Here is a 57,294-nt window from a genome sequence, read left to right on the forward strand (position 1 = left end):
TCGGGACGTGCTTGCGGCGGGCGGCGATAAGGGGATGGTCATTCTTCTCACATCCTCCTCAAAACGTGTGTGCGTTGGACCCAAACGCACCCGCTGGAGTCCTCTGATAACGCCGGGTGTTTGCTCGCGGTCATCAAGGACGAGCGCGATGATGGGGTTTTGTTTCTGAGTTGGGCTGAGCCCCGGGCCTGGCACCCACACCCTGAGGGCTCGCTCTGCCCAAGATGGCGACTCCTGAGGCGCCCAGCTCCACCCCAGCCTCCGAGGGCCCCCCTCACGCCACCACCACAGCTTGGAGCCTTGAGATAACCTTTATGTGATTTGTAATCTGGGCAAGGTTTGTCACCATAAGCAGCCGGGATCCCTAGTGAAATAAGAGCTCTTTGGGGAAAATACATCCCCTCACAGGAGAGAAATCTGCACACAGAATTGTAGAATGGTTTGAGATGGAAGGGAGCTTTAAAGGCCATCTAGTCCCACCCCTCTGCAATGACCAGGGACGTCTTCAACTCAACCAGGTTGCTCCAAGCCCCCTCCAACCGGCCCTTGAACCCCTCCAGGGATGGGGCCGCCACAGCTTCTCTGGGCAACCTGGGCCAGGCTCTCCCCACCCTCACACCAAACAAGTTCTTCCCCACAGCTCAGCTCCATCTCCCCTCTTTCAGTGTCAAACCTTTCCCCCTGGTCCCATGTCTCCCCTCCCTGATCCAGAGTCCCTCCCCATCTCTCCTGGAGCCCCTTGAGGGACTGGAAGGGGCTCAAAGCTCTCCCTGGAGCCTTCTCTTCTCCAGGCTGAACCCCCCAACTCTCTCAGCCCCCCCTCCCAGCAGAGGGGCTCCAGCCCTCCCAGCATCTCCGTGGCCTCCTCTGGCCCCGCTCCAACATCTCCATGTCCTTCTGCTGTTGGTGGCCCCAGAGCTGGAGGCAGCACACGCCAGGAGCGTGTTGTACAGATGAAGAAGCCACATGTGAGCTAGGAGTGTTTATTAGAGCCGTAAAACAATACCGAGGTGAAACAGTCGCTATGGGGACAGGCAGTGGTGAGGAGAGATGGTGCAAAACACCTGGGGAATGGGATTTGTCCATCGTAAGGCCACGCACCCACCAGGAGCTCTGGAATCAGTGAATACATCATTTCTGCAGATCAGCTTCTCAAAGCGCACCCACGGTTACAGACCCATCTTTTTCAGTGTTTTAAACAATCCCCCTTCAACCAGGCATCACGAGACGCGTAACAGCTGCCATGCTAGTGGCTCCCCACCATGGCTATGGCGACCAGTGAGGAACCGCTGGCCCTGGTTTGCAGAAATCAGCGATTTGGGGAGACAAGATGCTTCATGACCCTCTTCTATTCAAAAAGTCATGTCTCTTTGGAGTACTGTGTCCAGTTCTGGGCACCCCAGTTCCAGAAGGACAGGGAACTGCTGGAGAGGGGACAGCAGAGGGCTATAAAGATGATTAAGGGCCTAGAACATCTCTCTGATGAGGAAAGGCTGAGGGACTTGGGTCTGTTCAGTCTGGAGAAGAGAAGGCTGAGGGGGGATCTGATCAACACCTATAAATACTTGAAGGGAGGGTGTCAGGAGGATGGGGCCAGTCTTTTTACAGTGGTGCCCAGGGACAGGACAAGAGGGAACGGGCACAAACTGGAACATAAGGAGATCCACCTAAACATGAGGAGGAACTTCTTCAGTTTGAGGGTGGCAGAGCCCTGGAAGAGTCTGCCCAGGGAGGTAGTGGAGTCTCCTTCTCTGGAGACATTCAAACCCACCTGGACACGTTCTTACGGGACCTGCTTTGGCAGGGGGTTGGACTGGATGATCTCCAGAGGTCCCTTTATCATCTTAGGCAGCCAAAATCAGAAGCCATTTTTGAAAATCACACCTTTGTGACTACCAGGCATTCAGGGGCCTGGTGGTCCCCAGGCTGTACCTGCCCCATCCCATCTCATGGGCACGGCTTTAAGGTCTCACCCTGAAGCTGGTCAGCAGCGGAGCTGTCACCGCTTCTACCCGGAGTTTCCCCTGAGGTCATACCTCTAGTTGGGTTAAATAACTGGTAGAGTGGCCTAAAAAACAGCTAAAGCAGCACTTGTGCTGTAAAACACTAACTGGGGAAGCGTTAGGGTGCCAGCTCCCACCGCCAAGAGCAGGAGGAATCACCTCCCCAGCGACAGCCTGCGTTGGAGCTTTGCCATCACCATGTCAGAGCCGCTACAGACCTGACCGCTCCTCTGCTGCCATTCTCAATGTTCTCAAAGAAAAAACTCTCCGGACACATTCTTTTAAGGCTGACTTCCAGGTTTTGGTATTTGGCTTTCTCAACCTCTCAGCATCTGAATTAAGGGCTAAAATGATGCGATTCTGACTTTTAGCAAGAACAGCCTCTGCTAGAAGTTCAATTTTGCGAGTGAGCGTGTGCAATGGAGATAATTTCCGGCACTAAGAGAGGCATCACGGCAAGCCTTGGCCAGGGAGGGGGGAAACTCAGATTCCAGTCAAGCAGCGTTGCTTGTCAGGAGAGGGAATGGAGATACCTGTTCTCTGGCACGTTTTTTGTGGCCACGAGACACCGACCACCAGAAACGCCCAGGTGAAAGCCAGCTCTGCCCTCCCCAAGAGCAGCAGAGACAGGCGCTGCTGCAGCGACCCGCCGGGCAGCGGGCAGGAAAGGGAAATTAAAGCTGACACACAATTAGAGTAAAGTGAGGCCGCAAGTGCTCCTGAAAGCCCGTGGAAAGCAAATGGAAATCAGGCAGAAGCTATTTCCAGGCAGAATTTGGGGCAGGGAGTGGGGGGGGGAAGGTGACAGAAGCAGAAATAAGCTTTTGCTAGGAACTACATCCAAACCCTCCCAAGAATCCAAATTTAGTGTTTAACACTTGTGCTCAGACGCACGAAGCCGCAGCCTGATTGCAGGAATGAAAGGGGGGAAAAAAAAATAATAGTCAGAAAAGGTTTCTTGCAATTAGCTTCTGATTGCAGGAATGAAAGGGGGGGAAAAAAAAAAAAATAGTCAGAAAAGGTTTCTTGCAATTAGCTTAAACCTAAGGAGCTTTGCCTGATTTCCAGCACGGGGAGCACTCTGGAATCTTAATGGAGTTACAGACAGGCAGAGGGGGCTCAGCACCTTGGGAGAAATCAGCCCCCTTCTCTTTTGTGGATGACGCTGCCTCATCTCGTTAAGGTTGGCACTTGTCTTGCGTGCAGCCGACAGCGGAAACCAGCGGATGTTACACTCCTTCATGGTGATGAGGCAGCGAGAGGGAAAAATAAGTGGAGGAGAGGAGGGAGCAGGGATTCCGGGATCTCAGCCCGTTGGGAGCCGCTGGGTGTATTCCCATCCCTGCTGCGGGGGATGCTCCGCTGGCTGCCTCCTCCAGCGTGGAGAAACCCTGCCAGGGAATAAAGGGAAGGTGAACACAGGGGCACAAACTGCTGCATCACAGAGGTTGACAGAGCAGAAGGTGCAGGGAGGGGATGGAACAGACCAACCGGTCCCACTGCGTTCAGAGGCAAACAAAGCAGCCACGTACGCAGCGAGGCAGGTCCCCCCTTCCCTCCTCTCTATCAGGAGGCAGGAAGAGGTCCCTTTTTATAATCTCAGTGCAGGGGCAGGGTTTCTGGTTGCCACCGAGGCTACTCCTGCCCCATCCAGATCATCTGGCAAAACAAAACCACGTCCAGCCTTCCTCCTGGTCGATCTGTTGACAGAGCCTACAACTTTATTTTTCCCAGTGGTTTTCACCTCAAAGGATCTTCACGTAAAGCAGTGACAGCACCTGCCCCTGACGTGCTGCCTCCTTGCTGGAAGGAACCTTCCGGCTGCAAAGCTCCCCCAGCAGCAGGTCAGCCCAGGACACGAGGAGGAACCCTTTAATTACTGCCAGAGCGGACCGTCAGCCTCTGAGGGACATTTCTCTCATGGCTCCAGCCAGCCCTCTGCTCGCCTCCCCCACCTGCAGCCAGCACAGCCTGTTTATCACATTATGGCCAGCAATTCTGGCTCTAACCAAGGCCCCCGGGACCAGCTCCAGCGCGTTTGCAGCTAATTCTGCACCAAGGGTCACCGCTTCCCACTGAAAAGCCACAGGAAAGTCCATGGATGGGTCACTCGGTAAATGTGAGGGTTAAATGCTCTCCATTCAGTAAATTCCATGAGCGCTCTCATCCAGCCCTTTACGCCGGCACCGCAGAGGGACACTCACCTAGAAGAGTTTCTCGTAGCACTTGTCGCAGTGGACAATGTCCCGGTGGATGAATATTTTATCCAGAAGATCTCCCATCGCTTTGTGGCAAATTCCACACTGCCCAAGGGAAAAGAAGGTGGTTGTTGGACAGTAACCATTGTTGGACTGTAACCATTGTTGGACAGTAACCAAAGCAGCGGGCAGGAGGGGGCCGGGAAAGCAACAGTCCCAGTGTCATTTCATACAGGTGGGAGGGTGCCAAAGCAGTGACCTTTGAGGCCAAACGTTCCTCCAACAGACCGACACCACCCCCGGCTTCCTCCACCCGCACTCTCCATTTCCACAGAGTTGGAAACTTTGCAAAGTTTGAGAGATTCAGCAAGACCTGTGCTGGGCACAAAGGCCACAGAGCAGCCCGTCTACCACAAGGACAGGGACACAAGGACAGTGACACTGCAATTCTCTCAGGTGACAGAAAAGAATTCTCCTTCTTGTTATGTACATTTGAGGAGCTGAAAAACTTTTGGGGATGAAGCCAACACCTGCTGACTGCGTGAGTTTTTGGTGTTGGTCCCAAGGTGGATGCAAGCATTTGGCAGACACTGTGTACATCACTCTGAATGTCTGAGGACAGAATTTGCACCGAGATTCCTCCTCCCACCACTCCATTTCCCAGCAGCACACAGAAGGCAGGCGGCAGTTAAGGATTTTTTTACCCTGAAGCAGTATTCGTGGCAGCAGATGTTAAGATGCTCTATTATGATCTTGGGGCAGTCTCGGATCTCGCGGCTGCAGTAAGTGCAAACAGGTTCGCTGGGCCTGAGAGGGAAGAGGAGAGTGAATTCATCTGTCACACAAGCTGGTTCCAGTCCCAGCGCTGGCTCCGGAGGTCTCTTACCTCACACCAGCACTGCTCTGTACCAGGCACCTGCTTCTACATGGGCTACGAAGGGCTACAAAGATGGTGAGGGGCCTGGAGCATCTCCCTTACGAGGAGAGGCTGAGGGACTTGGGTCTGTTTAGTCTGGAGAAGAGAAGGCTGAGGGGGGATCTGATCAACACCTATAAATACTGAAAGGGTGGGTGTCAGGAGGATGGGGCCAGTCTTTTTTCAGTGGTGCCCAGGGACAGGACAAGAGGGAATGGGCACAAACTTGAATGTAAGAAGTTCCACCTAAACATGAGGAGGAACTTCTTCATTTTGAGAGTGGCAGAGCCCTGGCAGAGGCTGCCCAGGGAGGTGGTGGAGTCTCCTTCTCTGGAGACATTCAAACCCACCTGGACACGTTCCTGTGGGACCTGCTCTGGGTGGACCTGCTCTGGCAGGGGGTTGGACTGGATGATCTCCAGAGGTCCCTTCCAACCCCACAGCATTCTGTGATTCTGCATGTGACTGTGTCTGGTGACAGCACAGAGGGACACGTGTACCCCCAGGGGTGCAGAGACCACAGCAGCGGGGCAGTGCAGACCTTTAAGTGACCGTCACTGTATTTTTCAAAGACCATTTACACTTTGTGCCGTTATTTCACCAAACACACACCAATATTCCAGAAAAGCAAAACCTTAAAAGTCATTTCTGTGTAAGAGTTTGCTGAACCCCCCTGGGGCAACCCCCTGATGCTCTCCTACCTCTGCAGGGGAGCGCTGGACAGGTAGCTGTGGTGGCCGTAGGTCGCTCTCTCCAAATCAGTCAAATCCACAAGGCTGCCACTGGAGACAGAAGGGAAATCTCAGCACTTGGCAGCGTTGCCAATGCCCAGCGGAGCCTGACAGGGCCAAATATGCAGCCTGAGAACTGCAGGGCAGTGGTTTCATCCCGTCACTTATTTTAGAGGCCAACTCGCTTGGAGGGGAAGCTTTCCCCTTCCTGGCTGTGGGACAGAAGTCCTCCTGTCACCACGAGGGGACCAGACGGCCCAGTGGACAGCAGAGAGATCCCTCTGCATCCCCAGAGCAGCACAGGGGTCTAAGCAAAACTCTGTGCCCAGCCCATGCAATAACCCCTCCAGGACTAATTAGCTGAGGCACGATGCCAGGCTGATGCAGCACTAGCTCGGGAGCATGCTCAGTGCGTGCTGCTTCGCACACGTATGTAGACACATGAGCGTGTCTCTGGACACGCCTCATACCTGCCATAGCGTGGGGAGGCCGACACCTCACTGCTGTTCAGGTACTCCTTCACAAAGAGGACCCCTTTTCTGGGAAAGGAGAACAGAGGGAGAAGCATTTGCATTAGCAAAGGCTGGGGCTGGTGCCGGGGGCCACATGTGTGTGCTGGGCCCCGTAACGCGCCCGGGAAAGGGCACGGAGTGAGATGCCGCCGTTGTTCCTGAATAAACACCAAATATCAAGCATTGTTGCTAAATAACACCCCAAATACCCCTCTAATTAACCCACCGAAACAAATCGAGTTAATTAGAAAGAATGGGATGGATAATACAACTCTTTCAGCCAGTTATCCCCTGTTTTGCCAGGATAAGTCTTTTCTCAAATCGTGTCAGGATTAGGCACACAATAAGCATTTAGAGCTGGTGGTTCCGCCCGTCGCCGTTAAAGCCCCGCTGGCACCGCACCACACAGGGCACCGCTTCCTCCCTGGACTATCTCCAGCGTTCTCCTCCATTATAAATCACTACTGGTTTTGCCTCCAGAGCTGACCCTTCTCCCATATTCCTCCCTCTTTAAAATCCTGATTTCCCAGGAAATCTGTCCATCCCTCCGCAGCGCTGTGGCAGAGCGAGGGCAGAGGCTGTGCCACCGGCTCTCCCCGCAGCCATGACATGAACTAATCAGCTCTTTCTCCACGGTGCATTTTCGCTGCTGCCTGTGAGCTAGGATTAATCCTCTCTTCTTACATGAGCAAAATAAGCCGTGTCACAGCTAAGGAAAGAAAATAAGAGCTTTTTTTTTTTTCCTTTTTAACTTAGCATAGACACTGCCCATGTCAGGTGCTCCAGAGGAGAGTCTCCTCCTCAGACAGGCTGCAGCCAGGCCAGGAGGACCCAGATATCACCCACCAAAACCTACACTGAACCTCTCAGCACTCCGAAACCCCTGTCCCTCTAAGTGGTGTGAAACTGCAGCCGTTTTCACCTCGGAGGAGGAGCCTGGGGGAACCACAAACCCCAGAACACGGCCCCGAGTTGGCAGCTGCACCGTGACGGGACGCTATTTTCTGTATGACATGAGATCAGGGCCCTGTGCCAGCCCCACCGACACCCCATGGACTTGCTGTGGGCTCCTCGCTTGCTCATGAGTGATGACAAGGCAAAGAGCCTGCCAAGAGCCCCACACGTGTGATGAGTGTGTACGGTGTGAGGAGCTCCAGCGTGTTAGGGAGGATTTGTGGGTTTGCCAGGCTCAAGAGAAAAGACCCAGCTCATACACTGCGCTGTGTCCTGGGCTCTAAAAAGGGGCTGCTGGAGAAAAGCACCCAGCCCATCTCTCCCTTTTGGGTGCCTCTGGCCACAGTCCCTGTGCTGGTGGCCAGAAGTGGCTGAGAAGTGTCTGGTGGCCCAGAGACCAAGCAGCAAAGCCTGGTTTGTCTCCACCAAACAGGATGGGTGGGTGCAAAACCTGGATTGCAGGGGGAGGACCGGGACCACCCATTGCTCTTTACCCGGCAGCGCTGGCGTCGGGCTGGTAGCCAGAGGTGGCCATCGGGCTGCAGAGCCTCTCGTTTGAACTTGAGAGAAGCCTGGTGAGAGAGAGAGAGAGAAAAGTCTGGGGTCACTGGAAACACGAGCCATGAGCCAAACTGGTGGCCAAGAAAAGACCTACCACTGCTGTTGGGAGGGTGCAATATTAAGGCCCTTAACCTTACAGATTAATCTTTATCACAGGCCAAAAAGGCTCCTTTCTCTTTTTATATCTGACAAGTAACAGCACTACAGTGATTTGGAAAAGTCTCATTTATAGGGCCATGGGAGAAAAGGTCAAATAAGATCTTCAGTTAAGCACAGATGATAAGTGAATCCTGCAGCAATGGAGAGAAACAGCAGAGAGCAGGAGAGGAGGACAGGGGGATGGACTGACCAAGTCCAACATAACTGTCCCCAACTTGACAATTTCAAAAGCTGCAGGAGGGAGAAGGAGGCAAAACTATGGCTATTAAAATGTCCTCAGAACACAGCTCTGGCTCTTCCTTCAGCAGGGAGGCCTGGCAGGGATGAAGCTAATCCTGCCCAGAGCTTGTGCCTCCTGCTCACACCCCCAGCACACTCCCCTTTACAGACCCAGCACTCAGAGCTGTGCTGGTGTCTCCATAGAGTGTCAGAGCACGAGTGGACGGGCTGACACTGCCATGGAGGGCTGCAGAGATCCCAGGGTAATGGTATCCCTGATCCGACACCTCCTACCCCTTCCACCAGCCTTGTTCTGCAACCAGGTCAGTCCCTTAATCATTGACATTCTGGAGACAGCGATCCTTTCTCTTGACATCTCTCTTTGCTTTTAGCTCTTTTTGTCTGCAGCCTCTGCAAAGGCTGATCTCTGGTCAAGGGAGGGTAGCCAGGAACCAGCCCTTTGTTCTCCTGTCACTCTGTTCTGGCACCCACATGGTGAGAAATCCCCAGAGACGGATGTACGACAGGCCCTGTGCTGGGCAGCTTCTGCTAGGAATGGTTTAAAAGTAATTCTGAGATGTATGACATCCTGTGCTGGGGAGTTTCTGCTAGGAATGGTTTAAAAGTAATTCTGTGCCTCCAGATCACACATCCACGCCTTGGAAACCATTTGTCTCTCCCTCAGCTCTTGGCTTTGCTTCCCAGCTTCTCTTCCACCGCAGTTTCGTGGGGGTTTCCCTCAAAACCCTCAGGACTCCCCATTTACCTGGTGCTGCTATAGTTTAAGCTGTCCATGTAGAATGGCACCCTGTGGCTTCTCTGGGAAATGGACATGGTGGGATCTCTGGGAAGGGAGTCGTGGCTACGAAAGGAAGTGATACAATCTCAAGCACTGAACTTGAGCACGTGAGGGATGAGAATCTTGGCTACATGTCTCCCTGCTCAGCATCAGAGTCACCCTCGCACCACAGCCATCCACGCAAACAGCACCTCTCTGCGCAGGGAATTAGTCAGAGGTGGGTGAGGACACCCCAGATACAGAATAAAGGCAGGTGTGGGGTGTTCTGTGGGTTCACCAGGCTGGATTCCCTCTGACTTCTTACCGTCCGGCTGCGGGGCTGAATTCACAGTGTCCCCTGGCACTGGCACTGTCGTATCTGCTGCTCCTGGGGCTGCCTCTCCCCTCATAAACCCTCCCTTCGTAATCCGGGGTAGGTCTGGGGAGGAAGCACAGAGCCCTGGTTACCTTGGACCAGGAGTTTCCACATTGGCTAATTAAGATTTGGTCTCAGCAGCCACTATCGTGACGCGTTCTCCCTTTGCTCTGCCCGTTTCACCTCTGCTGAGGCCAGGGAAGCAGTCTCAAAACCTAATGCTCAAGAGAGAACCCGAAGCATTCCACAAATGGATATATCTTCAATATTTGTTCCTTTCCCAAAGCTCCCCAAAACCACCACTGCACCATCTGTGTGTGTGAGCCGCTGACCAGCCGGCCCATCTGGGCCTCACACCCCCACGTTTTCCCTTTTCCACCACAAAACCCGTTCTGGGGATGGCTTTAACCTGCGGGCAGAGCTCAGGCTCTTTCCAGAGAGAAAATGAGCTTACAGCTCACAGTCCTTCTTTCCTTGCGAGTGCCTCGGGGCACAGATTATGTTTATATTGTATATCAGCACTTTGATCCCGATTAAAGCTTTGGGCAACGGGATAACTTCATGTTAAACAAGGCTGAAAACCACTGCCAATCAGCACGGCATTAAAGAGGGAAGGAGGGACAGGCTGAGCTCGTGGCAAGATGAGAAAACCCCTGCTGCGGGTGAGACGTGTGTCTGGTCTGTGATATAAACCCCGGGGTGGGAGTGAAGTGGGAGTTTCTGGTGCTGCAGAGACACGTCAGCATCGCCCGGCGTCGGGGGGTGACAACAGGCTGGGAAGTACAATAAAGGGCTGTCCCATTTTTCCTGCTCCTGGCCTGAAAATGCCTCCAGAAGCCAACGAGAGCTTCGTGACGCCAACTGTCTGAAAAGTGCTGGAAGAGGTGAAGGCTACGTTCAGATCCCGTGACTGTAGATCTATGTACATACACAGGAGTTGGAAGGGTACAACTTGTCTCTTATGGCCTTGAGGGGCATAAGAAAGGACCAGAAAGGACCAGGCTGGTCCTGAATCGTCATCTCCGCAGTTACAGAGCAGCAGATGTGGGCTCTGCACCTCTGTCTGGTTTCCAGGCACCGTGTAGGTGGTCTGAATACAACCTGCCAAGGACTCCGATCTCCCAAATCCCTTTTCCAGCCTTTCAGGTCCCAAAAATTATCCTGTTCCATGCTTTGTGAGACCTGGCAATGTCACTGCTCCCTCTGGGGACAAAACCCTGTTTTCCCTTCTTGTTCAACCCGGACCAGTGTTTCTACCAAAGGTTTCAGTGCCAGCAGCTCTCCCTGTCTCCGTGTCCCCTCCCCAAAACCTTACCTCCGGGTGCCGAAGGCCTGGCTGTCCACGTAGGAGGGGATCCTGTGGCTGGGCCCCGACAGCCCCAAAGGCTGGCGCTCCGGGTACAGCGGCGTGGGGTGCTGCATCTCATAGGCACCCAGAGCACCCTCTCTTGAGCTGAAGTTCGACCTGGTAGAGAATTAGAGCCAGTTGGACCAAAAAGCCAATGACTGTGTATTCCGTATTCCGAATTTGCCAAGATCACGCCTCTTTCTACTGGCAATGAGGGACACCATGCTCTTAACAGGTTCTTAAGGCCAGGGGGAGTGGCAGAGGTCTGTGCTGCTTCCCCTCACCTCATGCTGCAGGATTCAGCAGTCACCTAAGTTAATTTGAGAACTGAAATGAAACATCATCAACCATTTATGGGTGGAATCCTAAACCTACTATTCCTTTTACCGGTATCGTTTGATTAGAGCACACTGGGCAAATTTACATCATAATTTGATAACTGAAATGAAACATCAACAAGCATTTATGGGTGGAATCCTAAACCTACTGTTCCTTTTACCAGTATCGTTTGGTTAGAGCACACTGGGCAAATTTACATCAGACTGTAGCCCCGTTTGGGTCAAGAAGCAGGAATGGGAAAGGCTGAGGACTGGAGAGCCATCTGTGGGGGATGCAGAGGGCCATCCCACCATACCTGGCTGCCACTGGGTTAGGCTCATTGTGTCTCCAGTCTCCTGGGCTCTCATGGTGACCGTCTGTGGTGGGGCAGGTTTGTCCTTCATAAGCTGGAGTGCTCCTGGTCAGGGAGAAAAAAGCCTGTCAGCAGCTTTAGCACTTGTGCCTAAACCCCTCCACTGCGGTGAATAAACGCACCAATACCATGATTGTCTTGGTTTCTGAATTTCGTAGCCAAGAAATGGACATTGCCCTTTGAACAGGGAGTGGGGAGAACACGAGAGGTGTGAGACAGCAGGAGAAAGTCCCCTGGCTCCATACCTTTCCCAGGACAGGTCACCTTCACGTGCACGTTGGGTGTCTGGAGCAGGGATGCTGCTTTCTCTGGGCAGAGAGCTGGACCTGCCAGGGCAGAAGACCATTACAGTCACAGGCTGTGCCCACAATGACTGTAGGATGGAGTTACAACCCCTGGTGAAACTCCTGCCTCAAGGAAAGTGCAATATCCCTGGGTGGGAATGTGCCAGATAATCCAAAGAGAGGTGGAAAAAAATACTAGATGGAAAATATCAAATCTCTTCAAAAATAACACTGAGAGCAAAGAAAAAGAAAGCTCCTGGTGAGCATCGGTGACCTGTTTACCTCTTTCCAGACTTGACACTGTATCTCTGGTCATTTAGTTATGACCATTTTGAGTTATCCAGTACCTCCACGTTACATTTCAGACTCGGAGCAGGAGCTGCCCTCCCCTGGGGACCATCTCAGGAGCGTATGCACCAGATAAACCCACTGCAGACCCCCCTTGATTTACACCCAGGGAAAAGTTTGTTCATTTTTTCTACTCAGTTTTGTGTGCTTGCACACACCAGCCCCTCTGGGGATACCTGCACCCTGTAGAAGATCCGAAACTGACCGGGATTCCGGCATCAAAATTGCATTTAATTAGACTCCTAAGAAATTAATTCTCAAAGTGCTTTCAGAGATCCTACCCTGAAGCATTAAGGCTGACGGAAGAGGAGGCAGCCCTGACACTTCCCTTGCTGCTGGTTGAGGGCTTCCCCTGGCCAGCACCAGTTCGATCCCTGCAAGTTCACTGTGGGGACGAGCCAGACACCGATTGGTGCAGTCACCCACGAGAGAACAAGATCAATTTGTTTTGCTTCCTTTGGCACAAAGGCAGGCACCTTAAATTCTTCCTTCTGGCGAAACACTCGTGGTCACTGAGCTACAGATTCCCCCTCAGGCTGGGATGTTCTAAGTGCCTGAAGTCGAGGTGTTTGTCCAGGAGCCCAGACTCAAAATGGATTTACTGAAAAGCATCACAGAGAACTCCTGGGTCCTTCAGGAGAGCGATGCTGCAGGAGGACTCCTGACTGCTCCCTTGTCTGAGCCAAAGTCACTGTGCCTGGAAGCACCAGAGACCCTCAGATGAGGACTCTGTGTTTCTGAGGGCTCATCTGAAAGGAATCTGTGGCCTGGGGAGGGATGGAGTGTGCAACGGATGGAGTTTTGTCCATCTTGGCCACTTTGCTGGGGGGTACTGGAGAGAAAGGAGAAGTTTTCTTCTCTCTGTAACTTTTTTCTTCAGCAGTTTGACTTCTACTCGCACCCCTGGGGACTGGGAACAGCTCCTTCTGCCTCCCTGCGTGATGAAGAGCTACAGTTTGGAGTATCTGTGGTACATCCAGGGTAGCTCTGTTCTTCAGAAGAACAGGAGAGTGACACCACTGCTCTCTCCCTGCTGCTCTTCCCGTGCCCTTTCCTGAGCTCCCCCCTCCGTGGTCCTCACCGACCCCATGTTCTGCTGTCCCACCACTCGTGGTGTATCTCCTGAAGAAAGCCCAGAGTGGTGACTCCTAACCCCACACACAGCATCCCCAGTCCCTTCTCCAGAACTACCTGCAGTAAATTCCCTGTTTTTTCAGCAGAAAAAGCAAACCTGTTATTTCTCTTACCTTCCTGAGGTGATATCTTCACTTTGCACAGAGGGCAATATCCCCTTGTCCATGTCCATGCTCCCACTAGAGCTGTCCTTGGAGTGTAGCGTGGACCTGCAGGAGAAGAAGTCTGGTTTACAAGTTGATTTGAAGATGGGTTCCTCACCGAAACACATGAATGAGGAAGCCCAATTTGGCCAAGAGCCTCAACTCTCCAAATTTTGAGGCAAAATACAGACAAAAGCAAAGAAATCAGCCTGCAAATCCATTTGGATTTCCAACCTTCCTTCCGTTTGGACCCTTGGCCCTGCGCTGAAGGCACCAGGACAGCCACCACCAACCCACATCAGTGGGAAAGGAAATGGTCCCATGCTGGGGTGACCAGAGTCCAGCCTGGGACCTGACACTGGGGGACCAGAGTCCAGCCTGGGACCTGACACTGGCTGGGTAAGCTCAGAAATGAGACCCCGTGTTACCACGGGGGTGTTACCCCACCCCAGATTAGGTTGCTATTTGGCATTTGTCTCTAGGTAAGTCTCTGCTTCCAGATTTAAGGTCCAGGCAGCAACTAGGTGGTCCATCTGGACAGGGTTTGATGCCTCCAGCTCATTGGGATGTTTTCTCCCAGGCTTTCATATATAACCATGGTAGAAGGTTCACTCAGTAGAAGCAGCACTAGAATCAGGCACAAAAGGGGAACCTGGGAGAAGATCTTCTTTATGTGGGGGAAGATGCACAAGGAATTAACCCTCATCCAACCAGAAAAGGGGTGTGTGTGTGGGAATTATCCTTGCCTGGTCATGCTGGGTTCACGTTCAGTATATTCCTTTGACCTGGGGGGCTCTGGGTGGACATCGTGGTCTGGGGGTTCTTGTCCCTTCTCAGTATGGTCAGTTGAGTCCAAAAACCTAAAATAAAGATCTGTACTGAAGGCAGTGGACAAAAACCACGCTGGGGTGGGTGGACATCCCTTCCCTAGAGAGCAGCCATCAGGCAGGGAGCAGGAGAGACCGTTTGGGCAGAGCTAAAGGCCTCTCACCCAAGATCTGTCACAGAAGGAAACCTCTAGGCACAGGAGAAAGCTCTTGTGTCAGAACTCCTCGGCCTGACAGATGCTTTTAACACCTCAGGACACGGTCACACGTGATTTTGCAGCATTCATAAATGCTTGGATGGTACTGGCTGAGAGCCCTGGGCAGCAGAAGGCACTGCCTGGCACTGGAGTGCCACAGGAACCACGCGGATGCCAAGGGACTCCTGTCACACCCTGTCACTGCAGAAACTGCCTCTCGGACGTCACACTCACCCCTCTTGGACCAGCTCTGGTTTAGAGTCCTCCAAGGCCCTTGTGCTCTCATGCCCCCTTTCTCCAGGGGTGTTCCCCTCTTGGAAATCTTGGGAAGACCTGGCAAAGGAAGAGAGGGGGGAGGCTCTGGTGGAGGATACTCCAAGAGGAAGCACCGACTTCAGCGCAGCACAAAGCACCGCTCCATTCACTGGGTCAAACTTCACAAAGCACAAAGCACCGCTCCATTCACTGGGTCAAGCAGCAGCATTTTGACTGAAATCAGCTCTTGGGACAGGAGCTGTGAGAAGCAGCCTCTTCCTGTGCCTGCCCATTCAGGTTTCCCTTAAGTCTCAGTATTACTCACACACCCACTAAATTTGCCCTGCTCTTACCTTTTAAAGGAATATTCTGTGTCCTCCAGGCGCACGGGGGCTCTCTCGGGAGGAGGCAAAGGGACATCAGACTGCACATTAGACCTGTCAAGAAAAAGGAAGGAATCTCCAGGTTGGTAGCTGGCCAAAGGCCTCGGGGGGGACTAGTTTGAAAAAACAACACTGCACGTTATATGAGAGCATAAAACAGAAAGCAATTTTCCTCAGAGAACTGATTTTCCTTCAGAAAACCACATTTTCTCTCTCTCTAATCAAGAAGAGCAGAGGCTGGTAGTGGAGGTAATGCAGTTACTTGGCCTCGTGGCTGGGTATGATCCTTTTCTGGCCTGTCACGGGGTCACACACCTGGGACAAAGTACAATGGGAATAACTTTGGGGAAGACGTTCCTACATGACCAGCAGCAGCTCTAGGTCCTGGGAGTTCCACCACCCTACTGGGAGCCTTGTGAACCTCCTCACCTCAGCCAGGAGGTTTGAAGACATCATTTGCTCACCTCAAGCCCTTTGGTTAAACTAATAATGGAGTCAAGTCCCAAAACAATGGGCTGAAGTAAGTGAAAAAAAGCAGCTTCAGGGAGATCAGTGTGTTTGCTGTCAACAGCAGCAACTCCTTCCTGCCTCCGCCTCTGACACTGTCAGGGGAAGAAGCGTGGTTTCCTTCCTCTGACACTGTCAGGGGAAGAAGCGTGGTCTGAAAAGCAGGTGGGATGGAGACACTTTTGAGATCAATGCCAAAGGCAACAATAAAGCTGCCGGATCTGCTCCCAGGTGGCTTCCACAGAAAGAAGTCGATCTGTTAACGGCGAACAGAAAGATGCTGTTCCTGTTCAGCTGCTGGGGTTCTTCTGGCTCCCCTTTGTTACCCAATTTGGATTGTGCTTCCAGCTCTTACTCTGGGGGAGTTACTGCTTCTCCCCCCACCTCTGCCCTCCACTACCAACGCTGCGAGGACCAGCACCAGGCCCTGACCTTGTGGGTTCTGACGTGGCACCATCCAGGAGGGAGGTCTCGTACCGACGGTGCAGCTTGTCCGTAGCATCCGCAGCTCGGTCCCTGCTGCTGGAGCTGGACCTGGTAAGACAGGGAGATCCGTGGGTCACAGAAGGAAGCTTGGCAGGTTGAAAAACAGAGCAAGAAGAAAAAATATCTAATATGAGATTTTCTGTCTCAAACATAACATCTTTTCCTCTTTCCTGCAGCAGACCTGGGGGGCAGAGACATAAATCCAACCAATTCACACCAGTGCAAGGAAGGAAGCTGAAAGATCTCAACCTCTTGAGCTAGTGAACCCCCTTTTGCAAGAACACATTCATTAGGGCAGTCCTGAGTCAGGAAAAGACCCCTCTTGCTCTAAAATCAAGAGGAAAAAGGGAGCTTTACACTGTTAATAGGTTTACACTTACTTTGGTGAGTAAAAACCGTTGTTGGTTTCTGTGCATTCAGGATAACTGGAAAAGGAGAGAACCCAACTTTAGGAAGCATCTTTGGTTTGGTTTGAGTAACATTCTACAATTATTTTCTTCTGCATTTAATAAAAAAGGGAGGAGAAAATCCCTAAAACTTCCCAGAGGTGTTCCTCAGGTTATTTCTACAGGTAAAATGGCAAGAAACTTTGGGGGAACTCAGTGGGTATGAAGTAGAAAAGAGCATTTAGTAACTGTGAACCTCACGGCCACAGGACGGATGCCAATGGCATGGAGTCATCTGGAAATTCAAGCCAGGACTCTTCCAAACAGAGCTGGGACACAGGCACCTCCTGTCAGGCACTCTGCAGGACGTGCAGTTTCCTTCTGGGTTTGGGTTTTGGGTTGGATTTTGTGGGGTTTTTTTAGGGGGTCAGTTGTTACAAAAGTAAGTAGGTAGGTGGAGGCCTAGAGATACATTGAGTGTGAACCTCTCTATACTGTAAAAAAAATAATACAATTACATTCCAGAATTGGGTTTCAGTTGGGAATAAACCTGGAAAATGATCTACAAAAGTGATTTTTTTTCTATCATATAAGCTAAAGAAAAAAAAAACCTGGAATAAAACATCAAACAATTTTATTGGAGAGGGTGGTGCTTTCTTTTTCCCCCTCTTCTTAAATAAAATTTTAGAGAAACGGCCACAGTTCTGCAAAGCACAGATGGAGCTGTGTTTTTCCACCCGGTCGATAAATACATTTCTGACTGACTCTACCTTCCGCTCGCAGACCCCGCGGTCGCTCTGGGGGCCAGGTCCTCCCAGGGGAAGGGCTCAGACCTTTCCTTCAGAGGTTTGTCGCTGGAAAAAGGAAAATGCCAGTGAGATACAACCTGAGAGCACTTATCTCGTGTCACCCCAGAAGAGTCTGCTGACATTCAGTTTGGAGGAGCAGGAAAAAGGGCTAAATCAGTGTCTGGGGACAGGAAGGGCCAACCTTCTCCTAGAATCATAGAATGGTTTGAGTTGGAAGGGACCTTAAACATCACCTTCACTGATGGAGGTGGAGAGTGTGTTATAATTAACTGTGTATGCTACAGAAGCTCCTCTGGTGAATTCAAACCTTCTACAGGTGCTTAAGGACAACAGAACCATGCCTTTAGGTTCCAAATCACTTCCTTTTTTCTTAGGTTTTCCTCCATACAAGAGAGCTTTTTACACCTTCCCGTTGTTCAGCCACCCCTTCTGACTTCCTGCAGGGAGCAGAGGACCAGAGCCAACGGCAGAAGGAGCCACCACCAACTGAGGTTCAACACATCCCATCCAGATGAAAGAAGCTCCCCAGGGAATGGCCGTGAGAGGGCAAGCGGAGTAGGAAAAACAGAAATAAAAATGCATGAAGTAGAGTCTAGGGACTGAGCCAAAGAGGAGAATCCTTGAGGGAGGAGAAGGAAGAGCAGAGAGGAACGACAAGTTGCAGCCAAGCCAGTGGCTGGTGCTCTTGGAGAGCAGCCCAGGACCACGATGGGGGAGGTCCCCATCTGTGTGAGACCCAGAGCAGGTAGATGTTATTTCTGAGCAGTGGGCAGGAGGAGGCCTGATGTTCAGCAGCACAGATCAGCACTTCTCAGCTTCTCACCCGTCCCCGTGCCGGGACACGCTTTCAGAGGAGGATGTCCCGTCAGCGGCCGGTCTGCTCTCCCCATTTCTGCAACAAACCAGCAGGAGGGATTAGGTGGGGGGACGAGGGGGCACAGCACGAGGCACAGGAACCATGTGGCAGGGTGTTTGCTGGACGTGCACTGTGTACGCTGGGGGATTGGTTTGAAATGAAAGTCTGATCAGTTGAGGGGATAGAAAAATCTGCAGTTTTTGGGCTCATATTTTCATCAGAAAGAACTGAGTAACGTTCAAGCAGTGGGAGGCCCACAGCTTCCATCTGGCTCTGCTTCCTCCCAGATCACTAACAGTTTTGCAAAGTGCTGCTTTCTTAGATTCCCTGCGCTATAGCATCTATGGATCCGTGATGGCACCGCGTCCAGGACAACCCTGTCTCTCTGGGAAAAGGCCCTCAGAGGAGCTCCAGGGTGATGCAGACCCAACAGACCTACCTGCTCTCAGCAGAAGAGGGGAATCCCACTGAAGTTTCACTCAAGGATGCGGTTGTTTGGCTTTTACTGCCTGTTTCAGGGCTGCGAGGGAAGGCAAAGGAAAAAAGCTGTGATTCCTGAACAAAACAGCCCTTCCCACAGAGTTTTCCCCCATTGAAGCCCTCCTTTCCATGAATAAATAAAACGGAAAACAAACATCACTGTTTTCAATACAGTCCAGCCCTTCCCGCTGCAGCGGGACAGAGTTTTCCCCCATTGAAGCCTTCCTTTCCGTGAATAAATAAAATGGAAAACAAACATCACTGTTTTCAATACAGTCACTTAGGAAGCTGTCTTATCAGAAGCAATTTTTAAATTAAAAACGTTGATATTGGCATGAATATCTACCTTCTGCCAGCAATACACCAAGAATAAAAATAACACAAGACCAGTAACCAAAAGGCTGTGGAAAATCATTTCAACATCTTTAGAGGGGAGATGGAGCTGAGCTGGGGGGAAGAACTTGTTTGGTGTGAGGGTGGTGAGAGCCTGGCCCAGGGTGCCCAGAGAAGCTGTGGCTGCCCCATCCCTGGAGGGGTTCAAGGGCAGGTTGGAGGGGGCTTGGAGCAACCTGGGCTGGTGGGAGGTGTCCCTGCCCAGGGCAGGGGGTGGCACTGGGGGGGCTTTAAGGTCCCTTCCAACCCAAACCAGTCTGTGATTCTATAATTGGATCCAACAGACAAAGTTGGAAGCAACTGAAAATTATTCCTCTACACTTATTTGGCGAGAAAGAATTCAGCACATCTGGGTTTTTTTCTTTCAGGTTTTGAGCACCTCTATCCAGATGTTGCCAGATCCTTGCAAGAGGTGACATGGATTTCAGACCTTTCCAGACCCACAGAACCTCCTTTTAAAACAGCTGCCTGCATCTAAGAAATGTCTCCTGAGTACAATGCTGAGACATTTGCTTCGTTTCACCTCCCAGAGGGTGTCCACAGAAGTCTCTGACACAGAGAAGTCTCTGACATGGAGAAGTCTCTGACCGAGTACAATGCTGAGACGTTTGCTTCATTTCACCTCCCAGAGAGTGTCCACAGAAGTCTCTGACATGGAGAAGTCTCTGACATGGAGAAGTCTCTGACAGCTCCACGTGGGCTGATAGAGCCACCACAGAAGCCCAAGATGTCCTGGCTGTGCCCTAGCGCTCACCTGGAGGGAGACACTCCTGTCATCTTTGCCTCATCCCAGGAGGACCCAGTAGAGGTTTTTCTTAGCCCATTAGTACTGATAAAAACAAGAAGTAACAAAGAAAGACAGATTTTTAGGTGCTTTCTCCTCTGGGGGGATCCAGGAGGACCCAGCAGAGGTTTTTCTTACCCCATTAGTTCTGATAAAAACAACAAGTAACAAAGAATTAAAGACAGAAGATTTTTAGGTGCTTTCTCCTCTGGGGGGACACATCCAACTTGCTGCCCACAGCTCCTGGCTCTGCTTCCCAGGCAAGGACTCACACTCACACTTGTCCCCATGCACTGGTCACACTGATGTGACTCCTGTCTGCTTTTCTGCTGAAATACTCTGCCTTTTGAAACTATTTTTTTCCTATTTAACACAGCTGGAGCCGTTTCTATCCCCAGTGTCTGAGTTTGCACTAAAAATCACCTTCCCCAAAGGCAGAGATGAAAGCTCAGGCTGTTCCCAGGTCAATTTCAGCCTCTGTGTGTGTGTGTGATGTGTGAGGAGAGGGGGGAAACTGCTGCCCAGCCCTGCCTCAAAACTGGGACCAGTCTCTTTTCTATCCCCAGTGTCTGAGTTTGCACTAAAAATCACCTTCCCCAAAGGCAGAGATGAAAGCTCAGGCTGTTCCCAGGTCAATTTCAGCCTCTGTGTGTGTGTGTGATGTGTGAGGAGAGGGGGGAAACTGCTGCCCAGCCCTGCCTCAAAACTGGGACCAGTCTCTTTTCAATGGTGCCCAGGGACAGGACAAGAGGGAACGGGCACAAAGTGGAACATAAGAAGTTCCACCTAAACATGAGGAGGAACTTCTTCACTTTGAGAGTGGCAGAGCCCTGGAAGAGGCTGCCCAGGGAGGTGGTGGAGTCTCCTTCTCTGGAGACATTCAAACCCACCTGGACACGTTCCTGAGGGACCTGCTCTGGGTGGACCTGCTCTGGCAGGAGGTTGGACTGGGTGGTCTCCAGAGGTCCCTTCCAACCACATATTGTTCTGTGATTCTGTTTGTCGTTGGGAGAGGGGCTGGGCTTTACGCCCTACAGCTCACGTGAAGGGTGGCCTGTTGTTTAATACCCCCTCTCACCCTGTTGTTTAATATCCCCTGTCACCCTGTTGTTTAACACCCCCTGTCACCCTCCAGGGCTGTCAGTTGGGTACACGATGACCCAAAGTGCGCCCCAAAATCAGAGACACTCAACACCACCCTTGGAGGAGGTAAGTACCTGTTGTCACCTGGTGGAATCCTGCACGAACCAGACACAGTGGGACTCCTCCTCTGCTGTCCTTCCTCTTCTTCTATCTCAATTCTTTCAGAAGGCAAAAAGAGAGACAGATATCACTGTTTCCCACTCCCCACTGCGAGCTAATTCAGGCCATTTATTCTTGTTTTCCCTCAGGCCATGTTTCCCCTCCGTTTCCCCCAGAGGCAGATTTTTCCTGCTCCTCCCGCTCCCCGTGGATCTCCACCGGCTGCAGGATCTGAGATCTTCAGCCCAGATCAGAGGGGTTTTGCTGTCACAGTCACTTTACAAACTGCATCAGCTGAAAGCTTCAATGCTGGAGAGAGCATTTCCAGGCACGGCTTCCCCGTCACACTGGCTGCTTTAGAAGGTAAATGCCTGAAGAGTATGTTTCAGGTTCCCCATAACCCAAAGCATCATCAATATTCCGGGTGGTTACAACCCTGTGGACTCTCAAAAGCCAGCGGGGTTCAACCCAGAGCATCCCTTTAATAGAAATGTCCCTCCTTGGCTTCAAACCACCTGGGGATCTCCTGTCCCACCATCTAAGCACAGCCCTGGCAGTAACACAGACGCACAGCCCCGGCGGGGCTTCCAGAGGGCCAGTGACCTACCTCTTGGCGAACAAGGGTGGAAATTCTTGTGTTGGGCTGCTGCAAATGAAGCATAAAGGCAACAGTGAGAAGGCTGGAGGTCACGTCACACCATTGGGGCAGAGCTGGCAGTGACCGGGGGGGTTAAACCCGTGCAAATTACAGAGCAGAGGAAATAGAAATAGGAAGAGCAGCGAGTTATAACACAGAGAGTAAAAAAGCTTCCCCAAAGGGCCTTCTTCCCTTTATACCTTCCTGATGGTTTGTCTTCCTGCAGACAAACCCACCTCCCTCCAAACCCCAGGACACTCAGGGCACCAGAGGAACCAGCAGCCACTAAAACCACCCTGAATGTCCCTACAAATCCTGTCCCAGCATCTCCCCCATTCCGGGCACCGCCGAGTGCTGCCGGCGCCTCCCTCCCTGCTCCCTCCCACACAGGCAACCTCCCGGTGCCTCATTGTGTCACCCAGAGTTATGTCAAGAGGAAAAGGATTCCCAGTGAAAGCCAGCTGCAGAAAAAGTCACCATCGTGGCTCCTGGGAGATCAGAGACCTTGGAAATCTGCTCTTATTTCCCCTCCCAGGACAGAGATGGACAACAGAGCCTTGGACACCAGTAGCTCCCACACATCCTTCCCGTTCCAGTTACACATCCATATGTTACTGTGCGGTCCTTTTTCCCCACAGAACTAATTTGAAGCCACAATTAAGATCAGGATCTTGTAAATCTGGGTATTGTTCAAACACACTGTAAATCTCAGCCAGAAAAAGCTGATCCATATTGGATGCAGTTCATATTTGTTCTGATTTTTCCCACTGGAGAGAGCAGTATTAAAAACTGAGTCTGAAAATTGAAGTCTCGATTGCAGGCCCCAGGGAATTAGGGATTATCATGGTTTTTCACTTCCTCAAATTCCCTCCCACTGCATAGGGAAGATTTCCCAGCACTCCTGGAGGATTTTTTCCCCAATTCTGCAGAAACCTGCAGATATCCTTGGCACTTCTCGAGAGATGGCAGCTAAGTCTTCTCCGCTCACTGGAAAGGTAACCCACCACCTCCAGAGCACCTTGGGTCAGGCCACCATCCCCGTGAGACCACCTTCAGCAGGCCCTTCCCCATCTCCTGCCCCACACTTGGGCACTGAGACTCACCCGTTGCTCTTCTTGGCCGCTGAGAGGACGTAGGCACGTTCTCTGCTGGCAGTGCGTCTCAGGACACTGTTGGCTGCCTCTGTCCTGGAAGGGAGGAAGAGAGGGGGTCACATTTTGCTCGTGCCTTGAGAAGGCAAGAGGTGACCAACCCATGGAGGCTTGTGCTAACCCTGACAGAGCTCCTGTGCTCTGGGGAGCAGAAATCCAGCCAGAGCTACGAGGAGTAACATCCTCTTTCCCTTTAGCATCATTCATGCTGGGCCACAGTGCTTTCACGTGGATGATAAGCATCAGGCAACACAGAAAATCCTTCCTCTTCCAGGTGGGCAGAGGGAGTTTCCCTTTTCCAGACCCGGACTATTGCAATATTGAGTACCACGAGAGCAAGAAATGGGACACATCCTACAGGGACTGCATGGGTCTACCTGGACATCAGTACCCCCAGAGGTGGATGAGTGCAGGTCTCTGAAAGGACTGTGATTGGTTCATCCCCAGTGGGCAAACTACCAAGTTTTCATTTGTGAAAGTCTTATATCTGAGGAAAAGCATCTTCAGAAACTCAACTGAAAGCAAGCAGGCCGCTGGCTGCAGCAGAGGCAGATCTACCACATTCTGCTCCTGGTAGGAGAACGAGAGACCCCCCTGGATCTGGACTTTGGTGCGAGTCCCCAGGTGGCCCAGACCCAAAGAGACACACGTGGGCTGTGGGAGGTGGCTCCTCCCTCTGCTGCCGGGCCATTTGTACCTCTCTATCCTTTCACAGAGACACTACGCGGCTGATGGATTCCACAGCCCCTTTCCAGCTGCCAAATTAATTGGAGGATGCTGTCAGGTTGAATCATGTCAGGCTTTTAATTATATTTTGTTGGGAGCGCAGTCGCCTGTGGGTAGAGATGGGCTCTGGGTAGAAATATCTGCTTATTATGACTTTATTGCAGTCAGCCCTAATGGCTCGGCTGTAATCATCATCGAACTGACCCTCCCAGTAACGAGCAGTTAATCGGGGGTCAGTCCACTTGTCACCACCCCTGCAAGGACACGGTGGGTACCTGGAGGACATACCTCTTTTTATGTTCATCTGGAGTAAAAGGCACCTCCTCCTCGTCCAAGTCCACTGATTTCTGCTTGACGTTATAAGGAGCTCTGAAATCAAAAGGGAAAAGGAGAGCCAGGGTGAGGGAACGGCCTCTGCAGACAAAACCCAAGGCAAATCCAAGGGCAGGGGGTGTGGAAATGGGTCCAAACCCTTGGACTGTGGGAGACACTTGTATTTTTCATGCCCGTTGGGGTACACATGTCCCCACAGGATTTTCTTTTCTCAGTGCAGGGCTTCAGCCTAGAGGCTGGTTCATGATAAATGCTCGGCTGCATTTCAGATGAAAGCCACACTCTGTGACACGAAAGGCCATGGGGAATGGCAGCAGCGCCGTTCTGCCCCAAGGGTCCTCCTTTCTCCTGGTTTCAGAAAGGCCAGTGATGCTGCAAGCCAAGTCCCCAGGCTGCATCCTCCAGTTTCTGCCTTAATTACTGACAAGTGATAAAATTCACTCTGTACAAAGGCTGTCACCAGTTCAAGGGACAACTCATGGCCCACACAGGCACTGGGAACTGGTTTGGGTTTCCAGTGGAAGTTCTGTGGTGCCCAGATGATGAAGCCAGGCCTGGCCAGCCACCCGTGTTGGCTCGGTGGCTTCATCACCTGGCCAGTCACCCTCGGTGGCTTCATCACCATGACTCAAGGTGCCACCAAGCCCATGCCTGGGCAGAAAGTGCAGCTCCCCTTGGCACACTCACAGTTTCTTGTAGTCCTCGGTGGTCATCCTGTAGCCAGAGGAAGAACGGGACTGGCCGTGTCCCTTGGTGGCAGGGCTGTGGGTGGCACAAATCACATCCGTCAACACAACCCTCCTGGGCTCTCACCCTTCCCCGGGTGATGGGGGAAGACAGAGTGATCCCAAATTTCCACTTTCTGAATTCAGGGAATGCTCTTTTATCAAAGGGCAGCATTTGGTGCCTCTTCACAGCCCTGGACTAGGATTTGAGGTCCACTGTGCTTGCCCAGAGCTCTGCCAGTGTGAGCTGTCAGAGCAGGTATCAGCACACCCCTCTGTGGGACAGTACGGCTCCCTCCCGGGGCCAGGCAGGGAGAAGGAAGTTGTCAGAGCGGGTATCGGACACCCCTCTGTGGGACAGTACGGCTCCCTCCCGGGGCCAGGCAGGGAGAAGGAAGAAGACACTGTGTGGTATCATCCTTCTCCCCACATGAATCAAAACAGGGGGAAAAATGGGATTTCAGAAGGTTTGAATCAAGGTGCAGTGAAGCACCTGCTTGGATCAGAGCCGTGCTTAGATCTTACTAGAATTAAATGTAAATGCCTCTCGCAAGACAGGTTCCAAAAGAGCCCAGCAAACCCCGCACTAAAAACATCAGAATGAAGTGTTACAGCTTTGGGATTTGTGCCCCCCCCCCCCTCAAAACTATTTGCCAAATTAAACCCAAATCCCAAATTTCCCAGCCAACTGCCCTCCCGTGCTCTGGTGAGGAAAATGCAGAGTGTGAGGCCTTGTCTTGCCCCGTGTCTGCCGAGCGGAGCCCTCACACAAACAGCCACTTCTCCCAGCATTTGGGAGGGATTTAGCAGAGCTCGGTGGAAGCCCACAAGCACTGGCCAAAGTAAAAGCAAAACTAGAAATATAGACAATATTTAAAAGCTCATTTTCATGAAGAAGAGGAAGCCACACACCTACCTTTTTTGTGCTTCTTTAGAAGAGGAAGAGTCTGGCGTGGAAGGGGTCTTATCGATGGTTTTTGTGAACACCCCTCTGGGGAAAAAAGAGACATGGTAAGGTTTTTGCAGGACAGATTTTGGAACTGGAATGATGAGACCTGCAGCCCCTCTTTGGCCACACGGTGTCTGTGTGTCCTGGCAGGAGGAGGCTGCTGGCTCAGGACACAGAGAATTAGAAGATGCTTCCTCGGGGGAGTCATCCTGAGAAAAGTCTCAACTTCCTCCTCCCTGGTCTTGGACACCCCAGTAAAACCCAGGGGCGTGGGTAGGGAATCACTGGTGGGTTATGGTGGCATCGGAGTCTCCGTGGGCAACAGCCCAGGTGTCAGAGGGAGCTGAAGGACACGAGTCCCACCACTGGTGCTGTGATCATCACAGGGATGGTAGAGCATTTTCACAGCACGGTAACCCCTCCACTGTGTCACACAGAGGGATCTGATTTTGTTATCATCACCATCAAACTACTTGTTAAACAAAATATTCAAGACTCTCTTCACCAAGGTACTCCCTGAGCGTTGTCATGTTCCCAACTCGTAGGAGAACCCAAGAGATAGTCATATTTTTCACACTTGTTTGAGTGTGAACAAGTTTCATAGAAGTTCAAGGAGAACTTGATCGAGTTCTCCTTCCCTTACAGCCCAAATCCACGCCACTCCGTACCAACCTGATGAGGTAACCGGGCTGAGGCTTGGAGACAGGAGACCTGGGAAAAGAACAGACATTAGAGAATTAAGAAACATGGGGGAAAACACCAGCAGCAGCACCAGCATTAAAGGGAAACGTCCACCTGGCTGTCAAGCCAAAAATCTAGCTAAATGGGCCGGGAGTCATACCTCAGCTGCTGCACCAAAATTAACCCTGGAAGGATTATTTTAAAAATGAATAATCCTCAGAGCAAGCTCTAGAAAAGGTATTTTTAGAAGAAAAGCGAATTTTAAAAATAGCCAATTAAAATCAGCCACGCTGACAGGGATTGCTGGCTCAAAATAAGTCCACAGATTGGTGGCACAGAGGGGGGAGGCAGACGTGGCAGAGATCCTGGTTGTTTTATCGCAGGCAAACACCATCTTCACACTCACTTCTCTGAGGGCCCCTGCTGAGGAAGGGAGGGTGGCAAAGCTCCCCTGGAGGGAAAGGAAAGGGGACCATCAGGGGGGATCTGGGCCCTGGCACCAGGGCAGGAGAAAATATCCCTGGAACCTGCTCCAAGCTGTCTTGGAGACATCTTCCTGAGAGCAAGGTGGGCACCAGGATGGGCCTCAAGGACCTGGTTCCCGTCAGCTGAGCTCAGAGAGGGTCCCTTCACTCCTGCCCAGACACCACCCCCTCCTTTCCTGCCCGGCCAAGTGCCCCTAGGACCACAAGATGATTCAGTAAGAAAGCTCAGCAGGTCTCGGCTCTAAGCTCCTGCCCCAACCAGGGTCAGAGCTTCACGGGAAGGCAGGTTTATCACTATGTGCTTGAGGGGGCTGCCAAGGTCACGTTTATCCTGTTGCCTTCACAGGCAGAGAAATGCAAAATCACCGCAGGCTTAGCCCAGCTCTGGAGCTGGAGGATGGTGAGTGCTGAGCACAGCCCCAAGCTCCTGCTCCTGCAGTGTCCTCAGAGCTGACACCAGCAGGGTGCAGCTCATCCCAGCCCCATCGCCGAGCTGTTCCTCCAGCACTCAGCTCTGAACGTGAGCTTCAAGGGACCTGAGCCATCGTCCAGCTCAGCCTGTCCTCACTCTGAGGTAGGAACAGATCCTGGGTGTCCTGGACTCCCCATCACTCACCTTCTGTCAACTTCAGGCCCTCACACATTCGTGCAAAGATGCCCCTTCAGATGCCACATTTCCAGTGCCACAAATGGCCCTGGTTTTATTCATCCTGTGCCTGATAAAGCATCATCAGGCAGGAGGAGGGAGGGCATGGCAGGGAAACCAGATCCCATCTAATTGCAACAAGAAGTGACAAGAGCTGGCACAGAAGAAGGGAGAGGGCAGTGCCCTCCCAGGAACAGCACTGCGGCTACCAAAGAGCTCTCTCATATGACTAAGCCCTTTCCAACAGTTTTATGTTTTAGGACACAAGTGCTACAAGCTCCAGGGTTCCCGAAGAGCCCTCGTGCTCTGGCCTTGAAGCAAATTCAGCTCCCACACAGGACTTTGCTTGTTCTGAGGAGCCCGAGGCTTAGAGCCCACAGGAGCTGATGGGCAGCAGTAAAATCTTGTGGGATCATGGGCTTGAAGGCACCCATTCATCTGCACTGCAGACATCAATCCATCCATTCATCCATCTGGAGATAAGCCACGAGGTGACAGTTTGTGAGGTGACATTACACTGAACAACCCAGGGTCTCCTCAAGGACCATGTTTTTCAACACGACCACAGCAGTGAGTGGGTGTGAGGAGGTGAGGAAGGAGGAGACGTTTGGGAAGAACCAGGGAATACACTGACCCCATGAGATAACAGACGGGAAGCAACGGGATGGGTCCCCCAAAATTACCTGTCGTTCTGGGGAGCAGTAGGTTTTGAGGCTGGGGAACCTCCACCGGCCCGTCCAGACCTGAGTAAAGAGAAAACACAACGATGCAATTAACTTCTGATCTTGCTGAACGCAGCAGTGATGTTCTCAGAGAGAGCTGAGAGAGAAGCAATTCTCTAAGAAGAACTCTAAGAAGGGCTTCTTTAAGAAGAGAAACCCGATTTGGGGTTGGGTTTGTTTCCGGTTGAAGAGAAGCCGGTGGGGATCCCCGGAGTGTGACAGCCCTGTGTCTGCAGGGGGAGATGCAGACCTGGCTGTTCCATCACTAAACTCCCTCCCAGCAAGGTCTGCCCCTTCATTAGTTGCTCAGGAGGGGGTGAAACCTAATCTGCCTTCAAAAACGCTCTGGACTTCTCCTGAGACTTCAGATCTTCCCGAGCTGCTGGGTTCTCAGCTCCCAGGAAGGGCCATTTCCCAGAGCTTCTCTCCACCCCACATTTATTACAATTAAGCAGGAGCCTTGCTCCCCTTTGGTGGTGTTGTTTCCTGCCATCGTGGGGACCCCAAAACATGTGCCACGTGTGCTGCTTCTGCAGGCTGGAGAACAGAGAACTCCTGGGGGGATGATGAGGGAAAGGGGAGGGAGAAGAGGAGTGCTCCTCGGTGGCCACACTTACGTCGGGCTGCTCTTCTTCTCATCCTCAGAGTCTGAGTTATGGTGGTGGATCCAGCTCTTATCTCCTTTCAGGGTGGTACGAACCTTCATCTGCTTAATGATTCTCCTGCGGTCCTCATCTGTGGGTGGGATGTAACCTCCTGGGAGGGGCAGAGGGAAGGAGAGAGAAGTTGCTGAGAAAGGGCAAGAATTGGGAGTGTCAGCAGGGGAGCAGGGGTGAATCTCAGAGCAGGGAGGACAGGTCTCCTTCCCACCAGAGATTCACACAGTGAATGAGTCTTTTGCCACTTCAGGTGGAGGATGGAAACCAGCTGCTGTCACCCAGACTTCAGGATCAATGTACCCTGATGCACCACCTCCTCTGCAGAGATCCATACGGCTTTTACTCTCCTTTCAGAGGGTTGTTTAACGTTAATGAGTCATTTTCCCTCAAGAAGACCAAAGACATTCAGTGGGTGGTCTGATCACATATTTGCAAAGAGTTTCCTCTGGCATTTCCCATCCCATCAGCTCCAGCAGAAGGCTTTTTGGGTTTGTGGGAGGGGATGATGCATCTGGAGTGTGAAGCTGAGCCAAGAGCTGGGGGTTAGAGGTAAGCCATGAAATGCAAACACCCAGCTGCCAGCTTTCTCTGGTGGCCTGTCACGTCCTTTGGGTCCTCATTTCCACATTCTTGTTTACAAAGTTCAGTCTCAAAAACATCTTCTAAAAACACGTCTCCCAAACAGGGTGGTTCTGGCCCAAACGTGGAAATGTCCCATCCTGTACGGTCCCTCTTTGGCTGCCCAACAGCAGCTCTGCCACCCTCCTCTTCCTGCCCCTTGTCCCTCTTCAGGCAACCAACCACAAGGACATTCCCTGCCTGAGAAAGCCAGCAATGGCAATTAAAAAGGTAAAATTAAAAAGTAGGAAATTGCAGAAGGTCATGGATTAGGAGCTGCCAAATCCTCCCGGTGGGAAAAAGATTGGGTGAAAAAAGCACTGGTAAATGGGGAGGAATATTAAAGTATTTATTCAATATAAGGAGTATTTATTAAAATATAAAAATTATTGGGAGCAGGCAGGGCAGGAGAGGGGAGGCTGGGGAAGGGGAACCCTCTCTCACAAGGGAAGGGAACGAGCAGGTGACTGATGTGAAGGGCTTCAATCCTCCTCGAGTGCCAAAGTCCTGTGGGACCAAATTGATTGCAGCTGGATATTATATTTAAAAAAATAAAAAAAAAAAGAAGAAGAAGGCATTTTAACTGGGAAATTCCCCATCCAGCCCCAGTGTGATTTTTTCGCACTCCTTTGATAATAAGACATTGTTAGGAGTTTATTAATAATAAAAGCAGTGTTCTCAGGACTGTATGGATAGCACACACTGCACAAGGGCAGTCTCCAGCCCAACAGCCTTTGGTTTTTATCTCTAGAGGAGAAGACCAGCGGGTGTGGGCAGACAGAGATTGAGGGACATCATCCTCATTGGCTGCTGCACGGGCTGCTAATTGCTGCTGTATGTTCAGTAGGCAGAATTTCAAGGAGGGTCTTGGAAAGAGTATAATCTGGCAGTTTATTAGTCTTTTGCTCATCTCAAAGTCTCAGCTGGGCTACAAGCCCTCCAGCTCTCCATACCTTCCCAGATACTGAAATTATAGCCAAATGCACCTAGTTTGGGGACTGGAGGGTGGAGCAGGTCCCAGACAAGGAAGGGGTGACCCCTGTCCTGGGGCACAGCGCTCTGGGGGAGCCGTGCAGAGATGATACAGCAGATACAGCTGGGCAGAGAAGGCCAAGGGGAGCCATGAGAGCTTGGGATGGGGAAAGGAATTACCTTTACTGACACCCAGGGACATCATGGTGCTCAGAAACGCCTTCCCCTGCCGTTACCGTTTGAAGACAACAAGGCCCTGGAAGAAACAGAAAAGGGGAAAAGCCGATTAGCAGTTCTGATAGACAGAAAAAACTCTGTTATGTGGAAGCACCACAGCAGCCACGGAGCCTGGAGGATGGGGGGACTGTGGCACATACACCAGAGCTGTGATTCCTCCCCATCCTTCAGCATCAAGAATGGGAAGAATCAAAGGGGGATGTTCTCCACACCAGAAAGGTGTCACATCAGCCATGAGAGATGTGACCTTCCAGCTCTGGGAGGAAAGCAGTGGAGGAACCTTTGCAAGCAAATGAACAAACAAAAGAAAGCAAAACCCCTCCAAATGGAGCCCCTCAAATGTTTTGAGACTAGTAGGTCCCAGGTTAATTCAGCACCTGATGCCAGGGTTATCAGAAATGTTTCTTTCCTTCTTGCACTCTGTAAAGTTTTCCACATAAGCTGTGGGATGAGCCCTGATTTCAGAGGAGAAGAATCAAGGGTAACTTCCAGCTTGTACAACCCTCCGTTCCTTTCCTTGCCAAAACTCTCTGCTCAACCTGGATTCTTCAGGGCCTCTGCTATTTGTGCACAAAACGCCCAACCTTGTTTGGGAGCCCGTGAGTCTAAAATTAGGTTGTTATTCCCTGCTGGTGGGCTTGTCCCTGCAGTACTGCTGCCCACGAGGAACACCGAGCCCTGAGCTCACAGTGCTGCCTCTTGGCACGCTCTCCTCCTTTGGCTTGTCTCGGCCCGAGATCTTCCCCCTGCACATCCACTCCTCACCCAGCCCGTGCTGGGACGGGGAACAAGCCCTCTGCTCTCACCCCGAGGCTCCCTCTCCCTCCCACAAACACTCCCAAACATTATTAAGTCAGCCTTCACCAGGAGCAGCCAGCCCACCTCTTTTCTTATCCTGCCCACATCCCCCTTCCCACCCAAATTTAATTGACGCTGCTATTTAGAGAGAGAGGAAAACTGTAGTGTTGCCCTACGGAGCCATGAAGAACCTCAAAATACTTGGGTGTCTTTATGCTAAAGGTGGAGAAATGGCTGCAGCCTCCGGGAGCACAACTGACAGACCTGGGATCTGGCAACTTTGGGTTAAAAAAGAAATCACAGCATCTTGGACCTGCACATGGAGAAGCCATGTGGCTTCATTACCTACAGGGTCCGAGCAGGGGGCTGCCAAGGTCACGTTTATCCTGTTGCCTTCACAGGCAGAGAAATGCAAAATCACCGCAGGCTTAGCCCAGCTCTGGAGCTGGAGGATGGTGAGTGCTGAGCACAGCCCCAAGCTCTTGCTTCTGCAGTGTCCTCAGAGCTGACACCAGCAGGGTGCAGCTCATCCCAGCCCCATCGCCGAGCTGTTCCTCCAGCACTCAGCTCTGAACGTGAGCTTCAAGGGACCTGAGCCATTGTCCAGCTCGGCCTGTCCTCACTCTGAGGTAGGAACAGATCCTGGGTGTCCTGGACTCCCCATCACTCACCTTCTGTCAACTTCAGGCCCTCACACATTCGTGCAAAGATGCCCCTTCAGATGCCACATTTCCAGTGCCACAAATGGCCCTGGTTTTATTCATCCTGTGCCTGATAAAGCATCATCAGGCAGGAGGAGGGAGGGCATGGCAGGGAAACCAGATCCCATCTAATTGCAACAAGAAGTGACAAGAGCTGGCACAGAAGAAGGGAGAGGGCAGTGCCCTCCCAGGAACAGCACTGCGGCTACCAAAGAGCTCTCTCATATGACTAAGCCCTTTCCAACAGTTTTATGTTTTAGGACACAAGTGCTACAAGCTCCAGGGTTCCAAAAGAGCCCTCGTGCTCTGGCCTTGAAGCAAATTCAGCTCCCACACAGGGCTTTGCTTATTCTGAGGAGCCCAAGGCTTAGGAGTTGATGGGCAGCAGTAAAATCTTGTGGGATCATGGGCTTGAAGGCACCCATTCATCTGCACTGCAGACATCAATCCATCCATTCATCCATCTGGAGATAAGCCACGAGGTGACAGTTTGTAGGACATTACACTGAACAACCCAGGGTCTCCTCAAGGACCATGTTTTTCAACACGACCACAGCAGTGAGTGGGTGTGAGGAGGTGAGGAAGGAGGAGACGTTTGGGAAGAACCAGGGAATACACTGACCCCATGAGATAACAGACGGGAAGCAACGGGATGGGTCCCCCAAAATTACCTGTCGTTCTGGGGAGCAGTAGGTTAGGACATTACACTGAACAACCCAGGGTCTCCTCAAGGACCATGTTTTTCAACACGACCACAGCAGTGAGTGGGTGTGAGGAGGTGAGGAAGGAGCAGACGTTTGGGAAGAACCAGGGAATACACTGACCCCATGAGATAACAGATGGGAAGCAACAGGATGGGCCCCCCAGAATTACCTGTCGTTCTGGGGAGCAGTAGGTTTTGAGGCTGGGGAACCTCCACCGGCCCGTCCAGACCTGAGTAAAGAGAAAACACAACGATGCAATTAACTTCTGATCTTGCTGAACACAGCAGTGATGTTCTCAGAGAGAGCTGAGAGAGAAGCAATTCTCTAAGAAGAACTCTAAGAAGGGCTTCTTTAAGAAGAGAAACCCGATTTGGGGTTGGGTTTGTTTCCGGTTGAAGAGAAGCCGGTGGGGATCCCCGGAGTGTGACAGCCCTGTGTCTGCAGGGGGAGATGCAGACCTGGCTGTTCCATCACTAAACTCCCTCCCAGCAAGGTCTGCCCCTTCATTAGTTGCTCAGGAGGGGGTGAAACCTAATCTGCCTTCAAAAACGCTCTGGAGTTCTCCTGAGACTTCAGACCTTCCCGAGCTGCTGGGTTCTCAGCTCCCAGGAAAGGCCATTTCCCAGAGCTTCTCTCCACCCCACATTTATTACAATTAAGCAGGAGCCTTGCTCCCCTTTGGTGGTGTTGTTTCCTGCCATCGTGGGGACCCCAAAACATGTGCCACGTGTGCTGCTTCTGCAGGCTGGAGAACAGAGAACTCCTGGGGGGATGATGAGGGAACGGGGAGGGAGAAGAGGAGTGCTCCTCGGTGGCCACACTTACGTCGGGCTGCTCTTCTTCTCATCCTCAGAGTCTGAGTTATGGTGGTGGATCCAGCTCTTATCTCCTTTCAGGGTGGTACGAACCTTCATCTGCTTAATGATTCTCCTGCGGTCCTCATCTGTGGGTGGGATGTAACCTCCTGGGAGGGGCAGAGGGAAGGAGAGAGAAGTTGCTGAGAAAGGGCAAGAATTGGGAGTGTCAGCAGGGGAGCAGGGGTGAATCTCAGAGCAGGGAGGACAGGTCTCCTTCCCACCAGAGATTCACACAGTGAATGAGTCTTTTGCCACTTCAGGTGGAGGATGGAAACCAGCTGCTGTCACCCAGACTTCAGGATCAATGTACCCTGATGCATCACCTCCTCTGCAGAGATCCATACGGCTTTTACTCTCCTTTCAGAGGGTTGTTTAACGTTAATGAGTCATTTTCCCTCAAGAAGACCAAAGACATTCAGTGGGTGGTCTGATCACATATTTGCAAAGAGTTTCCTCTGGCATTTCCCATCCCATCAGCTCCAGCAGAAGGCTTTTTGGGTTTGTGGGAGGGGATGATGCATCTGGAGTGTGAAGCTGAGCCAAGAGCTGGGGGTTAGAGGTAAGCCATGAAATGCAAACACCCAGCTGCCAGCTTTCTCTGGTGGCCTGTCACGTCCTTTGGGTCCTCATTTCCACATTCTTGTTTACAAAGTTCAGTCTCAAAAACATCTTCTCAAAACACGTCTCCCAAACAGGGCGGTTCTGGCCCAAACGTGGACACGTCCCATCCTGTACGGTCCCTCTTTGGCTGCCCAACAGCAGCTCTGCCACCCTCCTCCTCCTGCCCCTTGTCCCTCTTCAGGCAACAAACCACAAGGACATTCCCTGCCTGAGAAAGCCAGCAATGGCAATTAAAAAGGTAAAATTAAAAAGTAGGAAATTGCAGAAGGTCATGGATTAGGAGCTGCCAAATCCTCCTGGTGGGAAAAAGATTGGGTGAAAAAAGCACTGCAAAACACGTCTCCCAAACAGGGCGGTTCTGGCCCAAACGTGGACACGTCCCATCCTGTACGGTCCCTCTTTGGCTGCCCAACAGCAGCTCTGCCACCCTCCTCCTCCTGCCCCTTGTCCCTCTTCAGGCAACAAACCACAAGGACATTCCCTGCCTGAGAAAGCCAGCAATGGCAATTAAAAAGGTAAAATTAAAAAGTAGGAAATTGCAGAAGGTCATGGATTAGGAGCTGCCAAATCCTCCTGGTGGGAAAAAGATTGGGTGAAAAAAGCACTGGTAAATGGGGAGGAATATTAAAGTATTTATTCAATATAAGGAGTATTTATTAAAATATAAAAATTATTGGGAGCAGGCAGGGCAGGAGAGGGGAGGCTGGGGAAGGGGAACCCTCTCTCACAAGGGAAGGGAACGAGCAGGTGACTGATGTGAAGGGCTTCAATCCTCCTCGAGTGCCAAAGTCCTGTGGGACCAAATTGATTGCAGCTGGATATTATATTTAAAAAAATAAAAAAAAAAAGAAGAAGAAGGCATTTTAACTGGGAAATTCCCCATCCAGCCCCAGTGTGATTTTTTCGCACTCCTTTGATAATAAGACATTGTTAGGAGTTTATTAATAATAAAAGCAGTGTTCTCAGGACTGTATGGATAGCACACACTGCACAAGGGCAGTCTCCAGCCCAACAGCCTTTGGTTTTTATCTCTAGAGGAGAAGACCAGCGGGTGTGGGCAGACAGAGATTGAGGGACATCATCCTCATTGGCTGCTGCACGGGCTGCTAATTGCTGCTGTATGTTCAGTAGGCAGAATTTCAAGGAGGGTCTTGGAAAGAGTATAATCTGGCAGTTTATTAGTCTTTTGCTCATCTCAAAGTCTCAGCTGGGCTACAAGCCCTCCAGCTCTCCATACCTTCCCAGATACTGAAAAGGTAAATGGGGAGGAATATTAAAGCTCATCTCAAAACCTCAGCTGGGCTACAAGCTCCCCAGCTCTCCATACCTTCCCAGATACTGAAATTATAGCCAAATGCACCTAGTTTGGGGACTGGAGGGTGGAGAAGGTCCCAGACAAGGAAGGGGTGACCCCTGTCCTGGGGCACAGCGCTCTGGGGGAGCCGTGCAGAGATGATACAGCAGATACAGCTGGGCAGAGAAGGCCAAGGGGAGCTGTGAGAGCGGTCAGATCCCCAACAGCTTGGGATGGGGACAGGAATTACCTTTACTGACACCCAGGGACATCATGGTGCTCAGAAACGCCTTCCCCTGCCGTTACCGTTTGAAGACAACAAGGCCCTGGAAGAAACAGAAAAGGGGAGAAGCCGATTAGCAGTTCTGATTGACAGAAAAAACTCTGTTATGTGGAAGCATCACAGCAGCCACGGTGCCTGGAGGATGGGGGGACTGTGGCACATACACCAGAGCTGTGATTCCTCCCCATCCTTCAGCATCAAGAATGGGAAGAATCAAAGGGGGATGTTCTCCACACCAGAAAGGTGTCACATCAGCCATGAGAGATGTGACCTTCCAGCTCTGGGAGGAAAGCAGTGGAGGAACCTTTGCAAGCAAATGAACAAACAAAAGAAAGCAAAACCCCTCCAAATGGAGCCCCTCAAATGTTTTGAGACTAGTAGGTCCCAGGTTAATTCAGCACCTGATGCCAGGGTTATCAGAAATGTTTCTTTCCTTCTTGCACTCTGTAAAGTTTTCCACATAAGCTGTGGGATGAGCCCTGATTTCAGAGGAGAAGAATCAAGGGTAACTTCCAGCTTGTACAACCCTCTGTCCTTTCCTTGCCAAAACTCTCTGCTCAACCTGGATTCTTCAGGGCCCCTGCTATTCGTGCACAAAACGCCCAACCTTGTTTGGGAGCCCGTGAGTCTAAAATTAGGTTGTTATTCCCTGCTGGTGGGCTTGTCCCTGCAGTACTGCTGCCCACGAGGAACACCGAGCCCTGAGCTCACAGTGCTGCCTCTTGGCACCCTCTCCTCCTTTGGCTTGTCTCGGCCCGAGATCTTCCCCCTGCACATCCACTCCTCACCCAGCCCGTGCTGGGACGGGGAACAAGCCCTCTGCTCTCACCCCGAGGCTCCCTCTCCCTCCCACAAACACTCCCAAACATTATTAAGTCAGCCTTCACCAGGAGCAGCCAGCCCACCTCTTTTCTTATCCTGCCCACATCCCCCTTCCCACCCAAATTTAATTGACGCTGCTATTTAGAGAGAGAGGAAAACTGTAGTGTTGCCCTACGGAGCCATGAAGAACCTCAAAATACTTGGGTGTCTTTATACTAAAGGCGGAGAAATGGCTGCAGCCTCCGGGAGCACAACTGACAGACCTGGGATCTGGCAACTTTGGGTTAAAAAAGAAATCACAGCATCTTGGACCTGCACATGGAGAAGCCATGTGGCTTCATTACCTACAGGGTCCGAGCAAGGTGGGCTCAGACCTTGCTATCTGCAATTCCGGGGTGCATTTGGTGCTCTCTTCTATTTACTCAACTCTTTCCTATTCCTGGACAAAATAAAGCTGAAGCAAGTGGAAAAGAACTATCCCAAGAGTTTGATACGGCCCTGATCCAAGAAAAATTAGGGGCAGAATCACAGAATGACAGAATGGTTTGGGTTGGAAGGGACCTTAAAGCCCCCCCAGTGCCACCCCCTGCCCTGGGCAGGGACACCTCCCACCAGCCCAGGTTGCTCCAAGCCCCCTCCAACCTGGCCTTGAACCCCTCCAGGGATGGGGCAGCCACAGCTTCTCGGGACAACCTGGGCCAGGCTCTCACCACCCTCACACCAAACAAGTTCTTCCCCACAGCTCAGCTCCATCTCCCCTCTTTCAGTGTCAAACCCTTCCCCCCCATCCTATGGCAGTGGGTACAGGCTACAAGCTGTCATGTAACGGAGTTATTTGGAAGCTGGAGAGATGTCACTTCTCCGGCAGCGTAACTGGGAGGGGATCACTCCCCCAGCACAGATCTTTTAGAGGAATAAGCAGAGGTTTAGGAGCGTGTTGGACGGGCTCTCGGGCAGGGCTGGAGCGAGGGCTGTGGCTGTGGGAGGTGCAGGATGAACTCTGGTCACCACGGTGGCTCCGCCGGGCACGTCCTCCAGCCCTGCAGGAAACATCCCCGCTTATTGCTCAAACAGAAACTTTGCTTCTTAACTCACACGACTCCCCTGACAAATACACCCGAAAAGGAAGGGAAGCCGTGAAGGGTGGCACCCAGCATGTGCACAAAAACGTGCCAGAAACTACACGTTGGCCAAGCCTTCTCCTCCGGCGCTGCCTTCCCTCTTCCCAGCCCCATGGCCCTGGGAGGGACCACAGAGGCCGTCACGCTCCCCGGCTGTTTCTGCCTTTGACAAACAGGCGTCAAACGGGCTGGTGGGGCTCACTGGGCTGGGCTTTCAGGGACTGGAGGGTGGGTTTTGTTGCCAGCCTGCTTTTTCCAGGGATGAATCACGCGAGGGTGAGGTGGCGGCGGCGCTGGGGGGTGTCCCCGCAGGGGGTGACCCATCGGGGTGTCCCTGCTCCGCGGGCAGAGACCTCCGGGGTTAGAGCTGCCTCCTCTCCTGCCCCACACCGTAAGGAAGGAGCCAAGAATGAGCCTCTTTTTGCTTCTTTACAACACAGTTTTCTCTCTTTCATTAACAAAGGCTGACAAGGGGCTGTTTTTACCCTTCCCCTGGGGATCAGGGCAATACAGCCCGAGCAACATCACCAGCAGCTGAGTGGGTTCAGCAAGAAAAGAGCTATTCAATACCCTATTTCTTGCCCATGTATCTAATCCCCTGCTGCAGGCTCCTGTTGGACATAGGATACTGGGCTTGGAAAAGTTTTGGACTGATCCTATGTGTGCTTCTCATCCTCCACTCCAGCTTTCTTTTGGCTGCTCAGTGACTGGAACATTAAAAGACAATTCAAGCCGGGTTCCACCACGAACCCCGCAGTTGGAATAACTCAGTATTTCTCAGATGAGAAAGGAAAAGCTCCTTGTTTTCGTGCTGGCTGGCAGCGATACCTGGCAGACAAACTGACATCTCTGGGTGCCAAGACAGGAGCTGCGATGGAGCAACCAGCGGAAGGGAGATACCACTAACCCAAACCAGAGACAGAGCAGCAAATTGCTGTCAGGAGAAGCGCTCCCATCTCCCTCGTGACTGTGTCTGCCCAGGTTTTGATGTTCCAGCAGTTGGTGGTGAGAATAAGAAAGAGCAGACATTGCTCCTCAGGCTGCAATGGGACTACATCCCAGTCCATCTGCTCCGACCGGACGGGTGTGGGGGAAGCAGCACGGGATTGATGGGGCCAGGGAGGATCAGGGAGAGGGGGTCTGGCTCCAGAGCACTGACACTGCACTCCTGGGAGAGAAAGGGCTTCCCACTGCTCCAGGGACGGCTTAGAAACCAAAACAGCTTCCTCTCTTCAGCAAGGTCTGAGTTTAGGCTTCAACATGTGCTATAGGACACGTTTCAAAGCATTTTTGCCTTTATCTTCAAATTCTTTTGAATCTGTGGCGCAGAACATCTCAAAGACCTCAGCTCCTCTCATCACCACGCTTACAAAAGGTGGAGATCTCCACCTCACGTAGACCAAAACCCCTTCTGCCTCTAACTCTATCCCTTCCCTCTTGCCTCACAGTCAGCAAACAAGCTCTGCTGGGCTGGACACACCTTTCTCCCCTGTTTAGTCATTCCCTAGTACTAACTGCTCCTGCTGTGTGACTGGAACACCTCTATTATAAAAGGACATGCAGGAAGTCACCAAGTCACTCTATTTTTGATACCAGAGCTGTTCAGAAATATATATTTTCTCCCAAACATCCACTACAAATATAAAACTTGAGACAAAAAAAATCCATTTAAATGAAAATCCCCATTCCCTCCCTATTTATAAAGGAGTTTTTCCTCCAGAAGCCCAGTGGGAGCCCTTCAGAGCCAACGGCCTCCTGTTAAGTGTCTGCACACCACCAGTGCCATAGGCCCTTGATCCTAATTGGCACCCTTGGGTGCCATCGTTATGTAAATGAGCAATAATCCTTCTTCACTTCCTGGCACAAACAGTTATTGCAGGCTCTGCTGCCCCATTAAGCACTGCCCAGCTTGCTCCAAAACGGCTGCGCTTTGAGGGATGATTCCCTTCAAACACTTCCCCTGGACAACCCTCAGAGCTGCCTGGGGGTTCCCCTTTGCAAAGAGCCCTGGGATCCTGAAATAAATAGGAGGTTGGCTTGGAAAGCACCAGTTAAACCAGTCGCAGAAGGTAAGGAGCTGGGTCTGGCTGCAGAGAGATGTCCAGTTCTTTCCTTTGCTGCAGCAGTTGGAGGCTGCAGCTGCACCACGGGATCTCCCGGGTCCCCTCTGCAGCTCTGTGCTCCTGCCTTGCCCTGACGTCTTACCCAAATAAATCCCAGTATTGCTTCCCAGTTCCATACTGGTTTCCATGCAGATAGAGCCCTGACACTTGGGCTTACAGAAAGCTGTGATGTTTGGCAGGTCTTTTACCTGGGCAGTGAGAGAAATGGGACCGGCACCATGTTGTGAGCGTGACCTGCTTGAGAGGCACCAAACAAGCAATAAAAAACCCAAGAGAGTGGCCCTGGTGCCAAAACCCGCCTGTTGGGGGGCTCCTTCCCCAGCAGGGCTCTGCCACGGGCTGTACATGAAACACAGGTACCTCCATCCATCGCCCACCCCTCAAATACAAAGTCCAGGGAAAACGTCCAGGCAGCATGAGGGACAGAACCCACACTCCTGCACCTTCTGACAGACTTCTCCTGAGCTAAAATAATCTAAATTTCACCTGTTTTAAAAAGCCTCTGACTCACAGAGCCACGCGTTGTGTCCACCCAGGGCACAACAGGGTGCAAATCCAAATGCCACTGACCTTCAAAACACAGTAAGGTCTGTGGGTGCCACAGGCTGCAGCCCAGGCCGTGCCCAGACACACCAAGAAGAGATGCTGAATCCTTTCTGTGGGCATAAATACATTATATTTTTTCTATTCTACATAATTCCTTTGTCTTGGGACTCAGCAGAGACTGGTATTTCTGCACACGCAGCTCTGAATGGATGTTTCAAATAGGACCCAGCGTTGGGACTGGTGTTCTTCCAGCCAGCGTTAGGAATAATATTTGGAGACTGTTTTGGTTCTGTTGTTATTTCTCCAAAAATAAATATTTTGGGAGGGGAAAAAAAAAAAAAGGAGACTGGTAAATATGTGCCAATTTCACCACATTTTTCACCTTAAACCAAAATGAAGATGGAAGTGCTTTCCTTGCAGAAGCAAAGGGCTCCGAGAGATCCCCCTTGGTAAGAGAAACCAGGGGAACCCCCCAGAGCTGTCACAGACCCCCCAGCCCCTGGTGCTGGACACGGGGGCTACTGACCCCCCGGCCATGGGGAACAAACCCTGGGGGGAGCAAACGTACCCAACTGCAAAAGACTGAATTTCTGAAGAAATGGCCCCACAAAAGCCCGTCTGAGCAACAAGGTTTAATGGGAGGCGACGGAATCAAAGTGATTCTGTTTCCCGGGATAAACCCCTACAGTTTTCATCTTCTCATCCTTAAAACCCCTGAGAAGAACAAGGGGAAAATCTGAATCAGCCTGGAGAGGCTACAGCCGGGATGCCCAGACCCCAGGCAGTGGTGTATCCATAGGAAATTCAGTCTGCAGACTGGAAAAAGCTGGGAAAAAACCCAAACCCCAGCGGTTTGGTCTCTAAGGAAGGGAAGAGCCTGAGCCCCTCAGCGAGTGGCTGGGAGCCTGTCAGCACCGTGGCTGTAAGAGGGTTAACTCCCCGCTGCCTCGGCTTTCAGCAGGGGGAAAACTCAGAGTAGAGGGTGACAAACCAGCCAAAGGGTTTAGTTACACCTTATACTGCTATATATGCTCTAGAGAAAATTAAATGAAAATTGAGGGGAAAAACCCCAAGATGTTTCAAAACATAAATGAAAATATTTCATTACAAAAGGCTTAAGTTCACCTTCGGTTTCAGGTTTTAACTTCCTTTTTCTCGGGAACAAAAACTTAATGAAACTTGCAGGGATTTTTGAAAGGGTTCAGTGTTGTTAATTCTGAAGAAAAAAGAAAAAAGAAGGAAATTGTGCCAGTCTGCCCACTGAGCTGTATCAGGTTCATCGCTGCCTGTCCAAGTTCCCAAGGCTACAGCCTCCCAGAAGCACTACAAATGGCTGCTTTACCACAAACCTGGCCAAAAAAAACAACCCAAAAGCCCCTGAGAAGACTCTTCCCCAACTAAAATTCACCAAATGCTCCACCCACAGCCCAGGCTTTGAGTTTGGGGTGTATCTTCCCCAGATCCTAAGGATGTACCTACTGCGATTCCCCTGGATCCAGGAGAGCTGGGGAGGGACTCTGGATCAGGGAGGGGAGCCCTAGGAGGAGGGGGAAGGGTTGGACACTGAAAGAGGGGAGATGGAGCTGAGATGTGGGGAAGAACTTGTTTGGTGTGAGGGTGGTGAGAGCCTGGCCCAGGTTGGCCAGAGAAGCTGTGGCTGCCCCATCCCTGGAGGGGTTCAAGGGCAGGTTGGAGGGGGCTTGGAGCAACCTGGGCTGGTGGGAGGTGTCCCTGCCCAGGGCAGGGGGTGGGAACTCAATGATCCTTAAGGTCTCTTCCAACCCAAACCAGTCTGAGATTCTATGATTCTCGACTCCATGTCTGTGCCCAGTGGGCTGTTAATCCCAACACCACCATCACCTCTCTCATCTGTTACCTCCCTGTGTCCCAGACCTGTCCTTCCCTCTGGCTGGATCTGCCCATGGCCAGGGTTCAGACAGGATGGCACCTTCCTGAGCCTCTGGCTTCAGGGGATGTTTCCAGCAGAGAAACAGGGTCAGCTCAAACCACCACCAATGCCTTGGTTCTCCGTGGGGAGAAGGGACACACTGGCCACTGGACAGAGCAGTTTTTAAATTCATCTCCTCTCCCCAGGTTCTCACGAGCCCTCAATGAGTCAGGATCTGACCAGCTTCCAGGCAATTAAACGCTAATTGCCTCTCCCTCCCCGCGATGGCAGGGCTCAGGTGTGTCGTGCAGGCAGAGCTCTGTGCTGGGTCTGCTGGAGAAGCTGAGGGTGATCATCCCAGTGATGTTACTGCAAGAACCTCTGTTGATAAGCTGGGCTTCCTTCTCCATCAGCAGGGAGAAGGGAGCAGCAAGGACGAATTTGGCCCAGTTATGAGAGTTTAGTGTCTCCTTAATTCTGTGGAGCCAGAGGGATCTCCAGGCTTCCCCCTCACCCCCTCCTGCCTCTCTCCAGCCCTTCCCTATACAGGGGATACAGGACACTGGATGCCCCTCCCTGGGCAATGCAATACATGACAGACAGATAGTCCTTCTGATATTTGAAATCATCTGTGATTTACAGACCAGCTCAGGCTCATGTCTGCAGTACAATACAGCCAAAATACTCATTGCAAGTCCCTCAACCTTTATGCTGCCTGATTGCAACCAGTCCTGTCAAAGAGCAGCCACGGGGATGTGGCTCTGGGATGGCCCAGGCAACAGCAAACCCATAAAAACGGGTATTATGATGGGTGGGTACACTCCTGCTGACAAAGCGTCTGACATGAGCACCCCAAAAAATAAATGTTCTGCCTGTGCAGACCGAAATCCCCAGACCACATCCTGCTACTTAAATCCATGCAAAAGCCCTGATTTTTGATAGCATGGAGCCCCATGAAGACCAAGCATGGACCTTGATATCACACAAGGGTTCTGCCCAGCTCTGGGAAGCCCTGGGGTGCACAAGTACAGAGCTGGACAGACGGACAGCCCTCCCTTGGGAGTCAATGTGCTCTCTGCAGGCAGGGAGGGCACGGCTCCTGCCAACACGCTGCCTCCCGCTGAAGACACTGCCTGTGAAGATCCCCGTCACGTGAATGAAAGCAATTACAAGCTATTAAATAAGGAAAGGGGAGCTGAAACCGTGTTCAGATGTCAATCTGCAGGGTGTGCCTGTCTGCGGGCAGGCAGCCAGCACAGCTCGCTCCCGGGGGCCGCGGTGGTCCCTCCCCTTCACCCCCCACCCGGGGATTTCCATCAGCTTTGAGTTTTAAACTGAAAGAGGGGAGATGGAGCCGAGATGTGGGGAAGAACTTGTTTGGTGTGAGGGTGGTGAGAGCCTGGCCCAGGTTGCCCAGAGAAGCTGTGGCTGCCCCATCCCTGGAGGGGTTCAAGGGCAGGTTGGAGGGGGCTTGGAGCAACCTGGGCTGGTGGGAGGTGTCCCTGCCCAGGGCAGAGGGTGGAAACTTGATGATCCTTAAGGTCCCTTCCAACCCAAACCAGTCTGTGATTCTATCCCAACAGTGTGCACTGTCACAGGTGGTACCAGCAGAGGAGCCCAGAGGTGACCCAGGCACCACAAACTCCTCTCTCAGCCTGAGCAGGGTGCAATCCCCAGGGATCACAGCCCGTGGGCTCAACAAGGGACTACCTACAGCCTTGTTCTTGTCTGTCCCCAAGGCCACAGACGCTGCAGGTGGCCCTGGGCAGCTGGCGGAGGGAATGGTGACACAACCTTGCCCGCTCATGCGGTGCTCTGCACAGGAGCTGACGTACAGCCAGACCAGCTCTCTCTGCTAAGAAGTTCTTCAAGCGCCTGAAATCAGCAAGCCCATCACTTAATTGGGAACGATGCTGCTTTCTGTGCAAGCCACTTAAAAAGCTGTAATTACACCCCAGGAGATGAAACACTTAGTATTCTTTAAAAGCTGACGGCAGCTCCTATGACCTGCCAACGTGCAGGAGAAGAACCTGCCAGCCATGTGCCTCCCTCACGGCCCAGCTGCGGCTGTACAGAGGGAAAAGCACTTTTTTAGCCTGCTGTTGTCAGGAGTTTGGGGGGCACTTGCAGCAATAGCCACCTTGTGCTCCGTTCATCCTGGTGATGAGCTGGATCCTGTGTTCGACCCAGTTCTGAGGACTGAATGAACGCCCTGGGGAAGGAAGCGGAGCCGCTTCGATCCTGTAAAAATCCAGCTTTCCTGGAGAGCACCACAGGGTGCCTTTAGAGCCCCCCAGCTGTCCCCACGGGCCAGGCCAGCCCCCCAGGCCACCTTACAGCGCTCCTGTCCCCACTGCCTCGCTCCCCAGTCTCAGGACGGGATGTCCCTTAGATGTCTGGGCCACCAGGCTCACTTCACCCCGTGAGAGCCGCACGGTGAGATGCTCTGCACCGGGAAATGCTGGATCCATCAGACCCTTTCTGGACAGGCACCCACAGCCGACCCAGGGATTTAACAGGGAGTTAAACTCTTGGTGCCGCACCAGGAAGGTCATTAACGGGTGGCAAACTGTGCCCTGAAGCAGTTCCTTCAGCCCAAAGCCCACGTGGTGTCACTTATGTGACCAACTGCACAGCCACCCTGTGCTGCCCGCGGTGACCCGGGACACAGGGCCAGCAGCTCCGGGCTCTGCTGCCCGCTGGCAAGGACCACCCGAGGAGCTCTCACATGCTCCTCCACCAGCAAGGACCTCCTTCCACCAGCGAGGAACCTGCGCACTAACGGAGGCCATGGCCAGCGACCTGAGCGCTGACCCGCAGCCACAAACAGACCCCAGCTCAGTCACGCGGAAGAATATCCTGGTTTAACGATAATTGACGATAATTGACCTTCACCATCCTCAAATTAAAACGCATTGCAAAGCTTGCAAGAGGTTTGAACCTTCCTCATTTGAACCTCCCAAACCCCGCGGTGAATTTTGTTGTCTAGACCTAACTTAGGGTCCGAGTCCCCCCTCTCCAGCCCATCTGGTGAAAGGTGGGGCTTTTCACAGCTCAAGCCCAACTTTTACAAACCCTCAGGAGGGAAAGCCCAGGAGAGGGAGCTTCTCCAGGCGGGTTACACGCAGCAGGGAGACACCCTGCCCTGGAAAGGCAGTTTTTGGGTTGCAGGGTTGCAAACCCAGGTCCCTGCACGCCAGAGTCCCTCCAGTGACCTGCATTAGGCGCGGGCACGTACCAGCCTTCCTCCTGCATCGGGCAGAGCACACAATGCCAACCTTGTGCCAACCCCACGCTTTCATGTCAGCGGTTACCTGATCTGCTGAGAAGCCAGGGCGGCCTGGATGGACCGTACCTGATCCAGCATAAACCCTGCCAGGGCAAAGTTAACCCTTGAAATCCATCTCAGCAAGTCTGAACCAGCAAAGGGAGTTTATTCTGGATTATCCCAGGGGCTGGGATGTTCCGAGCCAGCATTCTTTAAAACCGGATTTATTTCACCCTTGAGCTCTTGACTTGAACCCAGCCGGTGCCTGGGAAGGACAGGCCCTTCCATCCCACCATCTGTGCGCATTAGGCACGGGCACGTACCGGCCTTCCTCCCGCATTGGGCAGAGCACACAATGCCAACCTTGTGCCAACCCCACGCTTTCATGTCAGCGGTTACCTGATCTGCTGTGAAGCCAGGGCGGCCTGGATGGACTGTACCTGATCCAGCATAAACCCTGCCAGGGCAAAGTTAACCCTTGAAATCCATCTCAGCAAGTCTGAACCAGCAAAGGGAGTTTATTCTGGATTATCCCAGGGGCTGGGATGTTCCGAGCCAGCATTCTTTAAAACCGGATTTATTTCACCCTTGAGCTCTTGACTTGAACGACAGCCGGTGCCGGGGAAGGACGGGCCCTTCCATCCCACTGTCTGTGCTGGGGGGAAATGAGTGGGAACAGGCCAGCCGGTGCCTGGGAAGGACAGGCCCTTCCATCCCACCATCTGTGCTGGGGGGAAATGAGTGGGAACAGGGATCACAGCCCAGCCTTCGCACCGAGAACTCACAATTTGGGATCTCAGGTGGGAGTGGGAGGTTGTGAGTCCCTGGAAGTCCAGCCCCACCGCCCGAGGCACACTGCAGGGCTTGGGCTGAGCCCCGATGGCAAACTACACGTCGTGCCCTGATATTGGCCCAACATGAGGAGCAACTGGGTGGCTGTGGGCTTGCAAAGGGAGACAAACTCATCAATAACCGCCTCCGAGCAGCACAAAGGCTGATCATGCTTAAACACCAGCGGAATGGTCATCCACGCAGGCAGGGAGAGGAGTCCTCACATTTCAGACAATGTTTAGCTTCTCTGAAGGACCAGATTCCTCTCTTGCTGCCCCATTTCCCACACAGTGACTGTTTGATGCCGACACAGTTACATACGCACGTGGTGATACCCAAGATTTCTGGAGTCAGGGTTGTGAACAATCAGAAACGCCACAGCTGAAGCAGCCCAGACAACCTTAAACTGACCCTTCTGGGCTCATACAAGAGCTCATGGTGCCTTGCTGGGCACACGCAGAGATGCTCTACAGGGAAGCCAGGCTACAAGAGGAGGCTCCTTTCCCTAGGAACCACCCCGAGAGGAGCCTGAGGAGGGGATGGATGGCTCCTCTGCTGCAGGTGACACTTCATGTCTCTGCCACAGTTCTCCCATGATGAGAGTCAAATAATTTAAACCGCTTCATGGTCATCAAACGGTGTGCCCACCTTTTCCAGGGTGTCTGACATCACCCTGAATACAAATCGCAGAAGCACCAAACCCCTGTAGCTGCAGCAGAGCCTCAGCCCCACACCACGGTCCCTCAGGATCTTGGTCACCTCTACCTGGGGACAGCAAACGCCTCTTCTCCCCCCAGCACAGGGAAAAGAGAGGTGAAAACCTGCAATTGCTGCGGGGAAAGCCTGCACAGAACCCAATAACACGAGCGACGCAGACACGTTTCAGCCACGTCTGAGACAACAGCTGTAGAGCTACAAATGCACCATTAGAATTTCTTTTGATTCTCTTGCAACCACACACCCCACACACCAAAAAAAATCGAGAAGGTGGCCAAGACGTAGCTATTGAAGTCAGGGAAGAGCGGCATAAATGTAAGTAGAGGAGCACAGAAACCTGCCTGTCCCAGGAGATCTTCTCGGGGCGCTGCTGTGGCAGGAGCTGTGCACCCCCAAACACAACAACTGCCTGCTCTTACTGCCAAAAACTACTGTACCATTTTTCACTATACCGCGTATATAGTTTCATTACTCTAATTACAAGGCACTAATTCCTAATTGCCCAACTAATTTCTGTATTTGAAAAGGAAGAAGGATGTAAAGGACCTTTACCGCACCCACACGCCGTTGACCTTAAGCCTTGATGTCTAAAGATGAAAGCAAGAAGGAAGGAAAAGCTCTGTTTTGCTTTGAAAGGCAGAGCTGTGTGTTGGCATCGCAGACACACATACGAAGCAGGACAGAAAAGCTCCCTGAAGCTTCAGGACGTTGCGGAGACGGCGCAAAGTTTTGCCAAGAAAAAAAAAATAACACAACGTTTTTGGAAAACGAAACTAAAATCCGTCATATGTGGAAATCAGGACTTCTAATTAAAGCATGATAAATTTGAGAGAACACATTTAATGCTTTGTGTTTCCTGGATGAATTAAATAAACCAGCCTAAGTGCAACGTCCCAATCAATCCGATGAGGGAGGACACCTCTGCTCCCCACCTTGTGGTGGAGAAACGTGTCCAGCTGAGCCCAGCTCACCCCTCTGTTCCAGGTTTGTCCTGGGTGGGCTGAGCAGAGGGGTGGGGACGGGGAAAGGGAGAAGATTTCTCCAGGCTGGGAGGTGGGATGAAGCAAGGACCGAGGGAGGTGCTCATCTCCTCCGTACCAGCTCCACCACTCCCATCCCTTCCTTTCCCCTGCGCTGATTTCATACTAATTCCGAGAAAAACAAAACAAAGCAACAAGGCAGAGCAGGAGAGAGGGATAAATCTCTGTCTGTGCCCCTCTCTGCCCCACACGGGTCCTGGGGTGGTGGGGCTGGTGGGGCAGAGAGAGGTGCACCTTACCCTGAGCCTCTCAAGGGGCTGCCAAGGGTCACAGGCTCCAATTTTCCCCGCATTGCCCGGGCTCTGCTGTCTCCTGCCCCCACACAGGCTTTTCCCCAGCCAGCAAAATGCACTGCCCTCAGGTAAACTAAGAGGGGGGCAGATTTTAGGACACCATGTGGGGCGATGGGCAGGGAGAGAACTCAGTGATCAGACGAGAAAAGCAACAAAGACCCACACCCAAACCTCCCCTCTTCTGCCCCGTTTGAGCTCTTGTCCCTAACACCATCCCTCTAGTGCTCGAGGACCGTTTTAAACCCACACTTTGGTCCGACACACTACAGAAAAAAGCTTCATTTTAAGGATTTAAGGTATCAGCTCAAGTCTCCCTCATCCCCGCTGCAGCAGATTAGGAAAGGACAACCCTCCTTTTCCTCCTCCTCCTCCCCAGAGGAGGCAGGGAGAGCAGGAGAAGCGGGGAGAGCAGCAGCAACCCCCCTCCACAGGGCTCAGAGGAGCAGCCTCCCTGCCCAGCCCTACCTGCGGAGCCTCCTCAGCTGCGGTTTCCCCCCAAAAAAGACGGACGTGGAGCAGGTCTGTGAGCAATGTCCCGGCACTCGTTGCCCCCCAAGGGCTGGCAGCGGGTCCCCCCAATCCTCCCCAGCAGCAGGGTGGCTGTGGGCCAGGCTGAGCGCTGCTTTACCTGCCGGCTGGACCGAGAGGGCTGGCTCCTGGAAGCCAAGCCTTGTTTTGAGGAGGAGACTTGGGTGTGTTTTTGCCCTTCAGGGGAATCAAACAGGTTTCTCCGTTCAGGCCTCCCCTCCCTCTCCGCTCTCCTCTACATTCCTCGCATTCTCCAGCAAATGCCACCGATCCCCAGCCCTGCGCTGCCATGGGGAGGCAGAGAGCAGCCCCCCAGCTCTCACCCCACTGAATTTCTTCCCAAACCAAGCGTTTCCGGACGGGTTTGCCCCACGGGAAGGGGGAACAGGCACCCCACTGCTGCTGGGGTACCCGCAAGCCCTGGAGTCTCAGAGGCGCTTCCAGCAGTGGTACCCAGGCAGCATCAGGGACAGGCACCCTAATTAGCACTCAACAGCGACTGTCTAGCTAATTAAATGAGGTGCACAGGTGTGATTATCACTATTCACTGCAGGGGAAATTGCCAGGTGCTCTCACCTTCCTCCGTTTATTTCACCTTCTATCGCTGTGGTCACCTCAGGGTCCCGGAGGCCCAGCTTTGGTGTGTCTCCCAACACACACAGCCAGACCCTCAGATACACTTTTTGCCAATTCCTAAAGACAAGTGGTTGGGGATGTGAGTTTAGAGAACTTCTGAGAAGTCAGGGCTGCAGCCCAGGGCTGCCTCAGGTTGGTGAGAAGGTGATGAAGCTCTGACCAAACATCTATCAGGATGTCTCCCCACCTCTGTCCCCACCAGCACACGCTTTCCCCTGCCCCTATGAACTGCCCAGAAGCAATTAGTGCCGAGTCTGCAGTAGGTGAGCTGCTGGAGAGACACACTCCTGCACTCTCCTCCCAGCTCTGTGATGGATCTGCTGCAGGATGGTGGGCAAACCACCCGCCAGGCCGGGCTGGGATGTGCTAGAACAGGGCTAATAACCCATCCCTGGCTCCCAACGCAGATAACGCCCGAGAAACCCTGATGTCAAGGTTGTTATTCCCATCCCAGATCCTTCTCTCTGATCTGCTCACGCTGCAACAGCTCAGCTGAGCTTCCTCCTCCAGGGGCTGCTGCTGATCCCGGCTGAGATAAGGGCAGGGGAGAAGATGTGATAGTCCCAAAGCTGCTCCCTGGGCTCAGAGCGGGCACTGAGGGGTGTCCGACTCAGGAAAATGTAAAAGGTTTAAAGTGGGCTGTTTAAAATGCAGCCCAGCCCCTACCTCAGCCAGGCGTCCTCTGCTTCAGGACTCCAGCTGACAGTGCAGCTTTATTTTCAGTAACCCCTGAGTCATCCCCTCGTTTGCTGAAGGTTCGTTCAGGTTCTTTCCTGAAATAATAGTGAGTAATGGCCTGGCCAGCCGCGCGGGTACAACAGGTCCTCTGCCAAGCAGGCAGAAGGGACACCCCAGCGTGTCTAAGGACTACGCTTTTTTTCCAGTCTGAACACAGTGTTCCACAACGAATGTTCAATTAAAAAAAAAAATAAATATCAAAAAAGCACCTGTTATGAGCACTTTCATATTAAACACCAAAAGAGATGGATAAAGCGATGCAAAAACAACACGCACAGAAACTGGGCGTTGATTTACTAGATGCAGACAAAGATTTTGTTGAACTGGCACATTTGCAGCTAAAACCTTAGGTGTCTATCAGCATCTCTGTCTTCCTCAGAAGAAAGGAACACGGTAAAGAACTGCTTTTCCAATTAGCTAAGAGGAGGTAAGCGGGGTATTAGGTAACATTCTGTTATTAGCTTGAAAATACAGGTCCAAGCATATGTACACAACCTCCAAAGCCAGGTCTTAAAGCCAGGGGTGTGGTGCGAGGCAGAGCAGCAGAGAATGTGTTTCTGAGCTGGCAGCTCCATCACAACAACCTGGGTGCACAGCTGGGAGTGAAAGACTCGCTGCAGAGCACGTAGCCAGCGAGATCCAGAGAAATGCCCCACAAAACATTTCCTCACATGTATTACAATTCAGGCCACGTCCAACTGGACTCCCTAAAGTCTCCTCAAACGTCAGCCTCCATGAGGAACCTCCTGATGCCCTCCAAAGCCCCACTGACCCTGCAACTGACCTTAGGCAGCTTTGCTCCGTTCCTTGCTCCAGTCCGAAACCCGCATCGGTCCCACACGGGGCTCTCCAGCGATGCTCCTGAGAGAAAGGACAAAAGGAGACCTTTTATTTCACTTAATTTAGCTGTGGTTTGCTGCTGGAAACGCTGCCCACGTCATTTCAGCTGTTGGCTCTCACAGTTGTGAGGCTGTTGGGCGGCAGCACTTGTGTTCCTGCTCACTCTACATCCCACCGGCCACAGGCAGGTCTTGGGAGCAAAGCAGGAGGGGAGTTAAGGCTGGTCTGGGAAAGCCATGGGAGAACCAGGACACTGCTACAAGTGCCACACACGGACAGGCTCTGTCAGAATAAACGGGACCTTATTCTGCCATATCTACTCCCCCTTTCAGCTAATCTCCCATTTAAATGGGATACGGTTTCATTTTACAATCACAGAATGGTTTGGGTGGGAAGGGACTTTAAAGATCTAAAGGGACCTAAAGATCACCACCCCCTGCCCTGGGCAGGGACACCTCCCACCAGCCCAGGTTGCTCCAAGCCCCCTCCAACCTGCCCTTGAACCCCTCCAGGGATGGGGCAGCCACAGCTTCTCTGGGCAACCTGGGCCAGGCTCTCACCACCCTCACACCAAACAAGTTCTTCCCCACATCTCATCTCCATCTCCCCTCTTTCAGGGTCAAACCCTTCCCCCTCCTCCTAGGGCTCCCCTCCCTGATCCAGAGTCCCTCCCCATCTCTCCTGGAGCCCCTTGAGGGACGGGAAGGGGCTCTGAGACTTTCCCAGAGCTTTCTCTTCTCCAGGCTGAAGTTGTATTTAAGAAGCCCCGATTCACTGGTGAAGTGCAGCCCTGGGGAGGGGCAGCATCACACGGTTTCTCCTTCCCCTCATGTGCCTGGTCCCTCCAGTGCTGAGGAACCCATGTCACCTGCAAGTGCATCACTCCCCCACAGCAACGCCTGCGCTTCAGCCGGCACCGTGTATGAAAGGTGCAATTAAAGGTACCATTTTTTATGTACAGAGGAACAATTTCCGAGACCCATCCAGCAGCTCTAGTTGTCTCCCTCCTGTCTGGTTTGAAGTTGCACAGCCCTTCACTTCAGGGGAGCTGCTTTCATTCTGCATGAATGTAATTGCAAGGAGAACCAAGCTCATGCGTTTCAGACTCGAGGTCTGTACAGAAGGATCATCAAGAGCAACATCTCATCCCTAAAACACTGCACCCTCACCACCATTGAGCCCATGGCTGCCAAAGACTGCTTTCTGCAGAAAGAGTAAAGCCAGGAAACTCTTCTAGCCACGGCTGTTGCTAAAGAGGAGCAGAGAAGAGGGTGCTCCAAGGACACCATGAATGTCACACACCTCCCAGGGAGTGGGTTTGCCAATTAACAGCAAGAAAATTCACTTTAAAAAGTCTGGAAAGGAGGAAGTCTCAAGAACAGTTGTCTTCCAAGACTGGCAGAACATGGAAAGGGACCTTCTATCTTTCTGACATGGACATAGGACAACACCAGAGGGTAGGAGATATTAGATACCACAAGAAATGTAGTACATACATATAGACATGTTAGTATACCAGTATACTAATGTGAACCACAGCTTTGTCTTTTATTTCCCAGTAAGGATAGTAGGACTGGAACACTTTTTTTTTTTTTTTTTCCTTTTTCCCCGCTGTAGAAAAGGCTTTTCCTACTCCTTGTTCAGTTGAAAATAACCATGGCCAACCGTGCAGATGGCCTACCTTGAACTGGAGATTCCTGGGGCTGTTGTGTCACCACAGTTCACAGCTCTCCCGTACGGCAAATAAAGCTCAGCAAGTACATCTGTGGTGCCCAGCAGCTGGAGCAGTTAGGGACAATCAGTCCCAAACAAGTCCTTGTGGTTTTATCCCAATTAAGCTCTTAGATAAACCGCTCTTTCCAAAGTACAGCTGGATGTCACTCACACCAGCAGGCACAGGAACCCTGATGGGTGTTTTTCTTCCTCATAATTAGAGGAACATATTCCGTTTCTAATGACACGGCATTTCGAAATCACAGCAGTGGCCAGAGGCAGGAGGTTTTTCCAGCGAGGGGCGGGCCTGGGGGACATCTGGAAAAGCACCGTGCCACAGGGCCACTGAAACACAGGGCCACTGAAATGCAGGGCCACTGAAACGCAGGGCCACCAGGTCGCCCCAGAGCAGGGGCTAAAGGACTGTCCAGCCAGTCTGTAGGGAAAGTCACTTCACTTCACTTTAGGCACTTAACTGGGACAATCAGATCAGGAGCCTCATCTCTCTAGCTTCTAGAAGGGAAAAATACTGCAGATTTCCATCAAATATGCAGTGTGTGTGTGCACACGTGTGTCTAGGAGGAGCAAAACTGGGCCTTTTTGCTTATACATGCAGCAAAAACTACAGTCTGATGCTGCTTTGAAGCTAGGAAAACTATAACCGACCGCTGCAAGAAGTAGCAGCTTTTCCAAGCTGGTGATATTCTGACAAATTCATGATGCTTCAGGAGAAAACCACCAAACTCGGTCTCACTGGGAACACCAGCCTCCTCTGGAAATGTCCCAGTTAACCCACACGCTGCTGGAGCAAACCCTGTCTCTACTACAATCAGCAACAAAAAGTCCTTTATCAGCATCAGTTCCGGAGGAAAACCCAAGAGGGGCATTTTTTTCCCTCTCTACCAGCTTAAAACCAAGAAGGTTTGGCTTGAATGACCCCCCTCACCAGCCTGCTGCAGATCTGGACTCCCTCCTGTGGGCCACGGGCCAAAGGTGCAGGTGAGGTTGCCATCCAGGTGTGCCGGAGAAGCCAGCCCAGCCCAGAGCAGGAGGAACATCCCGTTGCTCTGTTTCAGCAACACAACCTTCTCCAGGGCGACACACACACTCCTGCGGGAGGGAGGAGTAGGTCGGAAGAGCCTTGTTTCCCCATCTCCCCTTAGGAAACATCACTTTCCTGTAAAAACTGTAGGTAAAATTCAGCCAGGAGTATCTTGACACACACACTCCTGTGGGAGGGAGGAGCGGGTCGGAAGAGCCTTGTTTCCCCATCTCCACTCAGGAAACATCACTTTCCTGTAAAAACTGTAGGTAAAATTCAGCCAGGAGTATCTGACTTTCCTAAGAAATGGACTCTCCCCGAATCTCCTGTAGGAGAAAAGCACAAGCCCCTCTCCTAAAGCCATCTCCCCATGAGCCCTGCCTGGTGCCCCTCTCACTGCTGCTTATCTGCCTCCCTTGCATTCCCAGTGAACTGCAGAGCACATCATTTGGGATCAGCCAGACATGAAAATTCCATCACACCAGGAAGCTGCAGCCACAGAAACCACTCGGGGGCTGGAGAGAACGCCTGGCAGCAAAAGATTTAAAGGACTCGGACAGTTTAGGTTAAAAAAAACCTAAAAAATAATTTAAAATAAGAAACAGAAGTGGCTTGACCACAGTGTAAGAGAACTATCCTGGAGGGAAGGTGGTGAGTACGAAGGGCACTTGCACCCAAGAAATAAACGAGACAAACTGAGGACTGAGCTGCAAACGAGACACTGTCAATGAGAGTTTTGTGTTCGGGGATGGGCTGGTTTGGGGGTTTTTTTGGCAGAGCAAGGGGCATTAAACACTGCCAGAGGTCTGGAACATCCACAGCTGAGCTCTCCATTTCTGGAAGACAAAAGCTGTCCCAGAGGGGATCCTTTAGCCCAAGGCCAGCAGCTGAGCCATGGAGGGGCAAGCACAGCAAAGCCTCTGCTAGCCCCGCAGGAGGTCGGGCTGGCCGGTTTGGCCAGCTGGGAACTGCAGCTACAGCCTGTCCTGTGGTCTCCTTGGTGAGGGTCAATCCACGGGCTGTAAGCTCTGCTCTGCCACGGGGAACCACTGCCACCTCCACAAACAGCCACTTCCAAACCAGTTTGCGTAACTCCACAGCGTGCTCCTTCCCAGGGGGGCAGAGCCAGGGATGTCTACGAGGTGGGAACCTGCTCAGCTCTGGAAATCCAGGCAGAAATGATGGTTGCACCAAAGCAGCACAGCAATTCTTGTCGTTCCTACGACAGCGACAGGCTCCTGCCCGCAGGCAGGCGGGCTCCCTGACCAGCCCAGCTTGTATCTCCACACTGACTGCAATACATCCTTCACATTTTTTTTTTGAGTACTCATGAAATATTAGTCAACGCCACCCCAGAGCACTGAACTCCAGCGGAACGTTTCCTGTTTTTTTGATAACACTTTCTCCCGTGTAACGACCCGGCCCCATCCCAGCACAGAAGGTGGATGGAGGTGACTAAGCCACCCAGCCTCTGGGCCTTCGCCAAGGGGACAGAAAAGCAAACCCTCAGCCGAGACCGAGTAGAGCCACGATGAGTGGAAGGGTGTAAAACCACTACACCCATTTGTTACGAGGGAATCAAACTGGTTTTTCACGAGGCGTCGTTACGAAGCGCTGCCAAAAGGCCAGCCCTCACCTCCCTCACAGCAGGCAGCAGAGAATCGTGTGTCTTAGTGCTAAAACACCATCATCTCCCCCGTGGTCAGGAAGACACACCTGCACAGGAGGTCAGGAGCTCTCTGCACCCAGATAAATCATCCTGTCAGCAAACACTGGGCGAAAAGGAGAGGCTGGGGTAGGTGCCAGGCTGGCAGCATTGCTAGGACAGGAAAACATGTGCAATCCGGGACCAGAGACACCTCAAACACGCTCTGTTGCAAGCAGGGAGATGCCTATTTATTTCTCATCGCCAGCTCAGCCAGCTTCCCCCGGGCTCCCAGGCAAACAACCTGCTTTCCTTCTCCCATAATAAGGACCGAGTTGCACCATCGCCCGCATCTGCGGGGCTGGCACTTTCCAAAGGCTTGCACAAGCACCAGCGAAACTGGGAAAACACTTGTGTGGAGGAGCAGGGGCCAGCCCCCTCCTGCCACGCTCGGCTCCGCAGCACGGAAAGCTGTGGGATCTCCTACCAGTGCTGGGGGATCACCAGCAGCAGCAGATTTCAACAACACACACCAGGATTTACCCAAAGACTTGGAGTTTGAGCACAGAAGGCTGCATTTGAGCGCTGTAACAGATCGTAAGTCCCTGTATGTGTAAGTCACAGAATCACAGAGTGGTATGGGGTGGGAAGGGACCTCTGGAGATCATCTCCTCCAACCCCCTGCCAGAGCAGGGCCACCCAGAGCAGGTCCCATAAGAACATGTCCAGGTGGGGTTTGAATGTCTCCAGAGAAGGAGACTCCACCACCTCCCTGGGCAGCCTCTGCCAGGGCTCTGCCACCCTCAAAGTGAAGAAGTTCCTCCTCATGTTTAGGTGGAGCTTCTTATCTTCAAGTTTGTGCCCATTCCCTCTTGTCCTGTCCCTGGGCATGACTGTAAAAAGACTGGCCCCATCCTCTTGACACCCTCTCTTTAGGTATTTATAGGTGTTGATCAGATCCCCCCTCAGCCTTCTCTTCTCCAGACTGAACAGACCCAAGTCCCTCAGCCTCTCCTCATCAGAGAGATGCTCCAGGCCCCTCAGCATCTCTGTAGCCTCTGCTGTACCCTCTCCAGCAGTTCCCTGTCCTTCTGGAACTGGGGAGCCCAGAACTGGACCCAGTGCTCCAGATGGGGCAAGTCATTGAAGGTACAGAGCTTCCACAGTGGTAACCACACGCCTGTGCAAGGCAAACGTTATCCTCCCCCTGAAACCTCCTTCATACCCGCCCCCGGCTTGACTCTGGTTTCCCTCTGTGCCTTTTTGCTCGCTGGACACACAAGATAATTCCTGACCTGCTTTTCCTTCAATTGCTCCTCTCCCCTGCTTCAAGTAATTACAACCAAGCCACCCTTTTTCCTTTTTGGCACCGAGGTGGGTCGGGATGGGAGCTTTCCCCACACTCTGAGGGCAAGGCTGGAAGGTTTTCTGAGGCTGTCACACTCCTGTGCATCAGGCACCATTGCAACCTCTCTGCAAGAGGGGAAATGGGGCTCTTGGTTACCTTAACTCCACTTAGAAAAGCACTTTTATTCCTCTCTGTCTTCCCCTCCCTCTCTTTTCTCCAGGGTAAGCAACAGGAGATATCTCCTTCATCTCTCCCACCGCTTGTCAAACCAAAACCAGTCTCAGGTCAGCAAAATTAGGAGCTGCAGCAAGAAAAAGCCAGGAAAGCAAAGTGAGAGAGATAAGAAGTTTGACAAGAGTGCGCCAGGAAAGCCTTTGAAGTCTTCAGCAGCTCCTG

General features: G+C 52.1%; 1 protein-coding gene and 1 long non-coding RNA gene across 2 annotated transcripts; both read right to left on the bottom strand.

The window, feature by feature from the left end:
• Positions 1-2,980: 2,980 nt before the first annotated feature.
• On the bottom strand, positions 2,981-30,523 carry ZNF185 (zinc finger protein 185 (LIM domain)). The gene is made up of 31 exons (XM_014955960.1): positions 30,445-30,523; positions 28,633-28,771; positions 27,977-28,036; positions 26,154-26,192; positions 25,449-25,523; positions 24,495-24,569; positions 23,763-23,843; positions 22,701-22,784; positions 21,568-21,606; positions 20,936-21,019; positions 19,689-19,763; positions 18,501-18,581; positions 18,029-18,097; positions 17,167-17,250; positions 16,391-16,435; positions 15,957-16,058; positions 14,988-15,071; positions 14,614-14,712; positions 14,102-14,215; positions 13,326-13,421; positions 11,692-11,772; positions 11,390-11,491; positions 10,723-10,872; positions 9,357-9,470; positions 9,020-9,115; positions 7,809-7,886; positions 6,319-6,387; positions 5,819-5,899; positions 4,906-5,008; positions 4,208-4,306; positions 2,981-3,394 (listed from the first exon to the last, which is right to left on the bottom strand). Exons 1-30 carry the CDS (start codon positions 30,467-30,469, stop codon positions 4,208-4,210), a joined length of 2,523 nt encoding a protein of 840 aa, XP_014811446.1. The 5' UTR covers positions 30,470-30,523; the 3' UTR covers positions 2,981-3,394.
• A 2,348-nt stretch (positions 30,524-32,871) lies between these two features.
• On the bottom strand, positions 32,872-49,050 carry LOC106896210. The gene is made up of 4 exons (XR_001413601.1): positions 48,874-49,050; positions 35,727-35,802; positions 33,530-33,668; positions 32,872-32,933 (listed from the first exon to the last, which is right to left on the bottom strand). It is a non-coding gene; the product is annotated as an uncharacterized LOC106896210 (long non-coding RNA).
• Positions 49,051-57,294: the final 8,244 nt, after the last annotated feature.

Source organism: Calidris pugnax, unplaced genomic scaffold (genome assembly GCF_001431845.1).
Source record: "Calidris pugnax isolate Ruff unplaced genomic scaffold, ASM143184v1 scaffold281, whole genome shotgun sequence".
NCBI classification, from domain to species: domain Eukaryota; kingdom Metazoa; phylum Chordata; class Aves; order Charadriiformes; family Scolopacidae; genus Calidris; species Calidris pugnax.

Coding starts and splice junctions, on each gene's coding strand:
- ZNF185 (XM_014955960.1), bottom strand. CDS start 30,469: ATGATGTCCCTGGGTGTCAGTAAAG. Junction 23,844..24,494: donor ACCGAGGACTACAAGAAACT/GTGAGTGTGCCA, acceptor TTTTGATTTCAG/AGCTCCTTATAACGTCAAGC. Junction 10,873..11,389: donor CCTAACCCAGTGGCAGCCAG/GTATGGTGGGAT, acceptor ATTCTCTACCAG/GTCGAACTTCAGCTCAAGAG.